Source organism: Lepidothrix coronata, unplaced genomic scaffold, assembly GCF_001604755.1.
Source record: "Lepidothrix coronata isolate B3197 unplaced genomic scaffold, Lepidothrix_coronata-1.0 Scaffold31, whole genome shotgun sequence".
In the NCBI taxonomy this organism is placed as follows: Eukaryota; Metazoa; Chordata; class Aves; order Passeriformes; family Pipridae; genus Lepidothrix; species Lepidothrix coronata.
In genome coordinates this window covers 3384589-3441334 of record NW_016690211.1, presented here as the reverse complement: position 1 = coordinate 3441334, position 56746 = coordinate 3384589, and the positions used below count along the sequence as shown (strand labels likewise).

The 56746-nt window shown below is 38.3% G+C and overlaps 1 long non-coding RNA gene across 1 annotated transcript; it reads right to left on the bottom strand.

Moving 5' to 3' along the window:
• Positions 1-38339: 38339 nt before the first annotated feature.
• On the bottom strand, positions 38340-45709 carry LOC108495441. The gene is made up of 4 exons (XR_001874122.1): positions 45652-45709; positions 41396-41544; positions 40550-40734; positions 38340-38417 (listed from the first exon to the last, which is right to left on the bottom strand). It is a non-coding gene; the product is annotated as an uncharacterized LOC108495441 (long non-coding RNA).
• Between the last annotated feature and the right edge of the window lie 11037 nt (positions 45710-56746).

The window sequence follows — 56746 nt, the reverse complement described above, 5'->3', positions numbered from 1 at the left end:
TTTATAAAGTGAAAGTCTCTCTCTCTCTTTTTTTTTTTTTTTTTTTTATTTTCCCACCAAAAAAAGAGAAGTGACTTTTTGGAAATATTGAAAACTCACTTGACTGTAGAATCAACAATAATTTCTTAGATTTTCTGAGATTTTAGCTTCTCCTGGAAAATGAAATTACTAGGACACAGGACTGAGATTCAGCAGATGTAGAATTTTCTGCTGATTTCCAGAGGTGTTTTATGACACAGTGTAGTTGTTTGAATCTTGTTTTCCCCCAGAGGCTAAGAAAAATGGTAAAACCCCAGAGGGGTGGTAACCCGTGGAAGTTTTGAAGTCTTTGTCCAATGGGCGCTCCTGCAAAATGTAAACATTCCACAAGCTGACCGGAAGAGACGAGTTGTAGTTTGTTCCAGGAGAGGTGGCCATGTTGTAGAGCCACGAGGAAGGGACTTGGAGCCCCTTAGGGGGCTTTGGCCCCCAGCCCCCAGCGGGGGGCTTGTGGGGACCTGGAACAGCATAAAACTGGGCCAGGTGTCTGTAGCCGAAAGGCTGGGAGTTTTTCTCTACATCGTGGGCAGCGGCCGGAGGAGTAGCAGCCAGCACTGACCAGAGAAACGGTGGCAGAGAGCCAGGACAGATAAGAACTGAACCAAGCAGCAGAAGCAGCATGCAACTGAGTAAGGAAGACACCGAGTTGTCTCAGAGAGCCGAGAGAGCCAGCAGAGAGAGAGGGAACTGAGTTCTACAGAGCTTTGGGGGTAAGAACTGTACCAGACCCCCCCAAACTACTTTGAGACCTCCGGGAAAGGAGGGAAGTGGACTCCTATTAAGGAGAAGAGCCTTGGAGTGCTACAGCACTTGCAGAGAGGAGATAAGAAGCTCAGTCGTCCTGAGAGCTGAGCCAGGACTGTGTGGGAGGTTGGCCTTGGGGGCCCTCCCTTGCTGCAAGCTACAAAGAAGCTCACAGCCATCTTGAAGCAGGGCACAGAGGCCTTGCAAGGAGCTTGAATCTCCTGGAGATACCAGACTGTCACGAAGACCCTGTGCTCATGATATGACCGTGGTGGAACGACCTTTGTCTGGGGTGACGTAGTCCACGGAGAAAGACCCTCGTTGAAGATGGGTGGCCGAGGGGGATACCCCCCTCGTGAGTGCTGGCAGAAATCCAGCTACAGCTACTGCATGCATGAGATGAGGAGAAACCTGCTGCCTTAGAAGATACTGCTGCTTAGAGACTGGAAGAGATCTGACTTTCTTCCCTCCTGGATTTTATTTGGAGGGGAGAAGAGATCTGATCCATTGTAAATACTATATGTCATGGTAGAGATAGTTGTGATCGTGTGTATAATGTATTATAATATTTATTTGTACAGTCATTGTAATATATTCCCTTTCCCCATTCTGAGTCCCCATTCAGATGTGTTTTGTCTGGAAAACCCATCTCATATTAAGTTGAGATGTGGAAGGGGGCTTAGACTAGGGAATTAGATTTTTGGGGCTATCTCAAACCATGACATACAGTCACAGGCAATTAATTCACTTTAACCTTTGGTTGTCCATCTTAAAGTGGAAATTAATGATACTTCCCAATTGTTTCAGCAGATTAGGAAGAAAAATATATTAGCAACTGTAAGGTAATCAGATAATACTCAAAGAGCACCTCAGAAAGCACTCAAAGAAAAGCTGTTGCTTCTGCAAGGCAATTTGTAAGGTGCAAAGTAATTACAACCTGACACTGCATGTTAGACAACAATACAGACCAGTTGCCTCATTCAGTGAGTAAGATTGTTCTTTGTAGCGCCATAACATAGTGTTGCTTCATAAGTCAGAATTGCCAGAAATATAATAAAATATTTCCCAGACAGACCAAGGAGAAGAGTTATACATGAAGATGACCAAGACAGTTATGCTGATGAAGCGTTTTGAGTTCTTAGGGGAAAATAGAACATGAAAGTCCCGTTTATGCCATAATACATTTGTATTGTACAATTTGGTGGAACATGTTATGTTGATCTTTCATGATGGAGGATGACTGTCTTCACAACCATGACTCTTGAAGCTTTTCATGCATCAGCCCTCAATAAATAGGAGGCAATTAATGCTTACTATTTGCCTATTCTATAGAATATATTTTTCCTGATTATACATATACCATGAGAGAAGAACTAAGAATATAGTTTGTTTTCCTGGTTCTATCAATTCCATGAATATTAGCTTTAATATTTTGCAGCTTTTTAATGGTTATATGTAAAACATTCACAATGAACTCATTGTTGCAAATAAACAGATTTAAACTCCACAAAAAGTTTACTTACTTGCATATCCAGATAAAGAGGCTGTTTATTAAGTTTGACATCTGTGATGCTGGACACTACAAGAAAAATGTTTATAAATTACCATGACAGTTGCATTAGATTCCACCTTAGTAGCTCCACAGAGTATATATTTAATTGCAACAGATCATAAACATCAGGTTTTTTTCTGTACCAAAAATTCAGCTCTTCTGGTACCCCTCCTACACGACCATTTCCTGCCCTCCCTGACCACTCCTGGAGAGATTCTGTTCTTAATAAGCCTGTGGTAAATGCTTACCATGAGGCCTGCCTATTAATGCCACTAAAAGACAGTGCTGTACTGGCAATACATAATATTCAAGCCATGAGTTTGATTAATCAACATCTCATCCATGTTACAATGTGAGAAAATCTATTTTCAAAAAGTCATCTTTCTGTTGTTACTGCTTTGAAATGGATCGAGGGAAATGTCCACATCTTATTTTCAGTTTCCAGTGTAGCATAAAAGGTTTCCACCCACCTTCCTATTTTAAAATTTATTTTAAAGAAAATCCCACATTTAAAATACTGCCTTTGAAAATCCTGTTTAATTCAACTCTGTGTTTTTTTGCAATAAGATAGGCTGGGGTGATTGCACTTACACAATGTGAATTAGACTTACACTGTGTGAATACATACAGCTTTAGAATTAAATCCTCCTTTTAATATTTCTACATGAATTAAATACATTCATACACGTTTCTGCCCTGACTCTATGTTCCTCACATCCGGTTATGCCAACAAACTTCATTTTCACATACAATGCAGAAAGATAACTAGAACAGTTGGCGCATTTTAGGAGGTCCATGTCTGAGACAACACTTTTGTTCAGGCTTAGTATCCTGGTGGTATATTTTTCTTGAATTCAAGAAGATGGACCAGTATTACTTCTTAATATTTTGGGCCTGAAATATAGGCTTAGGAATATATTTCTTCCCCAGTTCTCAATAGAGAACAGTCTTGCATTTTCCACTGTGTCCAATGAGTAGAATAGCTTTTATTTTGATCTATTTCCTTTCATATAGTTAAATTTTAGTTTTATGAACTAATAATCCCAAGAGGGTTTTGAGAAAGAAAGCATCTAAAAATATCCCAATTTGATACACAGCAACAGCATACAGATGTATTCATAGGTCACTCCTGTTTCCAGGAAATTTGAATTACTTTCTCAGTGCACTCCTTCCTGGGCCATTTTCCTTTGCAATCCACCAAAGGCTTCAAACTGACCTCACCACCATGTTTCCACATTATTTTTTCTGCAGACCCAGTTGTGGATTTCTTGGCATTATCCTCAGTTTCTGAAAGCTTTTGTCTATTGCCTCGATCTGATAGCTGATCTATACTATGGCCTTTATGAGCTGAACATGAGTCATCTCTGTTAGGCACATAGTTTCCTTTTTGCTCTGTACTTGCACAGCGGTGTTGCTATTGCTGTTGTTTATGTTACCTTCAATTTAGTTATATTCAGTTACATATATGAAAAAACCTACCGTTTAATTAATACTTACTATTCAACAAGCACTGTTTCTAATCTTGGCAAACTTCCAGTCTGGAAGCAGTCTCTTCCAAGGGATTACCTTAGGAGTAACTGCTTGTTTTCACAAAATGGAATGTGAACCTCACTGCATCACATCTCTTTCTCTGTCAGCTGTTAAGCAAGTTTCAAAGGTATGCAAATCATCGCCATATACTAAAATTTGTAATTTTTTGACGGGGGAAAGAGAGCTTCATGGTCTGATCTGTACAGGTGCTTTCGTTCTAAGAAGGACTCCACTCCCTCCACTTTATTGGCACTCTAACTGTGGAAGCAGAGGTAATCAATTTTCTTGAACAAGGTCATGTACAGAACCAGATTCTCAGTGCCTGTACTGTTGTCCTGAATTCTTGTCAACTTCAAAGGGAAAAAAACATTTAGTACAAATGCAAGGTCACGTCTCAGGTCAGAACCAATTTAGTATGAAACAGACAATATACTCTCTCTCAAGAAGTGAGGTTAGAAAGTCTTGAGAAGGTTCTTGTACTGGTTTTCGTAGTGACAGAAAATATACAGAGATATCAGGAAAGCAAGAACAGAATACTTTCTCCCCTCCTCTTGTCTTAGAGAGTCATTTATTGTTTTTTCACTAAATTTCTTTGGCATAACAGTAATGTCAGAAGTCCAGGCTGGAACTTTGAGGCAGATCTGCCTGAATCCTTTTTTAAAGCATCCCAAGATTACTGAAGATTGCTAAAACCTGAAATGGGCTCTTGGTTGAAGATGGATGCTCTAGACCTTTCCAAAGTACTGTGAGCAGCTCAAATGGGTTAAAGATAAAGCTTTTACACTCAAACCCACATTTTATCTAAGCAGATGTTACAAAGAAAATATTCCAAGTGAAATAAAAAAGGCCAAAGAATTTTCTCCCTCAGCTCATCGTAGATTTGTTGGGTGGATTGTTTCCTTCAGCCTTTTTCTCACATAAATTATCTTTTTGAGGGAAGGGCTTCCTGAGTCACAGATAGCTCTACATTGTTCCACCTTTTGCTCAGACCTTAAGGTCTGTGACTGCTCCTGAAACTCCTTAGCAATCTCCCACTTTTTGCTATACTATAATTTTCCTTCTTGCTAAAATTTATTTTTCCCTTCTTATGTCTGTCTTAAACTGCTAGTCTTCTCCTGTGCTTTTAAAAGTGCTTCCTGGTGCTGGCAGAATCTCTCCTGAGGTGACTCACTCTAGTAGTTACATGAGCCAGGGGGCAAACTCTGGTGACAAAGGATCTTAAACTGCCTTGGCTGGAGACAGTTACTTTACCAACTTGACACTAGTACACTTTGTCTTTACATAGCACTGCTGTTTTGTTGGGATAGATGTGATGGTTTATAAACAGGTTTGGTTTTTATGGTGGGGAGAGTGTTTTTTTTTTTATTCCTTTCTTACCTTCTGAAGGGCATTTCACAGGATTTTTGAACAAAATCTTTTCTCATTCTCTACTGTGTGCACCTTAATTTGCTCTTCCTTCATTACTACACTGATATAGGATAATCTGATCTAACTCCATCAATGTACAGAATCCCTGACCTTTCAGACCCGTGTTGTATTTAACGAGTTGACACATATTCATGTAAAGACCAAAACGTTTTTTCACACAGTACTTTTAACACCCTGCATCAGACATTTGCCTAAGTGTTTGAAAAACTCTTAGCAGTCTGTACATGTATTTTTACCCTGTGCTTACAAACAAAGCTTCTCTGCCATCTCCTGGAACAATCTGGAGTGATGTTCAGAGAGATAATATAATGAAAATTGGGTCCTGGGTAAGAGGTTAACCAAATGTTATTGTCCCAAAACAAAAAGAATTAAGACATTTTGAACTAAACATTAAAACAGTATCAGAAATGTCATGCTATATTCTCTTAGAAGGCATCAAACATTACAGTTTGCAGCATCCACCTAGTCTCATGTGACAGCTTCAGGAGAACTTCGGTCTCCATCAAACTCTTGGGAAGCATTCCCTAGCACTTCCCTGAGAATAATAACCCATTACCTTGCAATGCAGAACATTGTGACTAGCTGTTCACATCATCAGAGAGATAGCACCAGAGTACATTAATGAGGTTCAATTTTGTCAATATTGATCCACAACAGTAAACAGACATCGAAACCTTTGTTTTGAAGTGACAGACGGTTGTCTGAGCAAGATTCATATTAAATGAAAACTGTTCATTACATATCAGATGAAATAATTTAAAACGTTATTTAAGTTCCTAATATGGTCACTTGTAGTATCTGCTAAATTAAATAAAACAATTTTTTCCATGTTTTCTGCATTTAAAAAAGTGTCTCTGAATTAATGCGTGGCAGATAGCAAAAGTGATGTCACAAGAATATAAGCATTCCTAAGAGGAAAAACAGTTCTAGAGAAAGCCAACAATAAGAATGGGGAAACTTGTCATCCATAAATGTCAGGTCTGACATGGAAAAGCTTAGGGGCTGAGGAACAGATTATCTGCACATGAATAAACGTGAGCAAATGCTGCTATCACTTTCCACGATATCTTGTCAAGGCTTCTGTTCTACCCAAGATGAACAAGATAGGTGTTAATCTGAAAAGGAATAGATAAGTAGGGTGTAAGAATCTAACAAAATACAGTCAGAAATTAAATTTTCTTCAGATGCATGCTTTCCTGATACAGTTTACACTCAAACACACGTTAGAAATAGATTAGATGTCAATGGAATCTTCTAGTGAAGAATATTAGATTCAAATGCAAACCTGAAGAATTTTTTTCCTAAATTTTCTAAAGAAATCTGTTGGTCTCCAAATTTAGAGCATTAGTTATGAACATGAGGATCTTAAAGGTCTTTTCCAGCCTAAATAATTCTATGATTTCACTTGGAAAAGCATCCCCTCTTCACATTTACTTTGTGAGACTATTTCTGCTACAGCATGATTATAGATACAGAAATTAATCTCTTAAAGCTGCAGTCTAAGCAACAAAGCATCAAATCCACCTGGTATAATTTCTGATCAAACTGAAGACCTGCTTCATCACAATCAAATCTCTCACATGGCTAGCATGAGGCTGGAGCCTTACCAGCTGGGGCAAAGAAATCCCTGTAACATCCTAGATAAAGCCACTGTCTGGTACCTTATGTCTTGAGGTGAAGAGGGTGCACCATGATCTACTAGAGCGACGCTTCATTGTCTGATGAAGACAAACATGACACTCAAGTCAGCTCTCTGGAATGATTCAATACCATCAGGTCAGGACACACTGTCCAGACCAAACCACAATTCTCTTTTCTCTCTCTTTTCAACAGAACAAGTATTTTTATATGTAGATGCTCTGTTTCTGAGCAGGCATGAAGTTCAAACTACATTGGCTTCTTTTCCTAATAGGCTAAAATATTGATTGTGCTTAAAAAGGAGGTAAAATCCACAGTTTTTACATTTAGCAATGTAATAAAAAAAAAAAAATTGCTGTAAAGCACATATGCAAAAGGTTCCCTACTGTTGCTTGATTGTTTGAACCATAAAGTCATCAAAAGTCAAACCTGAATACCACGCAGATAGATTTTTGAGAAAATAAAAAGTTCTTTGGAAGGACAGGTAGTCTTTCCTCATATCTATGGACTTTTTCCTTATATAATACATATATGAGCATATATCTTTATCTATAGATATATATACACACAGAACATGGATTAATACTCTTTGTAGTCTGTGAAGGCTTACATTACTGTGAAGGCAAAAATATAGGTGAATTAATTTACATTTCTTTGCTTCAAATGAGAGTAATTACATAAAACTGATAATTGAAAAAGAAGTGATTCACTTCTGGTTTTGAATACAATTAGGTATAATTAGCAGCAAGGCAAAACAGAATTAAATAGTTTTTCAAAGCAGCACACAGTTTTTGCTAATTCATTTCTTATCATTTGGAAAAACATATAAAATCAGCTATCAGCCAGTGCTTCTGTGAAAAGTTATTTAAATCTCAAAATATTATTAAGAGCAGATAAAAAGGGAAATATATAAAAAAACCTGCAGAGAAGGACTGGATTAAAGTTTTCTGGCTGAAATACTTAGTCATCATGGCTAGGCTTTGTGAACAAAGATTTGGGAAGGGCTCTACCCACATTTGCTACAAGCACACCAGTGGCTAAAAAGACCAATACAAGATAGACATGTCCGACTGCAAAAGGCACAGCAGAAAGACTCCTTAGGTGGTATATTCAGCAAGGCACGATTCTTTCTGTGTTGTCTTTTCTCCTCAAGAGTGATCCTGCGTGTGTTCTCAAAGGAGACAGCTGCATTATAGATGGTGTGTCTCCAGACCTCCTGATTTGAGGCCAGAGTAGACCAGTTATGTTGATCAATATGGCCAAGGCTGAGGTGTTGTTTCAGGGAGTCCTTGTATCTTTTCTTTGGGGCTCTTCTTTTGCGGCAGCCGGTGGCAAGTTCACCATAAAGCAAGATCTTAGGAAGGCGGTGGTCCTTCATCCTGGAGACATGTCCTGCCCAGCACAGCTGTGTTCTCAGCAACATGGCCTCAATACTTGAGACTGCTGCTTGTTCTAGAACAGATGTATTGGTCACATAATCTGACCAGTGGATGTTTAGGATTGTGTGGAGACAGCGTTGATGGAAGCGTTGTAGGAGACGCAGGTGGTGGCGGTAGATGACCCATGATTCGGAACCATATAAGAGAGCAGACAGCACTATGGCTCTGTAAACACTGATCTTGGTACTTTTCTTCAAGTGTTTATTTCACCAAACTCTTTTATGAAGCTTCCCGAAGGCACTATATGCCTTTGCTAACCTGTTGTCTCTCTCTCCGTCGATCTTACCATCCGAGGAGATGAGGTTACCTAGGTAATTAAACTGCTGGACTGATTTGAGCTCTGATTGGCCAATGGTGATATGGGGATGAAGGAAGACTTCCTGAGGTGCTGGTTGATAGAGAACTTCTGTCTTCTTTAAGCTGACTTCCAACCCAAAAAGCTCAGCAGCCTCAGCAAAGCAGGATGTTAAATGCTGCAGAGCTGCTTCTGTGTGGGCAACAAGGGCGTCGTTGTCAGCATAAAGCAGCTCCTGGACGAGAAGATTTAAGTTCTTAATATGGGCCTTCAGTCGCCTTAGGTTGAATAGGCTTCCATCAGTACGATATCAAATGTAGATACCATCTTCTTCATCGAGGTCTGCCATGGCCCTTTGGGGCATCATGCTGAAAAAGATTGTGAATAGGGTTGGTGCAAGAATGCAACCTTGTTTCACACCATTGGTTATTAGAAAGGGCTCAGAAAGTGCATCGCCATATCTGACTTGGCCATGCTGATCCTCATAGAGAGAGATGACCATTTTAAGGAACTTGAGGGGACAACCTAAACGTTCCAAAATCTGCCATAGACCTTTTCTGCTTACAGTGTCAAAAGCCTTGTTGAGGTCAACAAAGGGTACATAAAGGCCTTTGTTCTGTTCCCTACACTTGCAGTTGTCTGAGAACAAATACCATGTCTGTGGTACTCCTGTTGGCTCTGAAAGCACATTGGCTTTCAGGTAGAATTCCTTCTGCTATAGTGGGTATTAGTCTGTTCAAGAGTATTGTTGCCAGGATTTTGCCAGCAATGGAGAGCAGAGTAATACCACGGTAGTTTGAGCAATCTGATTTAATACCTTTCTTCTTATACAAAGTGAGGATGACTGCATCACGAAGGTCTGATGGTAGTTCACCTAGTTCCCAATAGCATAGTACAAACTCATGAAATTTAGCATGGAGTGCTTGGCCCCCATGTTTCCAGACTTCAGGTGAATTCCATCAACCCCAGCTGCCTTTCCAGTTTTCACCTGCTGAATGGCCTTAAGAGTTTCTCCCATAGTAGGGGCAATATCCAATTCATTCTTCACTGGTTGCAGTGTAATGCACTGAATTGCTGAGTCTTGAAGTACATGGTTAGTACTGAAAAGGGTCTGAAAGTGTTCAGACCATCGATTCAAAATGGAGGATTTATCTGTTAGAAGCATTTGACCATCAGCGCTGAGTAGAGGGCTTTTGACCTGCTATGTAGGCCCATATGCTGTTTTCAGGGCCTCATGGAATCCTCTGTGATCACCCGTATTTGTGCATAATTGAATTTTTCCTGCTAGATTGATCTACCACTTGTTCTGGATGTCACGGAGTTTCTCTTGGAGCTTGCTGCATGCAAGATGAAAGGATGCTTTTCTTCTATGACAGGATGGCTGAGCAAGGTGTGCTTGGTGAGCAGATCTCTTCTTCCTCAACAATTCCTGGATCTCTTGATTGTTTTCATCAAACCAGTCCTTGTTCTTCTTGTAGGAGAACCCTAAGGATTCTTCAGAGGACTGCAGGATGTTGTTTTTAATATGGTGCTAAAGTGTTTCAGGAGAGGGATCTATGGAATGATTTTCGAACCTAGTTTGAAGATTTGCCTGGAATCTGTCTCTCAGTGTGGCTGTTTGAAGATTGTTAACTTGGAGTCTTCTCCTTGGAATACTGCCCCTTTTAGGTTTGAACTTGAGATTGAAGTTAAGTTTACAGTGCACAAGTCGATGGTCTGTTTGACATTCTGCACTAGGCATCACGTGGACATTGCGAACATCTCTCTGTTGCACCAAGACATAATCAATGAGGTGCCAATGCTTGGATCTAGGATGCATCCAGGTTGTTTTCAGTCTGTTTTTCTGCTGAAAGATAGTGTTGGTGATGGTGAGCTGGTGCTCCACACAGAATTCTAGCAGAAGGCGACCGTTATCATTGCAGCTTCCAACACCACGCTTGCCTAATACTCCTTTCCAGGCTTCAAAGTTCTTTCCTACTCTGGCATTGAAATCATCAAGGATAATGATCTTATCCTCTGCAGGCACCTTTTGGGTAAGGAGGCGCAGGTTGGTATAAAATTTATCTTTTTCAGCAGGGTCAGCTTGGAGAGTTGAGGCATAGACACTAAAGACGACAACGTGTTGCTTGTTGTGTAGTGGAAAGCGTAAGAAGATAATGCGATCAGAATGACCTGTTGGCAGATTTTCAAGTTTAGGGACAATAGAAATACTTAGTATTGCAAACTGAATACTACTATCTCCTTCAGAGCTTAAACATGGCAAAGTAAGAAAAGATCACTTCAATGAAGTTGGAATTTCTTTATTTGATATTAAAATTCCTATCTCCACTTGAATTTCATGCATCCTTTAAAGATATGGATTCTTCTATATAAGACCAAAATGTAAACATGTAAACAAATCACATTTCACTTTCTCAGATGTTTTAATGTGATTTTTTTAAAATTCAGTTTTATGAGAAATTTTAAGAAATAACAGATTTTCTATAACATCAGAACCACAGTGTAATGTCTTATCAACAAACTATCCAGTAGTTGAGCATTTAGTTCTTTCAGTTAGTGGTGGCTTTTATTTCCACCTGTTTCCTTAAAGAAATGTCTGGTTTTCTTAGCCTTCAGTTTTCTAGTGGGCATGTTACCTCCTTGCAATGAATAAGATACTTTATTAGGCAACAATTATTATTTCATAGCAGAAGAAACCCTAGAAAAATACCTTATAATAAAATTAGGTCAAACAACGCAACTTTCTGTAGGAGTGAGGCTTAAAGTCATGAGATATGCCATGAGATATTTGGTGAAGGTGTTTCCTTGAGATATGCCATGAGATAGATATGCAGTGAAGGGATTAAAATGTTATCCTGCTGATGGGCTATCAGGTGGAGACTGGATGACCCTTTCTGTGCAAGAGGGACTGACACTAAAAGTCACAGTTCTTGCCCTTGTTCAAGACATACAGCCTCTGTTATAGAAACTCTTTTTAACTCTGATTTATATATAAAGTGTCTGACTCCCCCCCCTTTTGTCATGGCACTAACAGGATATTTGACTACAGTTTCACCTCCACTTCTCCCAAAAGTATAAATTGGCATTTGAAGTACTCCATGGCAGAGGATGAGAATACAGCCCCATTTTGCATACACATCCATGGGCTTGCTCCTCTCTACTCCCCAAGTCAGGGACGCCTCTTTGGTAAGATTTGCACCTTTGACTGCACAGAAGCATCCCCAGGAGCACTTGCACATAGCACTGTACACTTGTTCTGTGCAGGCCTAGTGCATTTATCGCCATCAATCTAACAAGAGTCTGTAACCTCCTGCTTCAATAAACTTCACTATTCATGAATCTGTGATTGCACAACTTCTTACTGAACACAACCAGACTTGCCAAATTGGCTATAATCAGGATTAAGCCCAGCCACACCCAGACCCTCTGATCTCTGAGGAACAGCTGGAACTCAAGGGAGTCAATATCCTGCCAAATTTCTATACTCTTAGTGCAACAATTTCAAAAGTTTGATTTTTGGTTTTTTTTGCATTGTGTCAGAGTATTGGACCCATCAGCATTCTCTACAGCTGAGCTCAGGACAGTATTTTAAATAATTTTTAAGTATTTCAGTAATTTCACATATAATTGGGATAAGTTATCACACATTAAGGAAAAATCACATAGTATGTTTAACAGGGTCAGCCGGAGGACTTGGTAATGCCCCAAGAACATGTTACTGTACTATTAGTTGCTGTCTCAGTTTCTTTAAAATTGGAAGTTGATCTGCAAAGACCAAGTTTCCAGAGCACTAACACCTCTATAGAATTAATTCTGTCCCTGAACATAAGAAACACGACATATGTTCTGAAAGAGACAGAAAGGACCTCTTATAAAAAGGTTTCTGCAAAAATAGTGCAAATGTTCAGATAAATGGTCTCCTAAAACCTCTTTAATTTTATTAATTTTCTTTCCCTCCTTGACATTTTGAAGCCTGAGAATGGAATAAAGAAGAGGCATTTGTCATTATTCTTTGGATTACTTTTCTATTTACCCTTGGAAACCGGAAAAATATAAAATAATATGAGGAAAGCAGCAAAAATTATTAAGGCCACCAATTACAGTGAGATGCCCTGCTAATTACATCATGCCTACTGCAAATGCATGTCCAGTTTAAGGTTACTATCAGCAGCAGTTTCTAGTGGGCTGAAAACAAATTACATTTGTTTTGGTGCATTCTTGTTTGTCTATTTGGTGTTTCTTTTAATACATTTGGTTTTTATACCTGCAAAATTTAATGATCTATTTCAAGATGCCAGAAAATCTGAAATAGATCAATAACAAATGATTCTGGCAAGAAGATCAAGACATTGATCTTTGGCATTGACTTAGTGATCAAAGCAGCCTGCTAAAGAAAACAAGATGACCAGCTGACACCAAAATGCTCCAATAGACTGATTACTCTCAATGTCACTGTACCTACCAGCTCCTTAAAAGTGACAGACCTCAAAATTGATGGCAACGAGCAAGTAGGCATCAGTCCTCCAAAACTTTATTATCCACATATTACTATTTTATATAAGCAGTAAACCATTTAAGGAAGAATAACTAAAATATTTTCATGGCCAGACTCTTCTAATACTGAATAAGGGCAGTTTGCCTTCCTTTGCTCCACTGCCTTATAGCAAAACAGTAAATAGGCAGAAATAGCAGTAACCACCAAGCTACAGAAAAAATGGCTGTTTTCTAGCTGCCATCAGAGACAGACTTGTGGCAAGTTATTTTCATTGAGTCGGTTCTAGATTTGCTCCGCTGCAGCACGTAATTCTTGTTGAAAGAGGACACTGCAAATTTAGCTCTACCAGAGTCAGGGAGGTGATGAATCTGGTCTTTTCTCTCATTCTGCAACACCTACAGGTTCAGAAACACCTATGGTTCCTCAGGAACAACCCAAACTTAAGATCTTTACTTATAACTGCCTACTTTAACAAATAGAGAGACCTTTTAAAAGGAAGCAGGAAAAAGGAAAGAACTGAAATACCACCAAGAAATAAAGTATTAAATCATCACCTCCCTGGATGTTGGATAAGGTTCTAATAGTTGGAAAAGCTGTCATACAGAGACACAGTCATGATTTGTTAATATGAACTCTTTCATCTCAGTGCATTCAGACACTCAGAGTTCAGGCTTTTTTGCACTTACTTCATAGCTGGCATAATTCTCAGGGCTTCAGTTTTCCTTTTGACAGCAACAACTACCAAACCTACATCTTTTCTAAGCACTGTTTAAATACATCCTTTGACATCACATTCTAGATGAGATAAATAAAATTTAAAAAAAATCTGCAGTTACATCCTTCACCACTTTTAAGCTTAGATCCAGAGGACTTTCATTGTTAACCTAACTATAAAAGTTACTTCATATTAAGCTTTTTTGTGCAACTGTTACATTTAATAAGAATTTAATTTTTTTTGGGGGGGGTTGAATATAAGCAATTAAAAATTTATCACCAACATAATGGAAATTCTTGGTCAAAAATTGCATACTGTGAATACAGTCTAGACTGTGAATTATACAACAGATTTTCTTTTAACAAAGTATTTTAATTTTGTGTAGGTTTAGCCTTGGTCAATTAACTGCAATCTACTATAACAACATTGTTAATTCAGTTTATCAATCCAAATAAGCATGAAGCAACAGTTTTAAGTAAACTACTATCGGCACCAGTGTAAATTCATCTGGACTAATTCTGGTTTGTAGAGAGAGGTTTTTGTGTGGGTTTTTTTTTGGGGGGGGAGTTGGGTTTTTTTAGGTTTTTTTTAGGTTTTGTTTCTTTGTTTGTTTTGGTGGGTTTTTGTTTCTTGTTTGTTTGGTTTTTGCTTTTTTGTTGTTTTTGTTTGTTTGTGGTTTTATTTGGGTGGAGTTTTGTTTGTTTGTTTTGTTTTGTTTGTTTGGTGTTTTTTTGGTTTTGGGTTTTGGTTTTTTGGGGGGGGTTTGTGGTTTGCATCACCCAAGAGTATTGTAGCTAGTACATTGGGCTATTTACTCATTAAAGTTACTATTTTGGTTTCCTAGGAACATTAATTTTGTGGAAATGTGTGTCCAGTATTCTGTGATAACCTTTGAACACTCTGGCCAAGTTCAGACACTGCTGATGGAAAAGGTAAGGAACTCAGAAAACTTCTGTAAAAAACAGTCTTCTGGTCCTCCCACAGAGGGAAAACTATTCAACTGGTTGCTCATCAAACACCAGATAACCTAAATGGGGGGAAGAGCTTAGTCCCCAGGCAGAAGAAAAAGCTTTGTTCAGACCTCACACTTTTGCCTTCAATCCATAAGGAACAGGGCTTTCTTGAGACCAGTGTTCACCATTTTATTCTTTTCTATTCTGTGGATATCAGAAACATGTTTTATTTACTGATTTGAAGACAGAGTAAAAGAACAATAGATCAGTGACATCTGCTTGAAGCACATCGCAGTTGTGTATTTCTTTACATAGATTTACCCAAAGTATTCCCACCTTGCTCTATCCGTCAAGGTGTTAGAGACTTCAATTTAAAGGCTCAACATATCTTCGGTGTTTTTCCATTCATGACCTGGAACTTCTTTTAAAGATCTCCCAAGATGTTTTTCCTAGGTGCCTCGATACTAGAGATTTTTCTCAAACATCAGGCATTTTTGTGCTGTTAAGTCAGGAACAGCCCACAGAAGTGTTGTACAACACATCCGTCCATCTGCAGCGTTCATCAGGCCTAGGAAGATTTATCATATCTCCATCTTACAGTGATCTGGGGCTTTTTTTCCCCCAGAATGCCTCATTTGTCTTGTGATGACAAAAAAGTTGAAATATCAAATATTGCTACTTAAACCTATCCTGTCTAGCAATACAGAATCACACTGTGAACAAGGTGTACAAACTTTGTTCTTCAGTTAACATTAATATTTTATGATTTTTTCAGGAAATCTCTAATTTCACAGTGCTACTGATTACTTTCAATGAAAGAGCTAAAACTACACAGTACTTAAAAACAGTTTCTATGATCCTTACTCTCCAGCATGGAGATTCTCCCATTTTACCTGAGAGGATAGTTTTTCCTCCACATCAGTAAACTGTAGGCTTTAAAAAATGTAGAAGTTCAAAACTAGATTAATTCTACCTGACAGTCTTCTGTGGAGGGCAAATTCATAGAATCATAGAATGGTTGGAGTTGGAAGGGACCTCAAAGAACATCTGGTTCAATGCTGCAAGCCTCTCCCTTCCTCTTAATTCTCAACACTCTTTTCCTTTTCTTTTTTTGTTTTTCCATGATTTCATAACAGAGTAAGTATATCAATATTAAACTCTCAAGCCTCTTTTAAATAAAGTTCTGCAAACTCAAAGTCTTGTCACCTTCTCTAAGAAAAACTATTAAAAGGAAGGACAACTATGCAAATATCTCCAACAAATACACAGGAATAACCTTCAGATGGAAACCAGACTTCTCACTAATGAGGAAAATCACTTCAGCCTGCCTTTAGCAAAGGGCAGATCTTGGTTAAGCGCTGTCTTTCTCCTCCAAAAGGAATGGAAGAGTGGTGTGGTATGTTCAACCTGAACGGTGCATCAAGCAGCTGGTCACTCACCAGCCCCCTTAGCGGGATGGAGTGGAGGAAACATTAAAAAAAATAAAAATCATGGGTTGAGACAAGAATGGTTTAATCACTGAAATTAGGTAAAATATAATAATAATAATGATAATAAAAAGGAGATACAGAAATAGGCCTCAAGAAAGACAAATTATGCCCAATACAGTTGCTCACCACCCACTGACCAACGCCCAGCCCATCCACCCAGCCTGTCTCCCAGCAGCAATTGGCCCCTCCCAGCCAGATCCTATACTGTTTATATGCTGGGCATGTTGGTCTGTGATATGGAATATCACTTTGGTCAGGTCAGGTCAGCTCTCCTGGCCATGCTCCCCCTCAGTCTCTTGTGCACCTGCTCTCTGGCAGGGCATGGGACACTGAAATGTCCTTAACTTAGGGTGAGCAACAACCAAAACATGTCACCAGCATGATTCTCATACTACATCCAAAACACAGCGCTGGCCCAGCTGTTAAGAAGAAAATGTACCTGGGGGTGCTGGTCAACAGCAGCTGAACATGAGCCAGCAGTGTGCCCAGGTGGCCAAGAAGGTCAATGAACCGGGCCTATATCAGCAATGTTGTGACCAGCAGGACCAGGGCAGTGACTGTCCCCCTGTACTGGGCATTAGTGAGGACACACCTCAAGTGCTGCGTCCAGTTCCGGGCCCTCACTACAAGAAAGATGTTGGGGTGCTGGAGCAGGTCCAAAGAAGGGCACTGGAGCTGGTGAAGGGGTTGTAGCACAATTCCTGTGAGGACTAGCTGAGGGAGCTGGGGGTGTTTAGCCTGGAGAAAAGGAGGCTCAGGGAGACCTTATCACTCTCTACAGCTACTTGAAAGGAGGTTGCAGCCAGGTGAGGGTTGGCCTCTTCTCCTAGGTAGCAAGTGATAGGACAAGAGGAAATGTCCTCATGTTGTCTCAAGTGAGGGTTATTAGGGAACATTTCTTCACCAAAAGGGTTGTCAAGCACTGGAACAGGCTGCCTAGGAAAGTGGTTGAGTCACCATCTTTGGAGATATTTAAAAGACGTTGTAGATGTGGCACTGAGGGAGATGGTTTAATGCTGGACTTGGTAGTGCTGAGTTTACTGTTGCAGTTGATCTTAAATGATTCTATGATTTTATGATACCTTGTTTTTTGCTATTCCTGCACTACAAGTATACTTCAGGTATACAGATAGATATTACTTACAAATATACCCTCACAGATGGAGGCTTGATTATATATCCATACACACCTCACTGGGTGAACATACTGAAATACTACAAAGGATCATGCACAAACAAGTAAGTGTTGAGAGATTGCCCAAAAATTCAGAAAGCGGCAACCTATAGATATTAAGAGTCTGTAAGTAACTGAAAGTTGGAGCCAGAGCTGTAAAGAAAAACTGTTTTTTGAATCAACTGAGCAGATAAACCAAGGCATTGAAAAGCTAGGAAAAGGGAAAATAAAGTGTTGAAACCAAACTCCACCCTCAGACAACCTGATACATTCCTATGCAGATAAATAGGATTTTGAAATCAAATTATTGAGGGAATAAGCTTATGGATGCTGTTGCTGTATTTGAATTACTTTCAAAACCAAAGTTGCTCTACTGTGTGTTTCACACCTTCTACTAATTTTTTGAAAACTGTCCACCTTTCGAATAATAATAAAATCTTCAAGCCTTATTAACTATTTGAAAATTTATATTGTTTTGTACTTATCTACACTTAAATTCAGAATCTTACATAGGAAAATATTAAAAATAGTGTCTCAGATCTATACAAGAGTTTTGGCAGACCCAGAGACTGGGATGATTAAACTGTGTTTGTTTCTTAATGTTAAGATCTACTAAGGCAGCTATAAATATAGTGAATGATTTTTATATTGGCAATTGCTAGGTGTTTTCCCCCCAGCAATACCATGTAAAAGCAAAGAGAACCTATGTAATCATAAAGAAGGGATGAAATTGATCCATAAGATGTCTTCACATTTATGATGGAAAGAGTACAACAAAGGGCATTTAAAATTCTCATTCTACCAATATTTCATCACATTGTTATTGATAGCAGTATCAGTGACCTGAGAAGCCTCAGGAGCAGAGAACAGAAAGGGTATCGTGTGGCTAAGTGCACTTTTTTTATGCCAGGAGGTACAAGGAAAACAACAGGTCATATCAGATGTCCAGGTTCACTTTTGTTTACTTTAAATATGAGCCCTAACAACCTCAGCTTGGTTTCAAGTTAACCTCATACAGGCACTTCAACTGCTGGGCTGTATATTCAGCAATTACAAAGCAGAGGCTATGAGCTAAAGCTATTTACCACAATAAATACTAATACTGTTATTCACACCAGCAGTACAGAATTGACACTATTCAATATAGCTTGAATCCAAAATAAAGACACCTAAAGTAATCTTGTGAACATAAGCAAGTATCATGAAATGCAAAAGATTCATTCTCCTTTCATTCACATACCCTTTCCACAAGGGTCTGGTTTCATTAGAAACTTCATTAGAAGTACTACTATTTTTTTTTTATTAAAAAAGATCATAACAGAATGAACAAGTGGAGATGCAATCTGAGTGACCTGCTCTAGCAGACCCTGTCCTGAGCAGGTGAACTGGACTTGCTGACCTCCAGACATCTCTTCCAACCTCAGCTATTCTGTGATCCTGTAGCACCATTGCAAACAAATATATTAGTGTACATCTAACTATTGCCAGTTAAAAAAACCCCTAAGCTTTCTACCTTTAAGAATACTAACTAAATAATAAATATTTAGAAGACAGTTGAAACTCATTTGAACTGTTGAAATCTTCCAGCTATGTCAGGCAAAGGGGCTACTCAGAGACAGCACAGTTTGGAAGTTTCAAACTCCTTCTCCATTTGTAGTTCCAAGTAAAAATTTCAGACCAAGAGATCTTCCTCGTGCAGCAAGTCAATAATTATGATGATCCCAGCAGAGACAGAAAACAGGAATGGTATATTGGCCTTACAAGTTCATATTTAAAGGGTTTAGGGTCTACATATTCAACAGGGAGTTTTAACTATCACAATTATTACAATTAGGGGTTTTCAGGGGATGGCGTAAGGGGAAAACCTGACTTACACATTTTGGGGTTTTCACAGAGATGACATCAAGGGAAAATCCAAGTTACACTTCTTGGGGTCTTAGGAATTACCTAACCGGGAAAAACCTATTTATCTTTAGGGATTTCCGTGGGGGAAAGACATTCAAATTTACAGATGACACAGGGTACAGAGAGCAACAATAGGACATGTAATAACATCATGCAAAGAGTATCTTCACATCCTGCTGGAGAAGGCAGGAAAATTTCACAGAGATGAGGTCAATGAAGAGGATTTTTCCCAACTACTGTTACTCGAGGTTTCTGTTTAAACTTAGCAGTTCCTTTTTCTGATGTCCAAATTTTAGAATCCAACATCTCCGGACTTGCTACGACCTCACAAAGGTCACCAGAAAATTTTATTTTTCCCATTTGTATCAAGCCTTATAGCTGTAAAGGCTTGGAAATAAGATTTTATTTCATACTTTTTGCACCTTGCACAGCATTAAGATGGAGGCCTTTTAGGCCAAAAGTGTCTCTTTGCATACATAGAAATAGCATTGAAAGCTTTTATTGCTAAAAATAGGGTAAGACCAAACACCATTATTTAGGCTGAACAAAGTAGAACCTCTTTACTTGCATCAATCCTTTCTTCCCCAAAAAATTAATAATGCCTGTTGTTTAGGCCACATATTTCTTTACAAGATGGGTAAAACTCACATCACATACTTAAATGCTTCAGGACCTAGAGGTAGAGTTTTTCCCACAGTGTATGGAGCCGCTTAGGTAATCTTTAGAATCTTCAGAGTCCACACAGTTTTGCCAACTGCTCTCTCTGACTCGCACAGAATTTGTGTAGTCTTGAAGGAATAAGAAAATTGCAAGTTCTCCTATATCTGTTTCGTAATAAAAATCAATGGCATTTTGTGATCTGAGACTTAATGATGTTCAAGACTGCCCTCAAGGAAGTTATACACATGCAGCTTGGTCTGACAAGCTCTGTAGGATTCCACAAGCCCATTTTCTTCTGAACGCTGTATTCATGTAGTAGGAAAATCATCTCAGCTCCAAAAAATCCCTCTTCATTCTCCTTTTTTTTGAAAGAAGAATGAATTTATGATGGATTTATTTTAAAGGAAGAATTTGAACAGGCTACATCCACCTTTAGGCTTTTTCTTATGTATCCCAGAAGCTTCCATAGAGTATAGGTGATTCATGCAAATATAAGTAGTCAATGAATAAAGCTAAAAATGAGTGCAACAATGTTGAAGTGATAGTTATTAATATGAGCATAATCCTAACAAATATCAGAACTGAGGTATTTATGGCTGATATGCTTCCAACGTGTGGTCAAAACTCTTGGTTATCTTGAGCAGACCAGACCAGCTTTCAGGAAGACATGAGAGACCAACACAAAAGAAATGCAGATTGTAACTCTGAATTTAATTTGCATGTTGATTTACTGTGATTGCATGAAGATAGGAGCTGTCTGATTATGGGACACACAGGCGGTCAATTGCAGTTACTTCATGGGCAACTGTCTGATAATTGCAGTATTATGTGAAGAAATTAGACGCATAATTGCCTTTACATTTTTTCTTAACTTCTCTCAAGCTGAAGTCTGTTCCTGTTATGTACTGTTAGACAAAGAGCTAAAAACCAAGCATTGTAATGAAGTGTAACAAAGGTTGCTTCTTTATATTCCAAGTGTACCACTTCAGGATGCTTCTGTGGTTTTGCCAAATACCTTTTGCGGGTATGTTTTAGAAGCTCAAAAGGTCATAATATTTGCAGTTGTAGAAGGTCGATAAAAGAAATTTATGCCCCTGGTTGTCAGCTGTATCTAATTCTCCATGGTTCTCTTCCTACACTCACCTCAGAAACTCTTGACAAAGGAGTACTGACATTTTGCCTCTGATCCACATACCTGCCAATGGCATGAGATAAACCCCAAAAACTCAGTTTTCTTGACAGACTCTTGACTACTTGACAAACCATAAAATTAAAAAGTATCGTTGTGCATTCTTGGTAATTATCCATAAATATTGACAATATAATCAGGATTTTTGTGGTAAACCAATCTGGTTTACTTCAGAAAGAACCCAAGAAAATGACCCTAGAACATGCCTACTCAACATCAGACAGTAGATATTTCATAATAGCCTAAGTCCTTCACTTAGGCTAGAGAATTGGTTTTGGTCCAATGGGACCAAAAGCAATGCACATGCTGGCAGGTATTCTCTTAGTAGCAGTGCTGCAAGGTACTCACAGCAATTGCAGCTGCCAGATCTCTGCTGAGACACCTGAACTTCAGAAACAGCTCAGGTATGACACTTCAGGTCAGAGAATCCCTGCTGTGGCTGTCTTGTGTCTGCTTCTCTGAATGCTTTGTTCTTATGATTTAAGAAACAATGCTCTAATTTCAGAGCAAGGAAGGCTGTCAGAGCTGCACTCTCCAGCTACTGAAGTGAGATAGGAAGAAAACAACATTTGAATTTATTTGGAGTGAATTGTTTAGAAGAGCTGATGCACCAGTTGCTGTAGGGCAAAATCAGTGAATACCAGAACATATTATGAAATAACCTAAACAAGGCAAGACTATTATGTTTCAGATGTGAATGGGTACACTCAAATGAAGGTTAGGGAATGATGTCACCTTTCATGTACACTTTATCTTAGACACATGGGCTTTGCCTCAAGATAAGCAATTGAAACTCAGTGAGTCTGAGAACTATAGGAAAGAACGTTTGACAAGCTCTCTCAGAATTTCAGTATTCATCAGGAACACGTCATACATCCTAAAGCTGCACTTTAATCTGCAGATTAAATAATAAATAAATAATAAATAAAATTCCTTACCTATTGTCCTCTGAGGTGCTGATTAATTTTTTTATTTTTTTTTCAATTCTGTACATATGCATAGCACAGTATTTATAGATTCTTGAAAAGATGAAGGTTTTTTAGTGGTAAAAAGACTAATTATCACTCAATAGTCTGCAAGTTTTATAGGAAGCCACCCGTACTCACACAGTTCTTGAATTACTGTTTTCAGAAGTATTTACAGAACATAATAGTAAAGTATATTTAATACTTGTTTATACCTGTTTGCATTTTTTGTATGAAAGAACAGCTTAAGCCTTCATAATCATACTGCTGTGGCACATTCTAAGCCTTGCAAATTAGCCATTTAGCTCAAGTGAATTACAGCATTAATCTGTAATTAATTACATTAAGCTGTAAATAATTATATTAATATGTAATTCATATATTAAGCCAGTATGAAACTGCTACAACTGGAAGATCTAGGTAAACCTGGTAGGGTTGCAGTCCTAGGAGTAACTTCACACCTTTAACAAGGCTTCACATCTTGATGTGACAGGAGCATTGCTCGGGCGGGACATGCCAAACAGCCTGCAGATTGCAAGTAGTACTTTGCAGGGTAACATCCCAGATGTCTGCTGCGTCTCTAACTCACTCTTCTGTGAAGTTAGAATGTTGGAAGGGACCTGTAAAGGCCATCTAGTCCAACCCTCCAACCCCTCCTCGTAAACAGCAGAGACATCTTCAACTAGTCCAGATTGTTTTTCATGCTAAGTGAATAGTTTGTTGCATTGAAGAAGGAAAAATATATTTATGATGGGGGAAAAAAAAGCTGATGGCATATTAAATCACAGTTATAAGAAAATACAGTTCTGCAATAGCCTATGATATATGATATTGATGTAGACAAAAAAAGCTAGAAAGTTTTCTGAAATGCAGATGACATGCAAAAGGAAAGAAAAATGAGTAAGAATTGTTCTTACCACAGAAGGTAGCAGCACATAAAAGATCTTAACGAGACAGAAGTTCTGAGCCTGTCAAATTCTGTTTTAGTGAAACAGGAGAGGCATCCTCTGTTCTTTTTTCTGCTTCTTTTATCAGCAGAGAAAGAATCATGATAATAATTACTGCTCAAAAATCTAGCTGGTGAGGCTCAATAGTTGAAGTTATCTCTGATTTAGTTCAAAAACTTTGAAGCCGGTGCAGCAGTTATTATATAACTCCCAGGAATTTTACTTTAAGTTTTTATTATGTTTTTATATAGAAGTATATCATTAATCCACATATTAACAAATAAAATTTCAAGATATCTATCACAGCTTTCAGGTATTAAAAATGAAGGGGATTGTTTGATTTTAGAACACTTACAATTTTAATGGACTGTTTGATTTTTGACAACTTAAGGGGAGAATTTAGTCACACATATAAATATCAAAAAAATTAAAAGCAGAACAGTTAAGCATTGAAGGAATTCTATACGAAAAGAATAAAGAAAATATTTAACATGGAAAAATAGTGAGGGATCTCCCAACTTAATACATCCTTTTTACTTTGTGCCTTATGCAGCCCTTGGACACTAAAACATTGGTCATATTTGCAGTGATAATTCCCATTTACATAGAAATTACAGTGTCGCTCACAGTGTGCTATGGCTTTCTTTTTGAAGAACATGTAATAAAGCATAAAGCAAAGAGAGATCATACTGCTGGGGATACAACAGTGAAAAGTAAATTTTATAGTGCACATGCTGACTGCATTCTCTGTGATGTTGTCAGAAAAAGGACACTGCTGTCCATGGTGACTCTGTCTTCCACATACAAATAACACAGGAGCCAAAGGATATATGATGTGTTCAAAAGTAGTTGAATAAGATGAATGTAAGGGACATGCATCCAGTTTCAAATATGGAATGTTTTATATCTCTACTGTAAGCAAGTGTCAAGAGAACAGAAAACAAGATTCATGGAGCCTGTTTTACAGTACCCAGAAGTAATAATGAAGCCTACAAAATTATTAGGAAGATTTTTCACTGTGAAGGACAAAGAACATAAAAAGATAATCAGTCCCGACTTGTCATCCATCCAGGGACATATGCAATTGAAGCAAAAACCCCCAACATAAATGCATACAGTACTAACCTCCAAGAAAAATAATCATATCTTCTTAATCATTTTCCTTAAAATGAATGACAGATTCTTTCAGACTCCTTATACCAAATAGTATGCCTCTCCAGTAGCTGACAATGTACAAATTGTGTGGAGAGCCTACACCCAAGACAAAAAAGGGATGACTTTAATGACAAGTCTATAGCTGCCAGCTTTATTCACTGGGATAAATTACAGAATAAATATGCTCAAAAAATCTGAAAGGTAGATGACTACATCAGGCAGATAATGACAGATTACTAAAATAATGAATTACTTGAGTATCTGTTCTCCTACTTGTCAACAATCCCCTTAAAGGCAAGAAAATTATTCTTACATCCAAAAAACTGAACAATAATTACATTCTTTCCTGAGTTTGAGTCTCAGAGTTAAAAAAAATAAATTTTTTTTTGGCATGGGTTTTCACATGAAAAAGTTTTATTGTATTTTAAAATGATATCTGTGAATTCAAGTGAATATAGAATAAAGGTCTGAAGCAGAGAAAAGCAGGCAAAAGACTAAAGGACAAATTTAGTCTTTTTTTCAGCTTCACCCTTGGTTAAAACATTTGTTCTTCAGTTACCATAATTATGAATTTTTTATGTGCTTAACTGAAAAGTATCCAACTAACAAAGACAAGAGTTAAAAATACATTTTTGTGTATTTCTTAATTTGTATTTTCAGGTGTATCAACAAAGTCTTAAGAATTAGACAAGAACCAATTAAATCATCTAGTCATTCCCCCTACCAACCCTCTGAATAATTTCATATATTTTCAGGTCCTGAAAATACAGCATTTACATACAAATAGCAAAATATATTTTAATTAGCAAGGTTCTTTTTCCTGCACATCACTGTTCAGACAAAAGCAACTCTTTGTTGCAACAGAAGACTTCTAAGGGAAAATACACTTCAGCTAAGATGACTGCATGTTACTGGATCATGTAGTGTACTTAAACAGTGTACTGTTATGCGTTTCAGCACATAATAGGAAAAGGACACAAAGTAATTAAGATCAATGAGCACACCTGAAGCCTAGTGTGGCAGCTGAAAGGTTAAATACTGCTTTAGACATGAGGAACAATGTTCTATTGAACAGGATAAGGTAACCCTAAGTAAACTTTCTTGTTAGTTTTTCAGTTAAAGATCAGTGAGGATCCACCATTAGTTCAGCACAGTCACTCTGCTATTATTTGAACGTATCAAACTACCATTTGGTTGTAACTGTAACCTGGGAAGTTTTAGCTATTAATGAGTAATAAGATTGAGTTTGTCAATCAGGACATCAGCTGTAGGCCTTTTGCTGCAATGTGATTTTTAATGTAGAGTTATGATGTTATGATCTGTCTCTTGAACTTCAGTAGAAGTCCCAACTAGGCATTACTATCTTCCAAAGAAAAAAAAAAAGAAAATTGCTGCCAAAAAGCCAGACTATGTGGGATATGGTGGAATTTAAAGTCTTATTCCAGCCCTAAAAGTATTAAAAACTGAGTCTTTCACATGAGTTTAAAGACTTTATTTTGAGGTATTGAGGTGGTGAATAAAGGCACGAACCCTGCCGGTGACACAAACAAGTGCCAGGGCAGAACTGAGGTTTATTTCAAACATGCGCTTAAACAGGTCGCATGATCTTCCAACCAATGACAACCAAGTATTGTTTGAGCATGCGTGAGAACCCGGAAAACTACAACTCCCATGACTCCTTGCTACAAGGTATGGCTTTGTACGACAATTTGAAAGAGATGCCCAGACTATGGCTATTGTTTCTCTGTTCTCTCAAGCTGTTTTCATTTGGTGACAAGAGAACCATCATAAACCCATATTCTTGTTCTGAGTAACAAGTTCAGCAAAACTCTTACCCTTTGGGCTGCAGGATTCACCTTAAATTGTTCTGGACCACTATCCAGGTGAAGGGCTTGGCAATGGGGAAGCTCTAGTAACAGTGATGTAAATATCCAGAAAGTATTGAAGAGAACTGGAGATTTTATATCAATTTCATTGTGATGAAAGTACTGATAAAAGTATGTTAGAAAAATACTTCTATGGCATTTATCTACCTGAATATACCTTTTTCCCCATAATTTTTACATCTTTGAGCAATCATGACTTAGTGTTATGTGAAATTGCTGTAATAAGATTCAAGCAGTTTATGTATCTATCTTTTTTCTCCTACAGAGCTGTAAGTCTACCATGATTTTACTAGGTTTTGATGAGCTAGAGCTTTTTCACAATAATAGAATGGATTTACAAATAAATGGCTTAGCCTTTGAGTCAGTCTAACGCAAAGGGATAATATATTACAAATAAAGATATAAGGTGTTATGATCTACTAGCAGTTTTCCCCAAGGAATTACTAAAATCCAAAGAAGTTCTGACAAGTGTCTACTGTTTAAAGTCACAGATAGGGAAGCAAGGACTTAAACATTCCATATATGGAGTTTTCTATTAGCAACCACTTTATTTCCAGCTAATGTAATAATTGTTCCAAATTTAAAAGATTGTCTTCCTAAAACATGTTTTTACAAGCTGTCACTTAATCAAAATTCTAAATTTATTAGGTCATTTTCTAAACCCATGTAACTTTTTCCTGCTGTTCCTTTACTTGGAGGAGAAATGAGAAAATTATGGAGTAAAGTTGTTTGTGATTGGAAGCTTTGTTGAAAAGGATTAATTCCAGAAAATTAACATATACATCCCTGTTAAAACCTCATCTTCATTTGCTGTTTCATGCTGAATTGCATACCCTACAATTTCGTAGGGAAGTGGTTGAGTCTCCACTCTTGGTTATATTTAAAAGACATGTAAATATGGCATTAGGGGGATGGTTTAGTGGTGGACTTTATAGTCTTAGATTAAGGGTTGGACTTGATGATCTTAAAGGTCTTTTCCAACCTAAATAATTCTGTGATTCTATGATAAACTACATGAAGGAACAGTTGACTATTTTAATACATTAGAGAAAGTCCTGAGATTTGACAGGATCAAAGCTTGCTCTTCAGTGCAATTTGTTCCTTTATGCACAATTTGCAATTTGCACATCTTCATCCCAGAAATCTGATTTATCATACACCATTCAGGACGTTGCCACCTGTGCACATCCCACAGAATCCTCATGGAACCACAAGCATGTTGATTGTGTTCATTTTGTGCACGAACATGTACTACCAAACATATTATCATAGTGCTATCATTTATGATAGCACTTCAGTGACTCACAATCCTCATTCCTCATATAAGAAGATATAAAATGTTCCTTAGAAGTTCATTCCAAATTTTCAAGGTTCTTCATGGAGATGGTGTGTAACCAAAACAAACCATTGCCATGATGATGACATAAATTAACAACTTTATTTGCTCCGGAAATTTTTCAGCCTAAAGAATTCTTTGTGGTGCAGCAAGAGACACTTTATACAAAAAGGCAAATCAAAGCATTGTAACATATAACTGGAAGAACTGGAAAAAACCCACTAATCTCGTAGCCTATGTGGAACATGAATCTTCTTTTTCCGATTCTGATATTTAACAGATGGGCAAAATGAGGAAAAAAATAATAAGAAGAAAAAGGAAGTAGGTGAAAATAGTCCTCAGAATCTTTTGATTCAGCTGAAATAGGGAGGGGAAACTAAGGTATTTGTAGCATTTGACTGTAGTTGGAGGAATTACCACCTTGCCATTAAATTTTTCTGTGTGTTTACTGGTTTGCTAATTTCGGAGCTACTCAGTTACTACAGGAGCTGCAATTCGATTCAAAACTGAGCAGGCAGGATTCACGCTTCTCTACTCTGGCCTACCTGTAGTAGTTGGGTAATTAGCTATTTTGGGCAACCATGCAGTATTGATGTTTTTTCGGTTTTTTTTTTGTTTTGGTTTTGGTTTGGGTTTTTTTTGTTTGGTTTTTTTTTTTTTGTTTTGTTTTGTTTTGTTTTTTTTTTTTTTTTTGTTTTGGGTTTTTTTTTTTTGTTTTGGTTTTTTTTAAGTTACAAAGCAGTGATAAAGAATGCATGTTTTATTCATGATATGCTGAAGATGTGAATAAAGCTTAACTTCAGATGTTGAAATCCTGTTTGTGCAAAACAACTATATGACACTCCTGTATTTTGACTGCAAATAACTTATCTCCTGGGAATTTCACTAACATCATCAACTATGATCAATGTCTCTTGTCTTTCTTTTGATACAGGAAAATTAATTTAGTGTGTGTATACTGTGGAGAAACAGAAGGTAAGCATTCCTATGAAGCATCTGAAAAAGCCTGTCACATAAGCTTGAATGTAGTTGTCTTTTATAGAGTACTTTGTCTAGTTTTTAACAGGGATCCATGAGAATTTAGTGAAAAATATGCAAATGAAAAACTAGATTCCCTAGAGATACGCTTGGGTAAAAAATAATTGTATCCAAACTCTAACTAATGAACAAATGATTCAGTGAAATACATTCTGTATTTCCATTCACCACCATCTGTTGTTGGCAAGATACTTTGTTCCCAGCTACAAAGCTTGAGCAAGTGCATGCACACCAAATTAAGGGACTGTCATAGTTTGAAATTGGCACCCCTGAGAGGCTGAGGGGGCTCAGAGGTGATTGGGTGCCAGGACAGTGTTCCCTGGAGAGCCAACCACCACTCATGTTGTTCGCTTCTGCTCAAAATCAGATATCACAGCACTGGAAGCTGTTGGCAGTGCAGTCTTGGTTGTTTTGCTGTTGGTGTCTGCTGCGTGTAGGTGTTGAAGGCCAGGGTGTGGCTGGGCTCCCTCTCTCCCCCTCCGGGGGGAAGAGGGGAGCCCTGCGGCCTCCCCTAACGCTGCCTAGGCCAGAGTTAGAGACAGCATTGGAATGAGTGCATGTTTGTGAGGGATGCGACTCACAAACAACTGGTAAGTGGGAGAGAGAGAGGCAGGCCCTGCGGCCAGGCCCTCTTCTTCTTCCCCCCACCTTTGCAGCCAAGCTGCAGAGGAGGGCTGGTTTTTTCCCTCTCGCTGTTTAGTGAGAGTGGATGCGAGGCTCAGCACCGGAGCAGAGCCAAGTGGATGGGCCAGAGGAGGCTCTATTGCTAGGGAGAAAATCCCAAGCAAGAACTGGAGACGGACCCCCAATAGAGAGGGGCCCGGAGGATGTCTCTGCCGTGAACTAAAACTCAAGACAACTGAAAACCCGAGGAGAAATCAACATTCCAGGACACAGACGCTTGATAAGCTGAACTACACTGCAGCAGCCTACAAACCGAGGTGAGACACCGAGAGGGAGAAATCACACAGCAGCAGAAGAACAAGGACTCAAAGCTATCTTCTTGGACTTCATGAAGAGGAGAAACTGCAACAAACAACTGCTGGAACTTGGTGAGGGGGGAGTGTTCAGGAGCCCAGAACACTCCCACAGCAAAAGACTGTGTTACCTATCAGCCTTGAAAAGCTGCTCCTGGACTAAAGTTAAAGGAGGGGCTTGAAAGGACTGACTGATAGAAATGTAATATATATATAGTTTCCTTTAGTTTGTATAGTATTTATTTGTGTAAATAAATGTATATACTTCCCCCTTCCCCTACAGAAGCCTCTAGCCTGAAAGTTTCTCTTCGGTGTTAGGATAAATTGTGGGAAGGGGTGGGGGAGCCTGAAAATTGGATTTTTGGATTTCTAATGCTCAAACTGCCACAGGGACAAAAGTGAATGTTGTGAATGCTGCAAGGAGGCTGTTTTTCAGAGAAGCATGTGTATTTGCTCTTCAATGGCAAGCAGATATTTATCAGAAACAGGGGAATGAGGCATTGGTACCTAGAAAAAAAATTCCAGGACAAAGTTTCTTTTCTTTGGCATGAAATGCCCTTTCATTGAAGGGAGCAGCACATGGGCTACATGACCAAGTCTTTTCCAGTTGTTTTGTAGAGCATCTACACCTTTTTGTTGAACGCATGGGATATGTGAACAATACTTAGCTACAACAAATGGTGTTGCTGTTTCGGTAGCTAGCACCCTTCCCTTAGAGGTCCTTTCAGCATGTTAAAATGAGACTGTACTCCTACATATAATTCCATTTGGACACATGTAGAAAAAAGTCTCGACTAGAGTAATGCAATATAGAGTAGGATGCTTAGATGTGAACCTAAAAAGAGAGATAAGTTTTTTGTCAGTTTCATAGAATTTCACATCCTGCTTTCCATGGGGATATTAAAACTATTTATACTGGTTAAGCAAAAGTGTGGGAAAAAACTCCAAAAACTCACAGACTTGCTAAGTTAAATGGAAAAAGAGAGAGGGAAAGATGTGATTCACAGTCCTGTGCTCAAAAACCTTTAGTTCTACTGTGTAAACAGTGGCTATGATTGGCTTAATATTAGCATCCATAAAGATGATTTACAAACATTACTTACTAAAACAGGAAAACTACATGGTTAAATGCAGCTTTCAACTTGCTCCATATACTTAGTGAGCTGGTAGGAAACCAACCAGCTCTACCTACAGCTATTAACATTTCCTAACATAGCAGTGACCATATGAACTGCCACTGGTAGCAGTGTGGGAAATCAGACAAGTCCAAACAATTATATTCCACAGTGGAATTAGAGATTTTTTTGATCTTTCTGTCATTTAATTGAAAACACCAAATAAGTATCAGAAAAGTGATATTATTTAAAACATGACGCTTCCTGTAAGAAGTCAAGAGCTTGAAAAATACTGCTTGAAGCTGCTTCTGTTCAGGTCAATAATTTAAAGCCTATGTGCCACAACCAAAATTGCATTTCTGAGCAGTTTAGAATGCATACAAATCAGTACTAACCAGTTAAAATTAGCATTTATTAACTATCATATGAACAAACCCTTTATGAACTTTAATTAGAGGATAATTTATTTTAAAAGTTTTTATTTTTTCTTAGAGTATATGCAGGTTAACAGACAATATAATTTATATTGTCTAATATATAGGCAACTGTAAATGCCAGCTGTATGTGCAACAACTGGAATTCCATCAGGAAATGCATCTATACTGATAGGAATTAAATATTTTACAAATCAGTTTGCCTTATGTTTACCTGAATCTGTCCTTTCTTTTCAGGTTACATAGTATTTAATAATAAACTACAGAACAAGAAATGAGAGTTTAAGAAGCTAGTTTAACGATCTGCTTAGAGATTTATATTCTTCTAGAGTAATCAGTTCTCTGAACGGGACTATAGTTTAGGTGACACCTTTAATAGGACACTTGAATCAAGCTCAACATTGCAGTTGCCTTTTTATTCAGTTTAATAAAGAAAAAGTACTGCTTCCATAACTACTACTTCCTAGCATAATTTTCCATGTGTAGAAACCAATATTAAACTAGATTATTCCATTTGACTGCATACCCATAAAAGTTTTTAGAATACCAATTATATTCCATCCGCTTTCCAATAAGTTCAGTGTTTTATGGCTGATAATCAAACCTCGTGTTCCTTTTTCTATTCACTACCATTTTGTACAGCAAAGCAAGGTCATACTGAAGGTCCATCTAGCTCAACATGTCATTTATGAAAAAATAAGGAGGACAAGCAGAGAGGGATACTGCCCAAAATATGTTCTGTGTGAGATGCAATCTTTTACAGTCTTCATGAAAGAGGATCAAGTTTTATTTAGATATAAAAAGCAAGTTTTATTAAGGTCGTATACACATTATTATTTAAAAAACTGAAAAACAAACCCACATGGGGATAAGTTCAGTTCTGTGGAAGAAAGCTGCAGATAGTCCAGGTTTGCAGCTATATAACAGCTATGAGCTTAGCCTGTAGGGACGTCACCTACTAGTCTGGTCTTCAGGGGAGAAGCCATACCAAACATGGTTGATTGGGGCTGCGACTGACACTAACAACTTGTGGGCTGTCCTAACAAAGTGATTATAAAAAATCATATGTCTACTTCCCCCTGAAGCCAGCACGTGCCTGTAGCCCGAGTAAGATGCCTGTCTGTATCGTAATGGGCAGCAAAACAGTAACAGCTCCAGTGACTGTGAGAAACTGGTAAGCAGACTGGCTGCAAACTGCTCCTGCTGTACTAAGGAGGCACGTAACTTGTCCTCTTGACAGTCACTACACCCAGGAAAACAACACTTCAAGCAAAGCATCCACATCCCCTCCTCCCTGCCACATTCCACCCCAGTTCCTTAGGGATGGTAAGAGCAGGGAAGAGAGTTTGTTCTTTACTGCTGAGAAGCCTAGAAGAAATTTGCATGTAGAGTTCAGTAGAGTTTATAGTAACAGAGGTGGGGGCAGAATGATTCCTGTCTTGCTCCAGTTAGTAGTTATATAGAAGATTTAGGAGCAATTTGTCAGCAAGTTGCAGAGGTTGTCCATGAGGTTTTGTGCAAAGAGCAAGGAGCATCAATAGAAACAGAGAACTTTGAGGGTCACTCCTTCCTGAAACAACACCCATGGGTGCTTCCAAGACTTCCAGCAGTAGAATCTGGGCCCTTCTTTTAGGAAAGCTGCAGACAGTTTCAGTTTGTTGCAGTCTAGTCTGTTGAGATAGCATTTGGAATTTAACACATTTTAACACAGCAGGAAATCTAGCTAATTCTAATGGTTGGAACAACTTGATTCAGAACTAAGTTGATCTCCTTTACATCTCTTCTCTCCATATATGCTCATCTGTTTGGTAAAACTCTCTAAGTATAGTAGAGGGAGAGAAGAAATGAAAAAAAAAGAAAGAACTTGAGTTTTCACTTAATGTGAGAATGATATTTGATCCACATTTTGTATTTGCACATTTCATTTTATGAACGCCAAAAATCTGAGAAAGTGAAACATTTAGTTTGAACCCCTGAAATGTTCAAAACTAGTGTGACACTTGCAATTGAGCATTTAGATAAATCAGCCTTAAAGAAGGCTAGCAAGTTTTAAATATATCACAACATTTTCTAAAGCATGTCATTCAAGGTGGCAGTAATTCTCAATTCTTCTATCTAGGAATCAAGATACAATATCTAAAAATAGAAGATAACACTACTTAAAACTTTTGGGATGATAGCAGTAGGGTGAGGAAGAGGAATACTCCATCAAGAGTTTGCTTTTCTTAGAGGATTTGCTACCCAACTTAAAAAGACCTCAGCTTTATGGTCTTGCCCCAGATACAGCCAATGGATTGAAATAGTGCAGGAATTCCTGCACTGTACCTAATAATGCTATTAACACATTATATTAAGTTAAATATATTATATTAAATGATCTGTAGAGCAGATCATTTAATACTCATAGCCATGGTAGTTATTGAAAAGCCTTAGGATAATTCAAAAAAGAACAGGAGAATTTATTTGGGCATTAGGAGGAAAAAAATTGTTTTCAGGAATCCATGGAATCAATTTTTACAATAGTCAATAAACTGAAACAGAAGGATCAGTCCTTCAAATCAGACGAGGCAAGAACTCAAGAAAGTTTTCAGAAAAAATATAATACATAGAACAGTCTTGGAGACAGCACTCTGGCTACTTGACAAGGCTGTATGTCAGAGTAGGTTAAATGTAAGTGATGAAGACAGCCTGAGAAGAACATAAGGATTTTCCTGGAGAGGCAAGATGTTGGAAAGAATGCTTAACCAAAAATTGAGAGCAAATGGTATCAGGTTGGGATACCTGAAGAATTCAGCCTAATCCTTGAGAAACACAGAGAAAGGTCTACCTGGGAAAAAAAGATTATTCATGCACCTCAATCAAATGGAAATATTTCTCCAGGTCCAAAACTGCACCTAGAGAAGCTCCAATGGTAGATTAACATACCCTGTCCTTATATTGGCTACACTTGATTGTCTTTGTTAGCAGTGCCCAGTTTTCACACGGTTGGAACAGATTGTATCCAACCTGTTGACTAATGCTTTCAAACACAAAAGTCATATACCTTTCAGAGAGCACAAATTTAGACTCAATTCCAACTCCATACATCTCAGAATGTAGTAGGTATGTTTGTGCTAATGGTTGGACACATCCCCCTCCCCAAACATCATGCTGATAGCTATTTGCATGGAAAAAGGATAAATAAAAATAAACAGGCTAAATTTTTCAGCAACTGTTGGAATGGTGAGGATAACAGTAGTGAACAGAGAAGAAGTCTGAAAACATCAAATGAGGTAATGAATTTATTCAAGTGAGCAGTACGTGGGTACAGCACTTCACAATTAAGGCATCTCCTCTTGCTAGCCAGACCATTTTTGGCATTTTTTAAGGTGATGAGCAATAAATATGAAACATGTAATGTACCTAGAAGGCCCTGCAAGTAATCTGTAGTGCTAAGAAGCCCTCTTAAAAGTGTGTGATTTCTTGATTATGACTTTTTTTTATCTGTTCAACTGTAACAGTTTACTAAACTACAGCAATAATCCAGCAAACATTTTGCAGGTGACAGGCTCAAAGGCATGAGGCATCTTAGCAATGAAATTTTATCTGAAAATACTCACATTAAAGTGAATTTCAGGGTTATTAATACCCCAAGAGTCGGAAATTGTGTTACCATAAAATAGTAATGCAATCTTGGTACCAGGGGACAAACTCACTGATGGAAATGTAAATTCACTGTAACTCAAATTCAAGCCTCAGTCTGCTGAGCCAAGTAGTGGTGCTAAATTTTTCATTAAAACTGTTCTGATTGAAAGTGTCTGCTTATTCCACAGTTGGCAATTTAACACTACCCACGTGAACTGAATTTGAATCAATGGCACACAGGGAAGGGGATCTATATCGCCTTCTTCCTAATTAGATTGCTATATACAAATCTTAAGTTGTCCCTAGCTATGGCAGAAAGTACATAAATGTACTAAAATAAAATAAAGTGCAAAGTTCATATCTATTCTACCCAAACAAAGGTATTGCTTAGGCAATAAATCAAACAATCAATCACCAAGGCAAGCATTAGCATAACCATCTGTAGTCCACTTGAAGACTTGATGATAAACAGAATTAATTAAAAGACAGAAACAAAGCCAAATCAAACAAAATAAAACCAAACCAAACAAAACAAACCACTCAAAACCCACCCTGGTTTTCAAACAGTACACTAAGTAACTTAGACAGAAATATAAATTAAAACTATGTTAGTGAATGCTTAACACTGCAGATAGCTGTTTGTACTTTATATAAACTGGTGTAAGGAGTCCTAAGTCTGATTGCTTTCCTCCACAAGGAATATCTCACGAGAGCACTTTAAAGAACAAAAACAAAAATTTGCTTAAGCAACTCCTAGACTGTACTTCAGGTTTCATACCTTATCTCAGTTCCTTCCTTTGATTGCAACAAAACCAGAAATCAAACCTAAAATTTTTGTTGCATTACTTCTCACAGTGCCTGAACCCACCCCAACATATTTAATTCCTGATAGTACCTCCACATTTTTCCATGTGCCCTCTATATCCAAATTCTGCATGGAATATTGTGAGATAAAAAGGACAGGATAGCCTCACAAGGAAAGAAATATTACAGTTATTGCAATAGTGCCTCACAGCCACACAGCACTCACTGGAACATGCAAGGAAGCAAATTACACAGATCAGAGACTTTTGCCAAAGTGCACTTTGCTTTGCTGCCTCCCCCCTGCCTAGTTTTGTCATTGTTCTCATTCCACAGCAAAATATTTGAGCAAGTATTTTAGGTCATGGATTTGTTTCCCAGCTGAAAATTTAATATTTTCTTTTCAATAATTGATTATTTGAGACAATTAGCAGATCACCTAAGCAACATGGTATTTTTACTTTGAATGAATTACCTTTATTAGTGTAAGAAACTTTTTTACTTTTTATAGCAATGTATTACTTGTTTAATAGTCATGCATACACAAAAAGGGGTTTGTACATTTCATAGAGGAGTATTTCCATTTTTGATCTCCACAAGCCCATATCCAGGAGCTTCCCATTTTAAAACTGCATGTGAATAATTCTCCTTTATTGATACTTTGGTTTAAGTCTGTTATTTAATTTTTTCATTATTTTTCCTTACTCTGTGTTGTGCAAAATCACCGTGCTTATTCTGGTTTTTTTTCCATATCATTTATGACTTCTTGGAGCTGTATAATGAAGTCGGTAAATGATCAAAGACAACACAGAGATGATGAAGAGGAAGTATGTAAAGAATAAACAGAAGTAAAGCAGAGTAGCCAAGAATGAGCCATGTGCAGTCAGACTCCTGTTCTACACTTTTATGTTTTGGATGAAGCAAAAGTAATGCACTTCAAAATACAAAATACAAACAACTACAGAATTCCCTTGCAAAGACATGCTTTGAACATCACTGTGTACTGCAGGTAATAATCTGAGTTCTATTTAAAACACTGGGGCTCACTTAATGACATTTATATTCTGACTCCCTATTGCTTCATCTCAAACCTAAATTTTTCTCACATATTTTCACAATAGTGAAACAAGACCACACACAGAAATAACGTTCAAAATTTGCACACTGATTTCTTCCATGTAGGGGCTGTGTTACAGAATATCAATGAGATAAATAAGGCCACCAGAAACTAACTATTGTCAGAATCTCAGAAGTCTAGACCAGAAGGGACATCTGGAGATCATCTGGTTCCAACTTCTGCTGAAGTCAGGACTTTATTTAGGTTTTCAAGAGCTCTGCTGAGCCAGGTCTCAATTCTCCCAGATTTCATCACTTCTTGTTTTGGTCTGCTTCACTGTTCAATTGTTCTCACAGGGAAAAAAATTTTCTTATATCCAGACATGATTTTCCCTGTTGCCTCTTGTCCTGTTATCATGTACCCTGGTGAAGAGAGTATCTCCATCTTCTCTATCACTACCTTGTAGGTATTGGAATTAGGTTCCACCTCAGTGGCCCTCCACTGGACTCTCTCCAGTTGTTCCATGTATATATTCAGCTGGAGGGGACCAAACCTGTGGGTGGTGTTCCAAGAAGTGCCAGGTGGAAGGGGATCATCACATCCCTCCCTCTCCTGACTATGCCCTTGCTACTGAAGCACTGGATGGTGAAGTCCCTTGCTGCTGCCAGCCCTAGAGTGGCTCCTGTGCAGCTTGCTCTACCCCAGAGCCCCAGGAACTGCAGAGCTGTTGCTCAGGCAGACACTGCCCAGCCTGGATTACTGCTCAGGATTATTCCATCCTACTATATGACTTCGCATTTATCTTTGTTAAGCCTTATGAAGGTCCTAAGGTCCTATACTCTGTGCCCTTAGTCTTAATATAAGACTAAATTAATTGGTTTTAGAGGTGGCCAAACTTGCCACCTGGTTCAGAGAAATGAAGGTTGACATTATAGTAAAAGTGCTTCCCTGTTCCTCAAGTATCACAGTAATCTGTCTATCCCTGTTCTTCATGACAGGTCAGCCAAGTCACAGCAAGCTATGTACAACACTATCATGTCTCAGGCTGAGCACTTCTGAGGTGCTGCTTATTGAAACCTAGGATGTCATAACAGGAACCCTTTGAAGGCACCCAGCATACATACATACATACATGGCACAGCTCAAGCTTTCATCCACAATGGAATGCTAAAAAGGATTTTCCCTGAGAACAAGGAACAAAGGATTTTCCCTGAGCACAGTTAACAAAAACAAGACTTATTCTTTCCCTTTAATATTATAAGATCAGAATAAGAGATCTGCCCTCTATACAGTAAAAGAATGGAAAGTAACTATAGCAAGTCTTCTTTTTTTCCATCCTCTCCCTTGCAGAACAGCTTTCCACATGAGTGATGAATAAAAACAACAAGCATCACCAGGGGGAACAGCTGCACTTTCCTGCCCCTTTCTTTTGCTCCACTCCCTGCCTCCCCCTTGCCAACAGATCTCAAGATTGATTCCCTTAATTAGAGAAACTATGGACCTTATCAGTGTATAAATATATTACCAATTTTCAGTTTTTCCCTTTGGAAGGCATAAGGAAGTTTTTTTAACAGAGTGTAGGTAACATGAAGGAATTCATTGCAGCAGGATGCTGAAACTGTTGAAGAGAAGTCTATAAAGTACACAGACACTATCTAAGCCTCTTACTTGGAATATTTTTATTTCAGTGCTAGGAGACAAAGCAATGAAAAATTTCTTATTCTTTCATTCTTCTCTAGCAATTCTTATTTGTCCACTGTCAGAGATAAGGTTCTGAGATGAATGATTGCTTCTCCTAATTATGAGTGGCCTTCTCTATGTTTTTATGGTTCCATGCTGTTGATACAAAATTGAAACAAAGAGTTTACAAAGGTGTTCATGCTTCCTTTAGTTGATCAAAAGTTGAGGGTCAGATTGGGATTCCCTCAGTATTCATGGAGGGTCCAAACCCACATCAAGAGAAATCCTCTATGTTTGTTCACTAAATCTAACAAAGTATTCCAATACAGGTTGAATTCAAATACGGATATCAATTTTCTGTTTTAGGACTTGGGAAATAACATAAATAATTCTTTTAATACCATGCATTTTTGTTCAACTTACTTCAGAAATGGCTTGGAGTAGAAACATGTCAATATTATTACTAGTAAGTGCATCTCTTTCACTCCAGCATGCTAACCCTTGCAATTTATAGAGAATGCCAGAACTCTACCTAAGCTTTAGGTCTTCAGTACTTTGCTAATTTCAGAATCAGGTCCTACAAAAATTTGGCAGTTCACTGATTATATTGAACTCTTTCAAGATGAGCTCTTTAGTCTGAATTGAAATGATGTATTTGCATAAATTGTCTAGATACTTGTTGAGTATAGGACAGAGTCCAAGCATTTTTGTCTTTCATACTTGTAACAATTTGCCTTATGAATATGCCAGGAGAGAAATTGATGCCATATTCTAAGGGCTTCCTATTTTATTTTCCTTTTATGATAGATGGAGCTCCATAGGGAGATTATTTTATTTTCAATGTGATATAAAATTAACAAAGGCCTCTCCTTTTCAAGAAAAAAAAAAAGAATAGCATTGATTTGAAATTGTGCCTAGTGCAGACAGTGATCATGCTGACATAAGCGCTTCAGAGTTATGAAATAGATTGCAGTCTTAGGATATAATGCTTGATCAAAATTAAATTGATATTCAAATGTTGGATTTCATTGACAGTTGTGGCTCCAAGAATATTCATTAAAATTCCAGTATTATCTTAAAGATTTTCCTAACCGTTGTGAGACTTTTTTTGAGCAAAGTAAAATCTGAAAAAATATAAAGTAGTCACAAATTCTTTTCATTGCAGAATATCAAGTCTAGCATCATCTTCAGAATCAGTTTTGTCCAGGACAATGCTGTGGAAAATTGTGTCACAGGCTTTACTGAACTCCAGGCAAACAACACCCACAGACTTTTCCTCACATGCTAGGGGGGTCACCCTGTCATAGAGGGAGATCAGGTTGGTCAAGCAGAACCTGCTTTTCATAAATCATGCTAACTGAGTCTGATCCCCTGTTTGTCTTGTACGTGCCACGTGATGGCACTCAAGATTACCTGCTACATAACCATCAATTCTCATCCATTCAGGTTCTCCAGTGACACTATAGAAAGAGGGTAAAAATGGAACAATTTTCTCTGCTATAACTTCCCTTTATTCTGTCCTCGCTCATTATAATTCCCCATGTACCACATTTCTCTCTGCAAATAAGTAAGCACTAACTAATCAGTATAATCTGTCTATTTTAAACATGATGATTGTTTAGCTATAAAAGGTTCTGCTTACTTCATATAAACTATAAATGTAAATTTAAGCCTAAATAAAACCCATGTTTCTGTGCTATACATATATTCTCTTTCTAAATAGGATAATCAATGTCAGATATAAAGGATAATAATAAAGTTTTATAGCTAAAATACTCATTTAATATTTCATTCTAATCTCCATTTTATAAGGGTTAACATGATCACAGGGATCCTTATTATCTCTCCTTCTTCCATCCTTATTTTATTATTTTACTTTCCTAGTGCACAACTATGTTTTAGGCAAGTAATTTCATGGATTTCTGCACAGATCCTTTTTCCTTAAAGGTACAGTTAATTTAAAACATCCCCTCAAGGTATGTTTGCAGTTACAATTATCCCTTTTACTGTGCATTTGCTTGCACTGACAATACACAGACTCATCTGTCATTCTGCCTCCTAGGCACCTAGGCATCTAACTTTGTTATGCTCCCCCATAGCCTTCTCTCTCCAATAGTCACAAGTGATTCCGTATCATCTAATCACATGAGCTAAATGTTATCAAAACAGTCTGAGAAGGGGAAGAGAAATAGCTTCCTTGTCTGACTTTTTTTCCTAAATATAAAATTGGTTAGCATCACACTTTTGCATTGTAATATAAAACTATAGGTAGGTGAATAAGTCTTTACTTTTTTGGGTCCTGTCCTTTTTGGTATTTTTCCCTAGTTTAGATGTCAGAGCTTCCTGTTCACTTGAGTTTTAGTGGCAGTGAAGTTTCCAGGCACACTGACTTTGTTCCACTGCCATCACCATCATCCTGTGGTTCTGAGCACCACATGGTGTCAGGGATGCACCAACTGCATTCTGCACTCCCCTAAACACAGAAAAAGTACCAAGTAAAAAGATAATCAACTGCTTATTTTCTGTGATAGTTACCAATTTACAGATGGAGAAAACTGTCACTTCAGAAACATATGGCAGAGTCAGAAACAGCAAGCATTAATGAGAAAGATAACAGGCTGCACGTGGCTGGTGAAGAGAGCTTTGTTAGCAGTGACAGCCACAGGAGGAAGCACATGTGATTGCTGCTCTTTAATAGTTTGATTTTTACAGCATAAGGTACAGGGACTGGTGTCATACTTCTGTAAGAGTAGCTTGTCACATACACATTAATTTCTCAGAAATAATTACAGATTTTGTTAAGCTGTGGGTATACCTGCCCCACAAAATAAGGTTGATGGTTTGCTCAGATTGTTGTGAGCTGGTATACAGAAAATAAACTGGATCAATTTATTTTGGAAAAAAAAACAAACCAACAAGAAACAAAAACAAAAACCACAAAAACCCTCAACATTCTAAACACATTCAAACAAATAAGGAAAATTAAGAGAAAGCTCTCAGAAATGCAAGGTAATTTCTATATTTAGGAAAATGCTTAGACATGTAATCACATTTTGTTCTAAAAACAATACAAACAACAGGCACTCATCCCATGATTGTATGGAAAGCAGGGGAATTAAAAAAAAAAATCATACCTGTCCAAAATGGTCACAAGCCTTAATGTACAAAATACCTTTGAAGGCTTCTGAATTTTTTAGATCAATTGAACTTTTATTGATATGGAGCCTCTGATGAATGGCTATTCAGTCTTTGTTCTTCATCTAATGTACTTTAGAGGACAAATCTGTGGATGAGATGAAATAAAAGGAGACCTCATATCAAAATCTTTACTTCCACTACTTTTACTCCAGTACAAAATTACATTGTCCAACAAGTCTTGAGATTGTCTGATGTCTTCATCTTCCTTTTAATTTTTAAACATTTTATGATATCTCATGTTTTTCAGTTGTTAACTAGCAGCAGGACAGTGGGGCAGAACTGAATATTTATCATTTCAGGTTTCGTTCTGCAGCTGAATCAGAATAAATTTTTAGGCAAAACTGTCTTCCTGAAAAGTTAAAAATCCATTGCTTATTATGCCATTAGGAATACCTTCTCTTTTTCTCAAGAGTTATGACAGTTTATGTGATTTTTATTTGGTTTTTTTTTTCTTCTGCTTACCATGTTCATACATATTTGGGCTTTACTTGATATAAAAGAACATGGACTACATCCAGTATTAAAGATCTCTCTCTTCAGGCAAACAGATGTTCTTCAGGTTGTTATGCAAAAACTTAATAATTTCATTGGAACCTGGTACAGGACAAATACAGCAAGTTTAATGACACTGTTAGTTACATTGGCTTAGGCTGTAATACCAGAAATATTGGTTGAATTACTCCTTCATGGAAAAGGAGAGTTACTACAGATTCTGGAAAAGATCAAAGCATTTTTAGTCCATAAATCACAGCTTACTTACAAGTTTCTTTGCAATAACTATATAGATCTGGAAGGAAAAATCAATACAAAATTCTTAACTTGTGCAAGAATTAATTTACATAATTATATATTCTTTAAAAAATATTAATCCAGTCAGCACAGTGACTTCTGGTTTACTCTATTTCTAGAAGACCTCTTTGCAGTAGAGTGGAGAAGACTTACCTTTTAAAATTTTGGCAGCTAAAGTTACGAGAGAAAACAAGAATCCATATGATTCACTAGTACAGGAAAGCATAGGCTAAGAGCATAGAAGTGCATTATAAAGGTGCAGGTTCTTACCCTAAATTCTGCTTGCTGTGTAGGCACTTAAATGTAAAAAAACCTAACAGACTTTGAAGTTTTCAGTGTTTTTACCCTGAAGTATGGTGTTTTATCACAAACAGCTCTTGCTGAAAAGCATAAGGGAGAGAAACAGAAGAAAAATCAGACTAGAACTAATATCATACATATTTAGTTTAGTTCGCAAGTATTATGCAAGCTAAAAATTGGAAGAACCATGTGCTGGTTTAAGAGTCAACCAGCAGGGGAAATGAACTCAACTCAAAGGACAGACCACAAGTCAGAATAACAATTTATTAAAATAACACAGCAAGCACAATCATACAAACAAACAATTGGTCCTAACCCACAAAACCCAAATGTATAACCCAGTACCCTGGGGCATGAACAAAGTGGTGTTCCCTGGGTCCCGCTTGAGTCCAAAGTAAAGGGAGAGGGGAAAAACCTGCTGGTGGGAGAGTTGTTGCAGTCTGGTCAGAAGCGGTGATTGTAGTCCAGCTGAGGTTGAGAGCGATGAACTGCAGCCTTCTTCTGGGTCCCACGAGTGGTTGCAAAAGTTCTGACACTCCAGGTTTATATATTCTCCAGTTCAGGCAGAAATGGTCAATCCTTCCCTCAGAGCGGGGACTTCCATAAAAGGCTCAGAGCGGGGACTTCCATAAAAGGCTCAGAGCGGGGACTTCCATAAAAGGCTCAGAGCGGGGACTTCCATAAAGGGTGTGAGGACAAGAGGATCCTCTTATCTCACAGGCCTCTTAACACCTAGTTTATAGCCTGAGGAGTCAGGCTCTTATGGGCAGAGGNCAGTCTTCGCGAGCGAAGATTTGGGAAAGGTCATTAACCCTTCGAGCCTGCGCAGTGGATTTTTTTTTTTTTTAGGTGAGACACAGCGTGCGCTGCACTGAGCCCACCTGAGGTTCATCTGCCGGGGCCGAGTGAAACTCGGACAGTGGCAGTGAGGGTCTCAGAACGTAGGTTTGTTGAACTGAGCCCACCCTTTAATCCTGAGGTTCATCTGCCGGGGCCGAGTGAAACTCGGACAGTGGCAGTGAGGGTCTCAGAACGTAGGTTTGTTTAGAGTGACCTTCTATTAGATGGATTGCCTCACAGGGCTAACGAGCTCCATCTGCCCGGGGGGCCGGGAATCGAACCCAGGTCGCAGCGGTGAGAGTCCTGCACCCTAACCACTAGACCACCAGAGGCCCCAAAATGGAAGGCTATAGAATACACAGTTTTGGGTTACACCCATACCATGATGAACTGATCTCAGCTGTCCTAACTAGGACAAACCATCACCCCCAATGTTAAACAGTGGAAGCAAAAAGTTACCAGATACTCCAAATTTGAGATGTTCAAGGAACACAGTGACTCCAATCACAATTTTGATTCAAGAGGATGCTGACTAGAGTTGGGAAAAGAGAAAGCAACACTGAAATCTCAAATGGGACTATCCAAATAATTATACTTTGAAGTGAAACAAAAGAAGTGTTCTCTGTAAACAATATGTTCGGTGGACTGAAGTTTCACTGGCCATACAATACTGTAGGATGAGGTATTTAAGGAATCCAAGAGGTATGCAATCAGTGCTTATATGATGACTAACATCAACTAACAGCAATACTAATTGCTGGATAAGGAAAAGCTAAAAAATCTATTAACATAAGACATAGCAGTCTGTTCTCAAATAAAGAGGACACCCCTATACAATTGTTGTAATATACATGAGTAATATGCAAAATTCAAAGCTTTATACAGACCAGAAAACCCTAATTCATGTAGTTCTTTAAGTGAGTTCTTCAGGATTTTATTTTTCCCCAGGAACAGCTGTGTGACAACTGTAACATACACAAGTGTGTAACATACACAACTGTGTATGTTACAGATGCATAAAATGAAGCCAAGTCCAGACAGACTTCATGGAATAACAGGAGTAACAGAATTTTAATATTTTCTGATGTAGTTGCTGGTATTATGCATTTAAAGTCTTGGAAGTTTCAAAAAAAATAAAAAAAGCTTAATCTATTTAAATTTGAATCTATAAAAGGACTTCACAACACAGAGCTGCTCAAAGGATTATGTGTGCTTGTCAGAGAGCACACATACTGAACTCTGCTGGAAGGAATCTAGGACAAACTGATTGCACTATTAAGGCATTGCCTTATGGTTGAACTTAGAACAGCTGGGACCTTCTGTTCGTGTTATTGCGAGCTGCGCCTGAAGGATCATATTGAAGCACACTACATATATTTTGTATTTCTATATTAAGATATTAATTTGATTTTATTTTATTTAGGAAGAAAGCTGACATTTCATGCAGAAGACTATTAATAAGTTCAGATGGTGTCTTACAAGCTATTCAAGTGGGATGCTTATGCTCTGTTTCAATTTAAACGAGAGAATAGATTAAGACAAATTAATTACATCCTCAGAAAGTATTTTCTTTTTGCTGGTGGAAGATTTGCACATCAATATAAATAGCTCATAAAGAAGCTTAGAGTTAATTCAATCATATAAAAAGAACTGTCACATAAACCCAATTTATTTTCTAACTGAAACAATATCCACTTACGGCCTGATTTTCAGAGACACCAATTAACCTAGTGCACCTCAGAAAACCTTGTGCTTGTTTTCTGCTTCCTTCAGGAATGTCATCTTTTTCAGGACTAATTTTTGGTTTTCCTCTGAGCAGTAATTTGACACTACACATCTGACACAGCAAAGCTGCTGAGGTGGAAGCAACCCAAATAAACTAGAGGAAGTGAAAAAAGATTTAAGGGAAATGAAATTTCTCAACAACTGACATAGTTTGCATGATCAAGATGTCTGGTACTTGCAGGACGACTTTAGTTGCAGAGAGCATACATGACCTACACTATCTTGTGACACGGTCACTGCAAAAGAACTACAATACTGAAGAATCAATACAGACAGCATAAACAAGACTGTATAATCAATTTAGTTTTCTTAAAAAAAACACACAAAAAATAAGAATTTTTTACATTTCATTTGTAATGAAAAGTTTGCAAATTATTGTTTTGCATTTGCTCTTTCAACAACTTTGTAAAAATAAATTTGCTAAAGCAAAAAGGGCATAATCAGAATCACCATCAGAAACACACACAAATTTACCTACGTGCCTTATTCAGCAACAGTAAGACCTCAGTTGGAATTTTCAAAAGTGTAGACCAACTCTAGAAAACAGGAGAAAAGCAGGAAGAGTGATCAGGGACCAATGCAGATCCTGTATCAAAGATTGTTCTCTTTTTTAGATGAATTATCCCATGCAATTCAAAGCTTACGTAAGCCTCTTTTATAATGTTTTTATGCATCTAAAGACAGGAAGCAATCAGTTCATGGTCACAGTAGGACAAACTGAGTAGTTAAAAATATTCAGACTAGATATTAGAAATGCTTCAGTCAAGACAGGAGCACTGGCACAGACTCCTTGTGGAGGCTGTGGAATATCCATAAATTCTTAAATACCACACAGATACTTCACAAGTATTGAAAGAGAATTATAAACTAGTGTTGGTAGTGGGTATGTGGGAGTATTAGACAATTTCCTGGGATCCCCTTCAGTCGATGATGAAATATTAGTCTGGTTTATTTTATATTCTGATGGTTGTATATTATATTTAAGTTCAGGAGTAAACTTTAAGGACTAAATATTAAATTACTGAGACTCCTTTGTTTAACACATATTTCCAGTTAATGACTGATTATACAATTAGCAGAATAAATAATGTCATAGACAACAATGAATACATAATAATGCAGCCTAATGAGTTATGGTTTTGGGGTTTTGTTTGTCTGTTTTTATTAAAAAGAGATTTAGCTATAGATTTTACAGATAATGAATGAGTTTTCTTTTTCCTCTCTAGGATTCCACATTCTATTGACTTCATCAGGAGTCAGTGGAACCACTGTGTTATGGCATGATCCCCTTAATTTGCTCTCCTTTGACTGTTGGGTTGTTGAGCCCTAAAACAATCTCTCATCACTATATAGTACACACTATTTAAATCAAGTTATCAGAACTTTTGCTCTTAATCCAATTTGAATTTTCTTACTTGTCTAAAACCATATATTTAAGGTAGTAAAGGTGGATTTTTTGCTGTTCCAGAGAGTTCTTTATTTTAAAGGACACCTATCATTTTTTAAATTATTTTCCTCAGCATCAACCCGCACTAGTTCAAAAGGCTAAAGGCTAGTAGGCCACTACAGTGTGAGGTACTTACTGATGAAGTTCATGAGATGCAGCAGGAAATAGCTCTTTCCAAACAAAAGAGACCAGGAAATCTGACTCTGGAATAAGAGAAAAACCATGGTTGCAATACTGAGTGACACTATCGAAGGTCTGTTATCTTCTAGAGGCACCCAGACAGGTCTTGAAATAGTAGTCTGGATTAGGCTTCCCATGCCAGTACAAATCCTACCATTTACTCTCAACACCTTCTTGCTTAAGGAGTGGAAAGAGGTCTGTGTAACAACTAAAGATGTTAGTGTCAGCTGAACTTAACCATAAAAAAGTATGACCCTGTGGCTGCTTTAAGCCATTGAGTTCTTTTGCCTCTAATGGTTCTGTGACAATTTATATCTGCTAAGACTTTCCAAAATCATTTGAATCACGGAATTACACAGCTGTAAAGAGAAGATTGAGTAGGCAGTGATGAACATGCTTATGGTTATTGTTTCGTCACATGAAATTCTGCAAAAGCATTTAATGAATGAGTCATAGTGAATTATGTTTAAATTATAGATTGTGACTCACTGATTTTCATTGTTTTATCCTTCCAGTTTTCTTCTATAAGAATATAAGAGACTAGAAAAAGCCCACTCTGTCAGGCCTAGAAAAGAGGAGAAGGGCTACACCCAACCCATCAGAAGGGCTAAGAATGAGGAAGAGATTACCCTAACCAAGGAAAGAAATTAGGAAATATTTTCTTGCATCTTCAGTATGTCACAACTTGGGGGAGCTACATGCTGAAAAATCTGCATACAGTCTTCCTGAGTAAGTGACAGAACAATCCAATATATGGCATCACAACATTGAAAGTTGTATTTTTTGATTGGTCTTGACCGCTTTCATCACTAGTATAAACCAAGCTAAATCAATCATCTCTCTGAAGGAAGAAACAGAATTTTATAGGAATAAAATAAGCTTTTCCAAGCCACAGTTGGCACATATGTAACTGTGTATAAATTCCTATCCTAGTTTTTTCCCCTCGAAGTATACAGTCCTCAACATAACTCTTTCCTTTGAACAACACAGCTCATGCCAGGGTCCCAGTAGCCCCAGCTTAGCTTCTAGCACTAATGACACCGAGAACATGCAGAAACTGGACCTACTACAGAAAGTCCAGATTTGGGCAAAGATATCTCCCACTGCTGGCTGCCTTCTGGTGATAAGTGTAACTCATATGGTGGAAGGTGTTTCCCTCTCTTGACAATGGAGGGGCTTCAGCCCCTTTGCTGCAGTTGGGATGAGGCACGTTCCACCTCTGAGCATCATTCCTTCTATCTTCACTGCACAGCAGCATTCCTGGGCTAAGGCCGAATCCCTGGCTGTGACATGCAAGAAAGAACTGCTTCACAGTTACATTCTCACCATGGCTATGGTCCTCACTGTGGGGAGAACAGCTGAGGAGGGACCCTTTCTCAGTACGTCTGGCCTGTGTCCTGCAACCAGCCTAGGGGACATCAGCCTGCTGAAAAACAGAAAAGAAGCCAGAGACTGTACCTGGCTAGCAGTGCTTGAATTGTAAGGGAAAATTTTAATGCTAATGAGCAAATTAATCTCAGTTTTAATGACCAAATTTTCTCCAGTGAATAATCATAATCTACAGCTGGCATAGACATTTTACAGCAACAGCAAACAGCCTATCACACAGTCTCTTTTTACGACATGTGGTTCTGTGTTATCAGAAAATAAGAGTATGGGACATCTTGCTAATGGAAAGACCAGCTTCATGGGAGAAAAAATATATTTGTGCATGGAGAACTATCTATATAAGTATTTACATATAGATAATATTTTTAGCTCTATATAGGTGAACATAAAAAGAAAACACACACACATATATATATATATAGGCCTCTATATAAAGTAGATATCAGTAGATATGTAATAGATATATACACAAATGGATATAGTGTTGTAGTGGTTTGAATCTTGTTTTTCCCCAGAGGCTAAGAAAAATGGTAAAACCTCAAGGGGTGGAAACCCCTGGAAGTTTTGAAGTTTTGTCCAATGGGTTCTCCTGCAAAATATAAACATACCACAACTAGACCGGAAGAGACGAGTTGTAGTTTGGTTGTTGAGAAGTGGTGGCCATGTTGTAGAGCCACAAGGAAAGGGCTCAGAGCCCCACAGGGGGGCTTTGGCCCCCAGCCCCAGCGGGGGCCTGCGGGGACCTGGAACAGCATAAAGCTGAGCTAAGTGCCTGCAGGTGAGAGCTGAGCCACTGTGAGTGAGCAGAGACAGCAGCGGCAGAAGCAGCATCCAGAGACTGTGGCAGAGAGCCAGGACAGATAAGAACTAAACCAAACAGCAAACGGCATGCACCGGAGAGAGAGAGCCGGCAGCAGAGCTACAGAGTTCTTGCGGGTAAGAACTGTACCAGATCCCCCAAACTCCCTTGGAGACCCCTCTTAGAGAGAGGAGGAGTACATGGACTCCTATTTTGGAGAAGAGTTTTAGACATGCAGCACCGGAGAGAGAGAGAGGAGCTAAGAAGCTCAAAAGCATCCTGGGAAGCTGGACTGGGACGGAGAGGAATGCAGAGGGGGGTGACCCTTGCCACTGCTTCCACGTTGGCAGTTGAGACAGAGCACAGGAGCTCTTCAAAGAGGAATTTGAATCCCCTGAGGAAGGGACTTCCACGAAGATGCCCCTGCATTTTGTGATATAGCTGTGGTGACGCGAGTCTTGTCCCTGCTGGCAGTCCACAGGTGAGGCCTTCGTTTGGACCGAAAGAGAGCCGAGGGGGCTTGGAGACCCCCTTGTGTGTATTGAAAAGAGATCCAGCTACAACAATCCAGTTGCAACTGCTGAATGGAAGACAGAAGAGGAGCTGCTGCCCTAAATGTGGAAGGGATCTGTCATTCTTTCCCTCCTGGACTTTTATTTGGAGGGGAGAAGAGATCTGATCATTGTAAATACATATGTCATGGTAGAGATAGTTGTGATCGTGTGTATAATGTGTTATAATATTTATTTGTACAGTCATTGTAATATATTCCCTTTCCCCCATTTGGAGTCTGGTGTGTTTTGTCTGGGAAAACCCATCTCACATTAGGTTGAGATGTGGAAGGGGGCTAGGACTAGGGAATTTAGATTTTTGGGGCTATCTCAAACCATGACAACTGGACATCTATTTTTCTATATAGATAGAATAGATATAGATATATAGATATAGATCTATGTAGATATATAGATCTAGATAGAATTATATAATATAGATATGTATTATATATCTATATTGATGCACTTGCCTATGTAAAATATTTAAATATCCAGACCTAAATATATGTTGAGAATATGCATCTATGTATATGTATATTGATGTAAATGTGAAAATACATAGGTATAATATAGATTTAGAAAAATTTATCTATATCTGAGATACATCATATTCATTTCAGAAAAAAGGCTTCAGTGAGAAGTGGAACATGTCAAAACACCTACATAGTGAAAACTCAGTGAAGACAAATGCCTCATACTTTGGATTTGAATAGATTGTTTCATCTCAATGGGAAGTTCGTTCCTAGTATTTAACAAAACATTATGCTTTTTAATTTAAAACTACAGGACGTTCCCATGTACTAGACAATTTTGTGTATTCCTCTTCCAAGATTTGGCTTTACTGAGCATTCTGAAATCAACAGAATCATCTTTGGTGTATGCTGATATTTTTGATGGATATTCATTTAGTGATAATTGTTACCCACAGCTGAAAAAAAACCCAAATCTAAGATATCTGGTAAGCCACAGGAATCTTTCAGCAGTGGAGTTCAGATATAGACCAACCCAACCACCATTGAAAGGATTAAGTGGTACAATACTTCAGTTCAGTACTAGAAAATGGGTAGAACTTCTCAGTGTTATAAAAAATCTGTTAAATGAGCCTGGAATCTCAACCTACCACTCACTATGTAAGACACACTATGAACTTACAGAAGTACTAAAAGCCTTTGTCTTAAAGGATATCTGTAATTTTCTAGTTATTTCCCTCAACTTCGATCCTAAATAGTTGTGGTAGTTTGGCCTAGGCCTTCCTTGGTGACCAGTTTGTAACCAAGGAAGGGTCCAGATTTACCCAGTATTCCCTACAATTTTTACGTAAGATATTCTATAAGAAGAAAGGAGGAGAGGCCTTCACTCTCTCTTTCCTTCCGGCAGCTTGGAGGTGTAGGTTCCCTGCTGTTGAGTCTGCCGTGTTGGGGAGCGAGGCCTGGTAAGGCCTTGCCGACCTTGGGAGGCAGAGGTTGCCGGTGGTCGTTCCAGAGCGACTCTCGGTTGTCCCAAGGAGAGTAGTGAGATATTTCTTTATTAACTCTTTTAGTTGTTTATTTGGCTACTAATCGGGATATATATATATTCTATTTTGATTTTGTTCCTTTTCCCTTCCCCCTTCCCTTTCCCTTTCCCTTGTAAAATTGTATATATATTTCATTTGTATATAACTGTAACATAAGTGTAAATATATTTATATATATATTGCTTTAGTTCTCTCTCTTGTTTCGGTCTTTCTTGGTTGTTTTTAATCCCTCTTCTCCCTGAGCTTTGTGGGGGGCAAACTTCTTGTAGTAGGGTTTGGAGTCTTGGCAGGGAGCCAGCTTCAAACCATATCACTCTTATCTGGTGTTTCCGCCCGGTTTGTTTTGGTTTTGCCATGATTGTTTAGGAACAAGTCTGGGAAGGGAGCCAAGTTGGTGCAAACACTGCCCATTGTTTGGGAACACTACTAGGAGAGCTGCCAAGAACCTTTTGTTTATATAAACATAGCTTTGGTTGGGAACAAAGGAAGAAAAAATATATAAATATTGACTTTTTATTCATTTTCTTTGTTATTTTGGCCATTTTCATATAAGTTTCTGAGTATCCAGTGAGAACTAACCCAGAAGGCATCTACCAATATCTGCCTTTCCTTAATTATGACATCAAAGGCCTAGTGACTGAGGTCCCTAGGATCAGAATTGGCCCCAATCCTTACCTAAATTGTTTGGCAACGGTTCTACTATTCCTAAAAGCCATGGAAGTGCTGTTTAGCATTGGAAAGGTGGTGTGGTACTGCTTTCCTTGTTGCAGGAAAGGCCAAAACTCAAAGGGATTTGCTGGAACTTTGGGAAGGGCCTTGAGAAAACCAGTCTCTGGATGGCAAGGAATCTGCACCAACTTTGGTAAATTGGTAGGGCGCGTGACACCTTCCATTAGTTAGGATTTCACACCAGAGCAGGTGTTTGATCCTGACGAGATGGCACGTCGTTTGGCAGAAGGGTGTTTTTCTTATGAGGACCCAAATACGCAGTTTTTTGCTTTGTACTGGGGCCTGGAGAGTGCCTATCGAGCTGCTGTGGACTATACTCGGAAGGCTAAGGCTGAGGCAGAAACTCAAACCCTGCCACCTGAGACCAGCGCCACCTCTACTACATGCACTGAAAGCGGAACCCAGACTACACCACCTGAGATACCTCTCGCCTCTGTAGTGAAAAGGAAGTCGTGGGTATCGGTGCCCGAAACTTTAAGCCTACGACCAGATGGAGAGCAAAACAAGTCAGAAGATAATGGAGAGGGGACTGATACTGATGCCAGTGCCAGAACTCCACCTCTACCACCCTCGAAAGTGGAAATTACAATTTTGCGGTCAATGACTCCAGCAGAACTCCGGGACTTACAAAGAGACTACACGTGTTGGCCTGGTGAGCGAATTCTATTGTGGTTGCTCCAATGCCGCGACCGTGGGGCTAGAGGTCACATATTGTCAACTGCTGAAGCAGAACAACTAGCTTCCATCTCCAAAGACCGTGAACTTGATCACTTAATTCCAGAGGAGAGACCAGACCTCAGTCTTTGGGTGCGACTTGTCCTAAGTGTGAGACAAAGGTTTCCATTTAAAGACTATTTACCGTGCCCCATGAGGAAGTGGACCAAGGTAGAAGATGCCGTCCAGTACCTAAGAGAACTGGCATTGTTGGAAGTTATGTATGATGACGCTTAATACGATCCCGTCGCTGATGACCCAGTGTGTCACTTGCACAATGCAAAGGGCTAAAGGGCTAAAGGCTAGTAGGCCACTATAGTGTAGTATACTTACTGATGAAGTTCATGAAATGCAACAGGAAATAACTCTTTCAAAAAAAAAAAAAAAAAAAGGCAACAGCAGGAGAACTTCAAGGAGATTACCTCCTCAAGAAGCCAGAATCATGAAGTCAGGTGTCTTTCCAAGGATGTGCTTATAAAGCCAGGTGGCTTTCCAGGGATGCTCAAGAAGCTGTTTTACAGGAAGTACTAGTCTCTCTTTTCAGTTCTGTTTACCGAACATGGTCTTAGGATCTGAAAGGGATGACCAGGCTCCAGCAATCAGGATGAAGAAACAGCATGCTGGGTAAAGTGGCTGTCATCACATAAAAGAATGTAGCCATGGTCAGTCTTCTGGGAAGATGAGAGGCTAAAATCTGAGTTTTGTGGGATGCCAAGATTCCTATCTGTTACACCCCTGCGAGCAGAGATTCCCTTCCAAGATTAAATCAGTATACAAGTGCAAGAAACTATTCTCTATCCTTTTCTGTCCTGGAGGGTCCCTCCACTCCATTGCCTCTGAAGGCTAGCTGTTTGCTCCCTGTGGTGTACCACAGATACTGGCCAAGCTCCCTTAATACACAAGTAAGCTCAGCTGCTCACGAGAGAGGAACAGTCAGTCTCGCCTATGCTCATCGTTTTGGGGAAGACTTAAATTTATTCTGTGACTTAACATCCATAAACATCACCTAAAAAATAAAAATAAAGTAATGCTCTTCCCAAAGAACAGAAAGGGCAAAAAACCCCAAGATGGGCTTTACAACATTAACCGCCTCACTGTGCATATACTATCCATGAAGAAAACTGCAAGTAGTGAGGGGCAGAGGGGTGAAGGTGTTGGGTAAATATGCAATGCTTGTATCAAAATCTAAATTTGTATGGACCTAAGTTCTTAAATAGCTTTTAATTAGGCCAACTACAGTCAAATTAACAACTTCTTGAGTCTTTCAAAACTTGAGGACTTTCTGAAAGGGTTATTGTGATCAAGGCAGTCACAGGCATAAGGTAGCATCTCACTACATCTTATTCACCATCTATAAGCTGTCAGAGATGTTCTGCCAAGATTACCTGCTCATTTAAATATAACATTTTAAAAAAATCATATCAACGCAAAAGAAAATCCCGTTGAGATCACAAATAAAAGGCATACCAAAAGCCTTAGAACCATATGAGGCTGAGATTTTACAAACAGAGAAATCGTTAAGTAATACTTTCAGAAGCAGCCCAAGTCCATGCAAGCCTCGTATCGTGGGCTAGAACCTTAGCCTGAGCATAAATAGAACATATTTTTTCAAAAGGAAACTGCAACTTAAATTGTATTTATATCTAAGCATCCTGGATCATTTCCCATGCTCTCAGAGACTGTGCTGCCATCTTCAGCAGCTAAGGTTCAGAAAGATCTGACTTACTTTAACGCACTCAATAATCCTGCTCTAGTAATTCGACATTGTCATGATAAGTATTCTATAGAAATTTATGAACACATAACTAAAAATATGAAGTATTTCACATTACTCCTCTGTAAGAGATAATTTGCCCTGGACATTCCAAGACTTGTTCTGTATTTAGTATATTGAATTTCTCTGAAGTATCGCATTTAAATTACTTCTTCTGTATGATAAAAGAACTGAATGGCTATCATCCATAATAAGAATAAAATAAATAAGGACACAGAAAACAAGAGAAACTCAGAAAAGAATTACTTTGGAAAACAAAGTTCTCCAGCTTTATAATAAAAAGCTCTAGATAATAAAGCATGTCAGAAATGGAGCATCATATTTTATTATAGACACATTCAGTAAGGAAAATAATTATACAATAAAAAAAAGACAGCAACATTTATTTGCTTGTTCTGCATATGCATATTCTGCAAAGACCAGGGCTGGCAAAATACGAGAAGACCTTCCTCAGAAGGGAAAAATGTTTCAAGATGCATGATATGCTTGTGAAAAAACAGATGGTATTATAAATGTCACTTAGAGTCAAGTGTCCTTATTATGCCTATCTGTATGGTTTATACTTGAAGTTTTTCAGTAAAGTCACAGTATTATGCCCACCCTTCGAATTCTGTATATTAAACCAGCTTTTCCATGATCAAATTATTTCCACTGGAAACTTTTTTACCAGAATGCATGTATGAAGTTTGAATAAGGTACAGTTTATGGACTTTAAATTGCCACTCAAAGAAGATTTTTGGGATTACCATCCAGATACCACTTTGATGCTCAGTCACTTAAAACAAATATAAAAAGCACAACAGCAAACCAATAAACTAAACATCCTCACTGAATACAAAAATACTTAAATAACAATAAATATTTTTTTCACAGCTTTTCAATGTAATCCTTCTACCTCTTCCTCTCATCAAATAAAACAGGAGGTTTAAGTGGAAATCTTTAGAGAATGGCCTCAAGAATAAAGAATGTTTTCCATACAGAAAAAAGCCAGGGCTCTTCATTTTGTAAGACAACAAGAAGGGCAATGATAAAACCCCATATAATCATGATGAACTAGAAGGCACCAAACTGATTAGTTAGGAAACCAAAATGCCCTGTAAGATTCCATTTCACACATATTTTTTGTCATGAAATCAGTTAATACATCATGGTTAGTACAACAGACTCAATCCTAGTTCATTGTACTTGCTTTGAAATGTTCAAATTTGTGTTTGTATAATCTACATTGCTTTTTTTAATTTCACCAAAGAGAATAACTCAAAATTTTGCGAAACTGGATCATAACACAAATAGCCGCATTGTATGAAACTATGTCAAAAAATACATGATTCATCCTTTGGGTTTGTTACCCAGAAGTGAGATATACATATAATAGCCTGTGAAAATATTTTTTTAAAATAGAATTCTTGCCAGTATAAGAAAAATAATATGAATCTAGAAATCTTTAAATTTATGTTCTTTTATCTTCAAAACTGATTACATACACCTTTACATAACAGCCAAAGCGATAACAGAAAAATCATCATCATCATGGCTGGGTTTCGCGAACGAAGATTTGGGGAGGGCTCTATCCACATTTGTTACAGGCATGCTGGTGGCTAAAAAGGCCAATACGAGACAGGCACGTCCGGTTGCAAAAGGCACAGCAGAAAGACTCCTTAGGTGGTATATTCTGCAAGGCACGATTCTTTCTGCATTGCTTTTTCTCCTCAAGGGTGATCCTGTGTGCTTTCTCAAAAGCATCAGCAGTGTTACAGATGGTGTGTCTCCAGAATTCCTGATTGGAGGCCAGAGTAGACCAGTTATGATGATCAATATGGCCAAGGCTGAGATGTTGTTTCAGGGAGTCCTTGTATCGCCTCTTCAAGGTTCCTCTCTTGTGACAGCCGGTGGCAAGTTCACCATAAAGCAAGATCTTAGGGAGGCGGTGGTCCTTCATCCCTGAGACGTGCCCTGCCCAGCGCAGCTGTGTTCTCAGCAACATGGCCTCAATACTTGTGACTGCTGCTTGTTCTAGAACAGATGTATTGGTCACATAATCTGACCAGTGGATGTTTAGGATTGTGTGGAGACAGCATTGATGGAAGCGTTGTAGGAGACGCAGGTGGTGGTGGTAGATGACCCATGATTCAGATCCATATAAGAGAGTAGACAGCACTATGGCTCTGTAAACACTGATCTTGGTACTTTTCTTCAGGTGTTTATTTCGCCAAACTCTTTTATGAAGCTTTCCGAAAGCTCTATATGCCTTTGCTAACCTGTTGTCTATCTCTCCATCAATCTTACCATCAGAGGAGATGAGACTACCTAGGTAATTAAGCTGCTGCACTGATTTGAGCTCTGATTTGCCAATGGTGATATGGGAATGAAGGAAGACTTCCTGAGGTGCTCGTTGATGGAGAATTTCTGTCTTCTTTAAGCTGACTTCCAGCCCAAAGAGCTCAGCAGCATCTGCAAAGCAGGATGTTAAA